This window comes from Pleurodeles waltl, chromosome 3_1 (genome assembly GCF_031143425.1).
Source record: "Pleurodeles waltl isolate 20211129_DDA chromosome 3_1, aPleWal1.hap1.20221129, whole genome shotgun sequence".
In the NCBI taxonomy this organism is placed as follows: Eukaryota; Metazoa; Chordata; class Amphibia; order Caudata; family Salamandridae; genus Pleurodeles; species Pleurodeles waltl.
In genome coordinates, this window is record NC_090440.1 from 1,214,083,603 (window position 1) to 1,214,155,691 (window position 72,089).

A 72,089-nucleotide genomic window follows, 5' to 3' on the forward strand; every position below is an offset into this window, starting at 1 on the left:
AGCCCTGGGTTTCCAAAGCTGGCTGTCAATCAGCAAGGCTGTGTAGCACTGCAGCCCTTCGTCACATGGGGGGTGGGAACAAGCCTCCATGGCCCCACCTCATTCTGGGAGTAGCTGGGAAAGGATTTCAGTGTACACAAGGCTGGCTGACCACGATGTGATCTGCATGCAGTGGCCACGGGAAAAGGTAAGTATTTGACTTTAAAAAAAATGTTATTCCCCCCCATCCCCTGCCTCGCTCCATCCCCCATAACCCCTCCGTCCCTCCCTTTGAGATTTGCGGTCAGGTCACAACTTCTATGCTCAGAGCAGGCCTGGAGGCAAAGTCAGTACGAATGTTCTGTATGTGAAGATAGGTGTGCGGCGTGCGCCCACACTTCTTTAAGCATTTAAAAACAACTTTTATAAAAGCCAAAAGCATTCATTTTGGATAATTCAAACTTTGGTCCACAGATACTACAACGGTCAGTTCACACAAGTGCTGGCTCGTCCGATCTCATTCACTCACTACTAAGAGATGATTATGCTCTGAGATTTTCTTTTCCATAACAAGAACAATAAAAGGAACGCCTGCGCAGCAACCACAAGTGCTTTTCAAATTGGAAATACTATTCTTATTTCACACATTAACGTGCAGGAATTTAGAAGTCACTGGCACCAAATAAGCAATGTTGTTTTCCACTTCGTTTGCGGGAGGGGATAACTGGGAGGGGAGTGTGGGCTAAGAGTAGAGGGGGGATGGAAGCCATGGCGAACATCAACAGATGTTTCCAAGACAGATGGCACGCACCTTGTAAAAAGAAAAGTCAGGAAAACCTAAATGAAAAGTTACTGAAAGGCTATGAAGAAAATGCATCTGAAAAGGATAACGTAACTGGTGTAACAAGAATGAATATAAATAAAAATCACTACACAAACAGTTGTTGATCACTAAGATCACAGTGCTGAGAGCTGTGCATTGTATATTTAAGAAAGGAAGCAGAGTTTTTTGCACTGAACCAGGATTGGTGGAGGGTGGACAGAGAAGCCAAGGAGACTGCTACGAGCCACAGTTACTAGTAAAGTCAAGTTTTTTCTATTAATGTTTTCCCTTTAAACGGCATCAGGCCTCTTCCTATGTAATCCGGCTTTTAATTACACTGGCCAGCACAGGATTTGTTTAGCTTTGCATTCGCTGCATGTAATGATTGTACTGCACAGACTTTCAGATATTCTGCTTTCTGAGCAGGACGATAAATTATCCGGGCATCTTGCAAGATTCCCCGTTTTTTGGTGGCCAAACTGCAATCCATTTTTAGGACTTAATTTGCCTTTCCTTTCTCGCGCTTGTGTGCTCTACTACTCTCCTTCGCTTCCTTCTTGGTCCAGCCCACGGCCATATTGAGAGGCTCGGAATCCTGTAATCTCCCTGTGCCTAAAAAGAAAATGACTGGAAAGTGTCCTTATGTGGTGTAATCTGGCGTTCATGTGAAGCGCTCTAATGCCGTCAGTCCTATCTCACGCGGCGCTATATAACACTGCAAAAATGTCATTCGAAAATTGCAAAATGGGGCATGTAAGATAATGTTTCAGGAACAATCTGGCAAATAAAAAGAAAGGTCTGTGAGGTAGGAATAGGGAGATGTATGCATGTCAAAATAAGCTAACATGAAGATTTGTCTGGCTATTATTAGTATGTTAAGTTGAGGAAAGAAATCATACCTTATGAATCAAAAGTACCTGTCAGTGTCACTGGGTTAAAATTAGCAGAATTTGCAGAAACTACATCTTAGAAAGTTTGGGTGCCAGTGGCGGTTTCTTCATTAGGGCGGCAGGGCTCCGCCCCAGCTTCAATTTCTGCATCAATCATAACAGTGTGACCCCTGCTCTGCGCGAGGGTTAGGCAAAACTACAGGCACTTTTGTAAGACAAATGTGCTGCAGCGCATGTGCTGGCAGTCGCAGGATTTATAGGGCTTACCTGATCTCAGCCCTGGCCTCCGGCAGCCCACAACACTGTAAGGTACTGCCTCTTATGACGCACTGAAGCCTCGGTCAAAGAAAACAGCCTGGGCGCTTTAGAATAAGCCCTGGGTTTCCAAAGCTGGCTGTCAATCAGCAAGGCTGTGTAGCACTGCAGCCCTTCGTCACATGGGGGGTGGGAACAAGCCTCCATGGCCCCACCTCATTCTGGGAGTAGCTGGGAAAGGATTTCAGTGTACACAAGGCTGGCTGACCACGATGTGATCTGCATGCAGTGGCCACGGGAAAAGGTAAGTATTTGACTTTAAAAAAAATGTTATTCCCCCCCATCCCCTGCCTCGCTCCATCCCCCATAACCCCTCCGTCCCTCCCTTTGAGATTTGCGGTCAGGTCACAACTTCTATGCTCAGAGCAGGCCTGGAGGCAAAGTCAGTACGAATGTTCTGTATGTGAAGATAGGTGTGCGGCGTGCGCCCACACTTCTTTAAGCATTTAAAAACAACTTTTATAAAAGCCAAAAGCATTCATTTTGGATAATTCAAACTTTGGTCCACAGATACTACAACGGTCAGTTCACACAAGTGCTGGCTCGTCCGATCTCATTCACTCACTACTAAGAGATGATTATGCTCTGAGATTTTCTTTTCCATAACAAGAACAATAAAAGGAACGCCTGCGCAGCAACCACAAGTGCTTTTCAAATTGGAAATACTATTCTTATTTCACACATTAACGTGCAGGAATTTAGAAGTCACTGGCACCAAATAAGCAATGTTGTTTTCCACTTCGTTTGCGGGAGGGGATAACTGGGAGGGGAGTGTGGGCTAAGAGTAGAGGGGGGATGGAAGCCATGGCGAACATCAACAGATGTTTCCAAGACAGATGGCACGCACCTTGTAAAAAGAAAAGTCAGGAAAACCTAAATGAAAAGTTACTGAAAGGCTATGAAGAAAATGCATCTGAAAAGGATAACGTAACTGGTGTAACAAGAATGAATATAAATAAAAATCACTACACAAACAGTTGTTGATCACTAAGATCACAGTGCTGAGAGCTGTGCATTGTATATTTAAGAAAGGAAGCAGAGTTTTTTGCACTGAACCAGGATTGGTGGAGGGTGGACAGAGAAGCCAAGGAGACTGCTACGAGCCACAGTTACTAGTAAAGTCAAGTTTTTTCTATTAATGTTTTCCCTTTAAACGGCATCAGGCCTCTTCCTATGTAATCCGGCTTTTAATTACACTGGCCAGCACAGGATTTGTTTAGCTTTGCATTCGCTGCATGTAATGATTGTACTGCACAGACTTTCAGATATTCTGCTTTCTGAGCAGGACGATAAATTATCCGGGCATCTTGCAAGATTCCCCGTTTTTTGGTGGCCAAACTGCAATCCATTTTTAGGACTTAATTTGCCTTTCCTTTCTCGCGCTTGTGTGCTCTACTACTCTCCTTCGCTTCCTTCTTGGTCCAGCCCACGGCCATATTGAGAGGCTCGGAATCCTGTAATCTCCCTGTGCCTAAAAAGAAAATGACTGGAAAGTGTCCTTATGTGGTGTAATCTGGCGTTCATGTGAAGCGCTCTAATGCCGTCAGTCCTATCTCACGCGGCTATATAACACTGCAAAAATGTCATTCGAAAATTGCAAAATGGGGCATGTAAGATAATGTTTCAGGAACAATCTGGCAAATAAAAAGAAAGGTCTGTGAGGTAGGAATAGGGAGATGTATGCATGTCAAAATAAGCTAACATGAAGATTTGTCTGGCTATTATTAGTATGTTAAGTTGAGGAAAGAAATCATACCTTATGAATCAAAAGTACCTGTCAGTGTCACTGGGTTAAAATTAGCAGAATTTGCAGAAACTACATCTTAGAAAGTTTGGAGTTCCAATCCAAGGAGTTAGCTGAGGGAGTTTTCTGGGTGAGCGAGGTAGAAGAGATTTGTAAAGTATGTGCTTGTGTGTGTATGTTTGTGTGTGTGTGTTTGGTAATCTAGGCCTAACTGACTCACAGACTTAGTAATAGGCCTCGAGATGTTGCAGGTCCATTGTTTCGACCTCTATAGGATGTGTACCCAGGGTTTTTACAAGCCCTTTTAGGGGTGCCCCCAAAGGTTTAGCCTGATCGCAACCTTCATTTTCTTTATGGGAAAACAACTGTATTATTTTCCTCTGGGTAAATGTTTTCAGTGACTGAGGCCTAATTCCCTGGGGGATTAGAGGTGCCTCGAATGGTTGTTCATAAAATTAAAAGTTAGTGATCAGATGTAGGAGGCTGGCCTGGCTTGTAGTGGGTACCAAAGGTGCTTAGACCTTGTGCCAGGTCCAGTTATCCCTTATTAGTAGAGAAGAGGTGATTCTAGCAGCTAAGGCTGATAGAAGGTAGCTATGGTAAAGCAGTTTAGGCTGAACTAGGAGACATGCAAAGCTCCTACTATACCACTTATATCATATGCACAATAGCATAAGAAAACACAATACACAGAGTTACTAAAAATAAAGACACTTTATTTTTATGACAATATGCCAAAAGTATCTCAGTGAGTACCCTCAGTAAGAAGGTAAGTAATATACATAAGTTATATGTACAGAAACCAAAATTAGGTAAGTAAGAGCAAGAAAAGTAATGCAAACAGTGTAGAATTACAATAGGTTGCAATAGGCAAGCATAGGTATAGGGGCAACACAAACCACATACTCCAAAAGTGGAATGCAAATTACGATTGGACCCCAGACCTATGTGAGCTTGTAGAGGGTCACAGGGACTGTAAGAAAACAGTGAGGATTACCAAAATACCCCACCCCAAGACCCTGAAAAGTAGGAGTAAAGCGCACCTACTACCCCCAGAGAGCACAATAGTTGTGATAGGGGGATTCTGCAGGAAGAACAAACACCAGCAGTGCACTGACAACGGATTTCCAGACCTGAGGACTTGCAAGGCAAGGGGACCAAGTCCAATAGTCGCCACAGTGTCCAGGGGGGGGCAGGAGCCAAGGAAACCCCCGGATGAAGGTGCAAGGAAGCTGCCTCCGGATGGAAGAAGCTTGGAGTTCTGCAAGAAAGAAGAGGACTAGGAACTTCTCCTTTGGAAGACAGATGTCCCACGTCGCGATGAAGCTTGCAGAGGTGTTCCCACGCAGAAATACAGCAAACCAGCCTAGCTAGCTGCAAGGGTCGTGGTAGAGGTTTTTGGGTGCTGCTGAGGACCAGAAAGGACCAGGATGCCGCCTTTTGAAGGAGGAGACAGGGGGGCCCTAAGCAACTCAAAGAGCCCTCACAGAAGCAGGCAGCACCCGCGGAAGTACCCCAACAGGCACTTAGAAGAATAGCGAACCGGAGTCCATGCGAAGTTACAAAAGAGGGTCCCACGATGTCGGAGGCCAACTCAGAGGGTTGTGCACTGCAGGACGGAGTGCTGGGGACCCAGGCTAGGCTGTGCATGAAGGAAATCCTGGAAGAGTGCACAGGAGCCGGAGCAGCTGCAAATCACGCAATACACAGCTTTGTAGTCTAGCGTGGGGAGGCAAGTACTTACCTCCACCAAACTTGGACTGAAGAGTCACTGGACTGTGGGAGTCACTTGGACAGAGTTGCTGTGTTCCAGGGACCACACTCATCAGGATGAGAGGGGACCCAGAGGACCAGTGATGCAGTTGTTTGGTGCCTGTATTAGCAGGGGGAAGATTCCGTCGACCCACGGAAGATTTCTTCAGAGCTTCTGGTGCAGGGTGAAGGCAGGCCACCCCCAGAGCATGCACCACCAGGAAACAGTTGAGAAAGCCGTCAGGATTAGGCGCTACAATGTTGCTGGTAGTCGTCTTGCTACTTTGTTGCTGTTTTGCAGGCGTCCTGGAGCAGTCAGCGGTCGATCCTTGGTAGAAGGTGAAGAGGGAGATGCAGAGGAACTCTGGTGAGCTCTTGCATTCGTTATCTGAAGAATTCCCCAAAGCAGAGACCCTAAATAGCCAGAAAATGAGGTTTGGCTACCAAGGAAGGAGGATTGGCTACCAAGACAGGTAAGAGCCTATCAGAAGGAGCCTCTGACGTCACCTGCCCGCACTGGCCACTCAGAGCAGTCCAGTGTGCCCCCAACACCTCTTTTTCCAAGATGGCAGAGGTCTGGGACACACCGGAGGAGCTCTGGGCACCTCCCCTGGGAGGTACTGGTCAGGGGAGTGGTCACTCCCCTTTCCTTTGTCCAGTTTCACCCCAGAGCAGGGCTGGGGGATCCCTGAACCGGTGTAGACTGGCTTATGCAGAGATGGGCACCATCTGTGCTCTTCAAAGCATTTCCAGAGGCTGGGGGAGGATACTCCTCCCTATCCCTTCACACCTATTTCCAAAGGGAGAGGGTGTAACACCCTCTCTCAGAGGAAATCCTTTGTTCTGCCTTCCTGGGCCAGGGCTGCCTGGACCATAGGAGGGCAGAAACCTGTCTGAGGGGTTGGCAGCAGCAGCAGCTGCAGTGGAAACCCCAGGAAAGGCAGTTTGACAGTACCCGGGTTCTGTGCTAGAGACCCTGGGGATCATGGAATTGTCCATGATCTTAGACATGTTAGATGGCCATGTTCGGAGTTACCATTGTCACGCTATACATAGGTAGTGACCTAAGTATAGTGCATGCGTATAATGAACGATGTGGGGGCACCTTGGCTAGTGCCAGGGTGCCCACACACTAAGTAACTTGGCAAGTGAAGGTTAGACATATAGGTGACTTATAAGTTACTTATGTGCAGTGGTAAATGGCTGTGAAATAATGTGGACGTTATTTCACGCAGGCTGCAGTGGCAGGCCTGTGTAAGAATTGTCAGAGCTCCCTATGGGTGGCAAAAGAAATGCTGTAGCCCATAGGCATCTCCTGGAACCCCAATACCCTGGGTTCCCTAAGTACTATATACAAGGGAATTATATGGGTGTACCAATATGCCAATGAGAATTGGTAAATATAGTCACTAGCCTGTTAGTGACAAATTTGGAAAGCAGAGAGAGCATAACCACTGAGGTTCTGGTTAGCAGAGCCTCAGTGAGACAGTTAGGCATCACACAGGGAACACATACAGGGCACATACTATGAGCACTGGGGCCCTGCCTGGCAGGGTCCCAGTGACACAAGGACTAAAACAACATACATACAGTGAAATATGGTGGTAGCTTGCCAGGCAAGATGGTACTTTCCTACATCGGAGGAGCTGGGAGAGAGGACAAGGGGAAACAAAGTTAAAGGTGAGGGGTATGAACTAAAAATCTGAAAAGCAAGGAATCTTGAAAAAATGCCACTCTCCATGCAGCATCCCTTCCCAGTATCTGGAAGGAGACAATGGTCTGCTTGTTAGGGAAGCCTTGTTTAATACTCCTTTGCATTGACTTTAAACTATCACAAAATAAACAAAGATCAATGTGGTGGTCTAGTGGCTGACTTGTCGACTTTTGAGTCAGAAGAATCGCACTTCTAAAGGTATATTAATAAATAAAGAAACCCGTGAGGCACTAGAATTGTTATCTCATACTCTGTTATGAAGTTCTATGGTTAAATTAAGTAAGCAGCTACCTATGTTGTTATCATAAGAAATCTATTTTGTGATGTTTATAACTACACTTTCACAATTGCTTTATTAACCTCCTTGCTTTCTCAGATTTGCTTTAAAATGCACCATTTGCCCACTCTTTTTTCAAACTTTTCTCAGGGGAGAACATTCACGAAACCCTCTTATGTTAGGCTGGCTCGCTACGCTCACTTCTCACAGTGCACTCACCAGCAACTTTTACGCCCCACTGCTTTCAAATGCTACCAGCCGCCACTGATGGGTGCAAGCACCCATTTTTACTACAGGTTACTACACCAGGTCACTATAAGTCACCCCTATGGTAGGCCCTCTCTGCCCAAAAGGCAGGGTTAGTACCTGTGTGTGAGGGCACTCCTGCGCTAGCAGAGGTGCCCCGCAAATTCAAGATCCATTTTCCTGGACGTTGTGAGTGTGGGGACGCCATTTTATATGTGTACTGGACATAGGTCACTACCTATGTCCAGCTACATAATGGTAACTCAGAACCTGGGCATGTTTGGTATCAGACATGTCGGAATCATACCCCCGTACAGTTGCAAATATTGGAAGTATGGTTCCATGCACTCTGGGGGCTCCTTAGAGGACCTCAGCATTGCTACCGCCATTCTTACAGGGTTTTCCAAGCAGCCCAGCTGCTGTCACCCCTCAGACAGGTTTCTGCCCTCCTGCTGTTTGATCTGATCTGATCAAGGCCAGGAAAGCAGAACAAAGATTTTGCTTTGAGAGAGAAAGGTAACATCCTCTCCCTTTGGAAATAGGTGTGACTGGCTTGGGAGGGGTAGCCTCCCAAAGCCACTGGTTTGCTTTGAAGGGCACATTTGGTGCCCTCCATGCATAAACCAGTACACACAGGTTCAGGGACCCCTAGACTGTGCTCTGTCACGAAGCTGGACAATGGAATGGGGAGTGACCACTCCCTTGTCCCTCATCACCCTAGGGGTGGTGCCCAGAGCTCCTCCAGAGGGTCCCTGGGTTCTGTCATCTTGTTTCCAAGGTTGCCAGGGAACTCTGGGGGCATCTGAGTGGCAGGCCACGCAGGTGATATCAGAGCCCCCTCCTTATTGATGCTTACCTGGTTAGGTGACCAATCCCCTTTCAGGGCTATATAGGGTCTCTCACTTGGGTGGGTCCTCAGATTCGGCTTGCAAGATTCCAGCAGGACTCCTCTGCAACCACTGCTTTGACTCCTGGCCACTGGAATTGCGTCTGGACCCTCCAGGAACTGACAAATGCTGCTACAGCGAAGAAAACTCTTCTGCAACTATGTTTCCATGTCTCTTGTCAGCTTTGCAACATTTCCCTGGCCGTCCATCCTCAGAAGACTGCAACTCTTCAGCCTGCACAAGAAGAAGAAGGAATCTCTCTTGGAGTGAAGAAGTCACTTCCCTGCAACACCAGGCACCTACACCAAATGACCGGCTGTGTGTATTTCCTCTCATCTTGAGCTGCGTGGATCCTGCATCAAAGGTGGTGGTCCAGAGTAGTCCTCTTGGTCCTCTCTGCCAGCGGTGGTCCAACTTTGGTGGAGGTAAGCCTTTGCCTTCCCACGAAGGACAGTACCCCCATGCACTGTGTCTCTTGCAGCTTCCAATGCTTGTTTGCATCTCCTCCAAAGGATCTTCAGGCGACATGTGGCTCCAGCCCCTGACACTCCATCCTGCAAAGCACAGCCTCCTGCGTGGTTCTCCTGCGGAGTGGGATCCTCTTTTGTAGTGCTGTATGGGCTTCTTCCACGACTCCTGTAGGTGCTACCTCTGCTCCTGTGGACTCTCTGCGACGCTGAGGGTCTCCAGTGACTCCTCCACCTGGGTTTAGTCCTCCTGGGCGTTTCTGGTCCCAGGAAGAACCTCTTTTCTACTAACTGCCAGTTTGCCTTCGCCAAGGCTGGTTGGTGGAATTCCTGCACCGACACCCGTTTGCAATCTTCCTTCCAGCGTGGGGCTTTATCTGCATCCATCAGGAATTCTTCTACAGCTCCAGCGCTGCAGTGCTGACCTTTTTCTTCATTACCATCTGCCATCTCCTGCATCCACAGCTTGGTGGGTAGTAGACTCTAATCCTCCTAGACTCCACTGTGAGTCTTGTACTTGGTCCACTCTCTCCACAGGTCTTCTTTCTTCAAGAATCCACTGCTGGTTTTCTTGCAGTTTTGTCTGGGTGTCTTCTTTTTCTTATTTTCCTCCTTTTGGGTGGTTGGGAGAAAATCCAGAGTTTTACTCATGCATTCCTGGTTGCCGAGAGGTATTGTGTTACTTGTCTCTGTGGTTTTCTAGTACTCCCACCTCCCCTCTACACATTTTACTTACCTAGGAAAGGGGTATTTGGTTCGCATTCCATTTTTTTAGTGTATGGTTTGTGTTCCCCTAGCGTCACTATTGGTTATTGCTATTTGCACTGTTTTCCAACCTTTTCTATGCTTGTTTCTGATTCCTAGTGTATATATTTAGTGTATCACTTATGCCCTAAGGGTGGATTACCTGTCTAGTATTTTGTGGTAATTTGTTCAAAAAATAAAGTTCCTTTATTTGTGTACAACTGAGTGTTTTCTTTCATGTGTGTAAGTGGTGTGTGACTACAGTGGTATTGAATGAGCTTTGCACGTCTCCTAGATAAGTCTTGGCTGCTCATCCACAGCCACTTCTAGAGACCCTGGCTTCCAGACACCATCTACACTTCACTAAGAGGGGATACCTGGACCTAGTATGAGGTGTAAGTACTTTGGGTACCCACCACACTCAAAGCAATCTTCCTACTTTGGTGGCATTGGTGGGATAAGCACTTGCAATTGCATTACCACTCTGTCACTTGGTACTTTCCACAGAAAGACCACTTACTAGCTAGGAATATACACATACACCTAGTTTAAGGACATAGGGCCTGATTACAACTTTGGCAGAGGGGGTTAATCCGTCCCAAATGTGACAGATGTTACGCCCACCATATTACGAGTTCAATAGGATATAATGGACTCGTAATACGGCGGACGGGATATCCGTCACATTTGGGATGGATTAACCCCCTCCACCAAAGTTGTAATCAGGCCCATAGTCTCTAGGGTTTGGGTAAGAGAGTGGTCTAGAAATACCTCTTGCTCAAAACTTCTGTAAGAGAGACTAGAAGTTAGGGAGTTTAGACACATCCTACACCACTCTAACGTGTCTTTAGTACCTAGCACATCTCAGAACATGGGTCCTCACTATGAGGACCTCACCTTTCAGGACCTGAGGGAAGTGTGTAAGAGTAGGAAACTGTAAACAGAGAGAAACCCTAATAAGAGTCTCCTCCTAGGACTTCTCCTCCAGGGTGACCAGGATCAAGCTGGTAGCTAGGAGGAGGGGGAGGAGGACGGAAACATTAACCCCCACTTTTAGAAAGAGAGGATCTAGATGCTGAGCAGTGTCAAGAGGGTCCCTCAGGATCACAGGGTCTCTAGTAAGCCCCCAAGTGTAGCTGGGAGCACTACAGATTGTGCCAAAGGTGTCCATGTTAATAGGCCTCCCTTTGTGCCCAGAGGACTAGTTCAGAGGGTTAGTAAGCCTAGGGACAGATCCTTATCCTGACACTCTCATGTCTCCTTAGTGTCTGAGGGGACAAACTGCTCCACTCCAGAAGATGAATCCTTAGACAGGGAACTCAGGAAACTGAGGCTGGAGGAGGCCAGGCTAAGGCTGCAGCAGCAACAGCTAGCTCTAGACAGAGAGGCCATGGCATTAAAGAGAGAGAGGCAGGGATTAGGGTTAGCACCCAATGGTGGCAGCAGCTTTGGATTCTGGGAACCTAGGGTCAGGGAGGAGTCTTTTGATTCTAGAAACGTAGCAAGGTTTTTCCCACATACAGGGTGGGGGATGACATCCTGAAGTGGTTCTCTGCTCTGAAGAGGGCCTGTAAAGTTCAGAAGGTTCCACACAGACAGCGAGCTGCTATTCTTTGGCTCTCCTTCTCTGACGAGGGGAGAGATAGACTCTTTACCATTAGAGAGGAAGATGCTGATAACTACACAGTTTGGAAATCTGCTCTGCTAGAAGTATTTTGTATCACTACTGAATAGTATAGGATCAAGTTCATAGAGACCAAGAAAGAGTCCTCCCAAAATTGGATTGATTTTATGGACTGCGCTGTAAAAGTTTTGAAGGGCTGGTTACATGGTAGCAAAGTCAGTGACTTTGAGGGCTTGTATGATCTAATTTTGAGAGAACATATTCTCAATAATTGTGTGTCTGATTTGTTGCCCCAGTACTTGGTAGACTCAGATCTGACATCTCCCCAAGGATTGGGAAAGAGGGCAGGCAAATGGGTCAGAACAAGGGTGAGCAGAAAAGCTCACACAGGGGATGACAAAGACAAGAAAAAGGAAGCAGGTACGTCTCAGGACAAGGGTGGGGTCAAAACTAAACCAAAAGAGGCTTCATCAGGCCCACAAAATTCCTCTGGGGTGGGTCCAAATCCTTTTCCTGTTCCTCTTCCCATAACAAAAACCCTTGGTACTATGTTTGTAGGAACAAGGGAGGCAGCTCCTGCCCTAAGAAAAGCACCAAACCATCCACCACCACAACCCCCACCTCTACTACTAGTGTCCCTAGTAACAACAGTAGTGGTGGGTCAGGCTGTAAAAGCCATTCCACTGGTGTAGCTGGACTCACGGTAGGAAGTGTGGTGGGGGCTGGATTAGTTAGGGAAACTACTGAGGCTGTATTAGTCTCAAATAGGGGCATTGGTTTTGCCACACTTGCTGCCTGTCGCCTTAACATGGGTAAGTACAGGCCGCTGCCCTTGATAAATTGTGTTCAGGCAAAGGCCTACAGGGACACAGGTACAGTGTCACTATGGTGACTAAAAAACTGATGCCCCTGAGCAACACCTACTTGGTCATCAGTACCTAGTGACTGACGCCCACAACAACACTGTATTCCACCCCATGGCACATATTGATTTCAGCTGGGGGGGTTACTGGCCCAAAGAAGGTGGTAGTGTCCACAGACTTACCTGCAGAGTATCTCTTGGGGAATGACTTGGAGAATTTAGTTTGGGCTGAAGTTTAATTGGAGGCCCACGCAGCAATGCTGGGCATCCCAGGGCATATGTTTGCTTTGACCAAGGCTCAGGAAAAGAAGCAAAAAGAAAAAGGAATCTTGGAGCCTGGTTCAATGGCCCAAGAGGCTCCAATGCCAAGGGTAGAAAGGGCAAAAAGTTGCCCCCTAACCCATCCTCCAGTGAGGATTCCCCCTTTGAGGAAGAACAATCCACTCCCTTGGTGGAACCTACACCTGAAAGTTGAAAACTGACACAGCTGAAATTGAAGGTGCAGGGGGGCCTGCCAGGGAGGAGTTCCGTAGGGCACAGAAAACCTGTCCCACACTGGAAGGGTTAAGACAGCAAGCTGTCCTTCAGGAAGCAGGGGATGTCAATGGCACCCACAAGGTGTATTGGGTAGACAACCTCTGTACTCAGAAGCAAGGGAACCCAAAACTGCTGCCACCTGGAGGTTGGTAGTACCTCTGCAGTATAGAGAATTTTTGTTGACCCTTGCACATGACATATCCCTGGCAGGTCACCTGGGGCAAAGCAAGACTTGGGACAGACTTGTCCCACACTTTCACTGGCCCCCATATGTCTGAAGGTACAAAGGAGTTTTGTCACTCTTGTGTTACCTGTCAAGCCAGTGGCAAGACAGGCGGCACCCCAAAGGCCCACCTAATTCCACTACCAGTGGTTGGGGTTCCCTTTGAGAGGGTTGGGATGGATATTGTTGGCCCCCTAGACCCGCCTACTGCCTCTGTGTAGGAAAGTACCATCTTTCTTTGCATGTTACCCCCAATTTCTGCCTGTTTGTCAGTGTGTTTTGCCTGTCTCACTGGGATCCTGCTAGCCAGGACCCCAGTGCTCATAGTTTGTGGCCTATGTGTGTTGTCAGTATGCTTAACTGTGTCACTGAAGTTCTGCTAACGAGAACTCCAGTGCTTATGCTCTCTATACTTACCAAATTTGTCACTACACTTTAGTGACTCCAGATTCCAATTCTGATTGGCACACTGGGCCCCCTTTATAAGTCCCTAGTACATGGTACCTAGGTACATAGGGCATTGGGGTTCCAGCAGATCCTTATGGGCTGCAGCATTTCTTTTGCCACCCATAACAAGCTCATACAAACCTTTCTTCAGGACTGCCACTGCAGCCAGCCTGAGTGAAATAGTGCATACACTACTTCACATCCATTTTCACTGCACCTAAGTAACTTATTAGTCACCTATATGTCTAACCTTCATTTACGGAAGGTTACTGGGTGTGAGGGTGCCCTTGCACTAGCAAAGATGCCCCCACGTTGTCCAGGGCCATTCCCCAGACTTTTGAGTGCAGGGACACCATTATAAGCGTGCACTACATATATGTCAATACATATATGTAGCTTCACAATAGTAACTCCGAATATGGTCATGTGAGGTCTCTAAAATCGTGGAATTGCCCCCCCAATCCAAATCTGGTATTGAGGGGCCAATCCCAAGCACCATTGGGGCTCCACCAAGGACCCCTGTTATAAATGGGGTCTTTGGTTGGCAGTCAGGTTACCCCCTCTGCCCAAGCAAGGACCCTCACTCTAGTCAGGGTAAAGGAGAATCACCCTCAGCTAACCCCGGCTCACCCCCTTGGTAGCTTGGCACGAGCTGGCAGGCTTAACTTCAGAGTGCTAGGTGTAAAGCATTTGAACCAACACACACAGGAACTTAATGAAAACAATACAAAATGACACAACACAGGTTTAGAAAAATAGAAAATATTTATCTAAACAAAACAAGACCAAATCGACAAAAATCCAACACACACAAGTCAAGATAATAATTAAAAAGCAAAACAAGTCTTAAATCCTTGAGAAAACAGGAAAAACACTGTTAGAGTTGAAAAGTACCTGGGTAGCATCAAAATAACACACATGGGCTAGTGTGTGTCAAAAAAGGTAAGCGGTGTGTCAGTTTCTCACTCACAAGCGAGACTGTGCGTCGTTTCTCCTTCTCCTGTCTAGTCGGCGTGTGTTGTTACTTCCCCACAGGGGAGTGATGCGTCGATCTGGGCAGGACTCGGGTCCGGGCAGGCGTTGCATCGTTTTTCTGCAGCCAGCAAGGTTTGCGTCGAAAATCCTTCCACACGGTATCAGCAAAACAGTGCAATGTGGGTTGCGACATTAACAGCCTCTGTCAGCAAGTGTTGCGTGTTGTTCTTCCAGCTCTGTGGGTCGATTTTCCAGCCGCGATGCCGGTGGAGCGTTGATTTCTGCCGCAAAGCCGGCTGCGCGTCAGTTTTCAGCCACGTCTCGGAAGGTGCTTCTAATATTTCCCCACACAGCGGTCTGTGCGTGGATTTTTAGTCTTGGGCTGCTATCTTCACCTTCCAAGGTCCCAGGAACTGAATAGGGCACCACTCGGCAGGGCAGGAGTCTCAGCAGAGAGTCCAGGTGCTGGCAGGAGAAGTCTTTGTTGGCCCTGAGACTTCAACAACAGGAGGCAAGCTCAGGACAAGCCTTGGAGATTTCTTCACAAGCAGGAAGGCACACAAAGTCCAGTCTTTGTCCTCTTGCACAAGCAGAAGCAGCAACTGCAGGATAGCTCCACAAAGCACAGTCACAGGCAGGGCAGCACTTCTCATCAACTGTTCAGCTCTTCTCTAGGCAGAGGTTCCTCTTGATTTCCAGAAGTGATCTGAAGTCTGTGGTTTTGGGTGCCCTTCTTATACCCATTTCGGTCTTTGAAGTAGGCTTACATCAAAGGAAAGTCTCTCTTGTTTGTGAAATTCTGCCTTGCCCAGGCCAGGCCCCAGAAGTAGGCTTACGTCAAAGGAAAGTCTCTCTTGTTTGTGAAATTCTGCCTTGCCCAGGCCAGGCCCCAGACACACATCAGGGGGTTGGAGACTGCATTGTGTGAGGTCAGGCACAGCCCTTTCAAGTGTAAGTGACCACTCCTCCCCTCCCTCCTAGCACAGATGACTCATCAGGATATGCAGGATACACCCCAGCTCCCTTTGTGTCACTGTCTAGAGAAAGATGCAAACAGCCCAAGTGTCAAACCGACCTAGACAGGGAATCCACAAACAGGCAGAGTCACAGAATGGTTTAAGCAAGAAAATGCCCACTTTCAAAAAGTGGCATTTTCAAACATAACAATCTTAAATCCACCTAACTAAAAGGTGTATTTTAAAATTGTGAGCTCAGAGGCCCCAAACTCCACATGTCTATTTGCTCCCAAAGGGAATCTACGCTTTAATCATTTTTAAAGCCACCCCCATGTTAACCTATGAGAGAGAGACAGGCCTTGCAACAGTGAAAAACACATTTGGCAGTATTTCACTGTCAGGACATAAAAAACACGTTAGTGTATGTCCTACCTTAAACATACACTGCACCCTGCCCATGGGGCTACCTAGGGCCTACCTTAGGTGTTTCGTTCATGTAAAGAAAGGGAAGGTTTAGGCCTGGCAAGTGGGTACACTCGCCAAGTCGAATTGGCAGTTAAAACTGCACACACAGACACTGCAGTGGCAAGTCTGAGCCATGTTTACACAGCTACTATTGTGGGTGGCACAACCAGTGCTGCAGGCCCACTTGTAGCATTTGATTTACAGGCCCTGGGTACCTCTAGTGCACTGTACTAGGGACTTACCAGTAAATCAAATATTCCAATCATGGAAAGCCAATTACATACACATTTTATACAGGAGCACTTGCACTTAGGCACTGGGTGGCAGTGGTAAAGTGCCCAGAGTAACAACAACATCAAAAAGAGAGTCCAGCACACATCTACAACCTGGGAAACAGCGGTAAAAGGTTAGGGGAGACCACACAAAGGATGGAAAGTCTAACAGCCCCTAGTACTGCCAAACCAGCTGTCTGAGGTTTTCACTGCAGCCCCAGCTGCTGCCACCTCACAGACAGGTTTCTGCCCTCCTGGGGACCGAGCATCTCAATCTCAGGAAGGCAGAACAATGCATTTCTTTTGGGAGGAGAGTGTTACACCCTCTCTCTTTGGAACTAGATGTTGCAGTCTTGGGAGGGGTAGCCCCCCAGAGCCTCTGGAAATGCTTTGAAGGGCACAAACTGTGCCCTCCTTGCATAATCCATTCTACACCGGTTCATGGATCCCCATTCCGTGCTCTGGCATGCAACTGGACAAAGGAAAGGGGAGTGACCATTCCCCTTTCCATCACCACCCCAGGGGCGGTGCCCAGAGCTCCTCCAGAGTGTTCCTGTCATTAGCCATCTTGGATTCCAAGGTGTGGGGACCCTCTGGAGACCTCTGAGTGGCCAGTGTCAGCAGGTGACATCAGAGACCCCTCCTGATAGGTGCATACCTGGGTAGGTAGCCAATCCCCCTCTCAGGGCTACTTAGGGTCTCTATTCTGGTTGTTTCCTCAGATTCGGTTTGCAAGACTCCTCCAGGACTCCTACGCATCCTCTGCTTCAGCTTCTGACCATCGGATCAACCGCAGACTGCTCCAGGAACCGCTGTAACTGCAACAAAGTATCCAGGAAGCCTACTGTGAACTGCAACTTCAGCTCCAGCCAGCATTTGCAACTGTTTCCAAGGTGTGCACGCTCTGGGGACTGCCTGGCTTCATCCTGCACCAGAAGAACCAAAGAAATCTCCTGTGGAGTAACGGAGTCACTTCCCTGCTTCAGCAGGCACCCTTCTGCGACCGACAACTGGTACTCTGGGACTCCTCTTCTGGTGACGAGCGTGATCCCTGGAACACAGGTGGTGGACTGAAGTGACCCAGACTGTCCAAAGGTCCAGCTGTCCAAATTTGGCAGAGGCATGAGCTTGCCTCCCCGTGCTGCAGCAGTACTCCTGTGCACTGTGTCTTCTGCAGCTCCTTGGGCTTCTGTGCACTTTTTCCAAGACTCCTTTGTGCACAGTGTAGCCCAGGTCCCCAGCACCCTATTCTGCGATGCTCAACTCCCTGAGTTGTTTTCCAGTGGCATGGGACCTTCCAGTGTAGTGCTGCAACAACCACATTATGCATCTTCTTTGTCCCTTTGTCCTGGGACTCCCGTGGGTGCTGCCTGGTCGTCTGCGGACTCTCTGAAGTGATGAGAGCCCCCTCTGTCTCCCCAGTCTGAGTTGAGACCTCCAGGTCCCTCCGGGGCCCGGCTAGCGCCATTTTGACTCAAACTGCAAACTTGCTTCAACCACGGCTTGTTGGAGGAATCCAGCGCTGAAAACTGCCTGCATCCAACGTCTCGACGTGGACCTTCTATTGCATCATGCAGGAACCCACAGCTATCTTCTTTGGTGGAATTCTGTACTTTTCTTCCAACCAAAGGATCCACTTTTGCACCTTCTTCCAGGTTGGCAGGGGCTCCTGTTCTTACTGGGCTCCTCTTCGACTTCTGGACCTGGTCTCCTCTCTTCACAGGTCTTCAGGTCCAGGAATCCACTCTCTTCATAGGTCTTCAGGTCCAGGAATCCATTGTTGGTTTCTTGCAGTCTTGGTTGGTACTTGCAGGATCCTTTATCACGACTTCTAATGTGTCCTGAGGAAACTTTCTATATTTTTCTCCCGTTTTCTTGTGCTCTGGGGCAGGGTATTTTACTTACCTTTGGTGTTTTCTTACACTCCCAGCACCCCTCTTTCCTAGGGGGGAATTTGTTATTCGCATTCCACTATTTTAGTATATGGTTTGTGTTGCCACTAGGCCTATTGCAATCTATTGTGTTTTTCACTGTTTGCACTATTTTCTGACTGTGTACTTACCTGATTTTCGTTACTAGTATATATATTGTGTATAATACTTACCTCCAGAAGGAGTTTTGCCTGTAAGATATTTTTGGCCTTGTGTCACTAAAATAAAGTACCTTTATTTTTGGTAACTCTGAGTATTGTCTTTTATTGTGCATAAATACTGTGTAACTATAGTGGTACTGCAGGAGCTTTGCATGTCTCCTAGTTCAGAGTAAGCTGCTCGCTACAGCTACCTCTAGATAGCCTAAGCTGCTAGAACACTGCCTACATTTCACTAATAAGGGATAACTGTATCTGGCATAAGGTTTAAGTACCTTAGGTACCCACTACAAACCAGGCCAGCCTCCTCTGGAAACAGATTCGTACTGGTGGTGGTGGACCATGCCACCAAGTATCTAGAGGCTATACCTCTAAGGACCACTACAACTCCTGCAGTGGCAAAGGCCCTCCTCGGAATCTTCTCCAGGGTGGGCTTTTCAAAAGAGGTGGTATCAGACAGATGTACAAAATTCATGTCTGCATACCTTAGGGCCATGTGGAAGAAATGTGGTGTAGCCTACATGTTCACCACCCCTTTGGGTGAGATGTTCAATAAGACTTTCAAAGGCATGATTATGGAACACTCTGGAAAAACTCAGGAGGAGATGGGATGTCCTATTGGCATGCCTCCTGTTTGCCTACAGGGAGGTTCCTCAGAAGGGAGTGGGCTGCAACCCCTTTGAACTTCTGTTTAGATGCCCTGTTAGGGGTCCACTTGCACTTGTAAGGGAAGGGTGGGAGCAACCGCTCAAGCCCACTAAACAAGACATTGTGGATTATGCACTTGGCCTCAGATCCAGGATGGCTGAGTACATGAAAAAGGCCACTAAAAATCTTCCACCTCTGGAATGTTTTGGAGGCCCTGCGAAAAGCAGGCCTAAATACCAAGGTCTCTAAGTGCCAGATAGGGCAGGGCAAGGTTGTATATCTGGGCTACCTGATAGGTGGAGGCCAGATTCAACAATTCCAGGGGAACATCCAGACTCTTTTAGAGTGGATTCCCCCTAACACTCAGACCAAGGTGAGAGCCTATGCCTCACTGGGTACTACAGGAGGTTAATCGAGAATTATGGCTCCAATGTAGCTCCTCTTAATGACCTCACATCTAAAAAGATTCCAATAAAACTTTATGGACAGCTAACTGTCAAATAGTTTTTGAAGACCTTAAACAGGCCATGTGCTCTGCACCAGTGTTAAAAGATCTGACTACTCCAAGGTATTTATTGTCCAAACTGATGCTTCAGAGGTAGGGGTGAGGGCAGTTCTTTCTCAGCTCAACACTGAGGGCCAGGATCAACCAGTTCCTTTTATCAGCAGACAGTTGACCCATAGAGAGAAGGGTTGGTCAGTTATGGAATGGGAGCCCTTTGCTGTGGTCTGGGCGTTGAAGAAGTTGAGGCCATACCTATTTGGTACTCTTTTCATTGTTCAAACAGACCACAAGCTCCTTCTATGGCTCAAATAGATGAAGGGAGAAAACCCCAAATTGTAGAGGAAATGGACTATACAGTGGAACATAGACCTGGGAGTAACCACTTCAATGCAGATGGACTCTCCAGATATTTCCACAAAGATAATGAAGACTTATCTGGTCAAGGGTAGCCTTTTTGTCCTTTGTTTGGGGGGCTGTGTAGGAAAGTACCCTCTTTCTTGGCATGGTTACCCCCGTTTTCTGCCTGTTGTCAGTATGTTTGACTGTGTCTATCGGTTTCCTGCTAACCAGGACCCCAGTAGTCTTGCTCTCTCCTCTAACTTGTACCTTTTTTCTTCCCACAATTGGCATACTGGTTCCCCCATGTAAGTCCCTCATATCTGGTTCCTAGGCACCCAGGGCATTGTGGTTCCAGGGGATCCCTATGGGCTGCAGCAGTTATTCTGCCACCCATAGGGAGCCCATGCAAAGGGTTTTGCAGGCCTGCCATTGCAGCCTGCATTAAATGGGTGCATGCACCCGTTTTCACTACAGGTCACTACACTAGGTCACTATAAGTCACCCCTATGGTAAGCCCTCTCAGCCCAGAGGGCAGGGTGTAGGTACCTGTGTGTGACGGTACCCCTGCACTAGCAGAGGTGCCCCCACAAACTCCAGATTCATTTTCATGGACTTTGTGAGTACGGGGACGCCATTTTACGTGTGTATTGAACATAGGTCACTACCTATGTCCAGCTACATAATGGAAACTCCGAACCTGGGCATGTTTGGTATCAGACAAGTTTAAATCATACCCCAATACTGTCACAAGTATTTGAAGTATGATTCCATGCACTCTGGGGGCTCCTTAGAGGGCCCCCAGTATTGCTTCCACCAGCCTTACAATGTTTTCTGGGAAGCCAAGCTACTGCCACCCCTCAGAGAGATTTCTGCCCTCCTGCTGCTTGATCTGATCTAGCTCAGGAAGGCAGAACAAAGGGTTTTGCTTTGGGAGAGGGAGGTAACAAAGTCTCCCTTTGGAAATAGGTGTGACTGGCTTGGGGGTATAGCCTGCCCAAGCTACTGGTTTGCTTTGAAGGGCACATTTGCTACCCTCCATGCATAAACCAGTCCACACTAGTTCAGGGACCCCCAGTCCCTGCTCAGGTACGAAACTGGACAATGGAATGGGGAGTGACCACTCCCCTGTCCATCACCACCCCAGGAGTGATGCCAAGAGCTCCTCCAGAGGGTTCCTGGGTTCTGTCATCTTGTTTCCATGGCTGGCAGGGAACTCTGGGAGCATCTGTGTGGCCAGGCCAGGCAGGTGACGTCAGAGCCCCCTCCTGATAGGTACTCATCTGGTTAGGTGACTAATCCCCCTTTCAGGGCTATTTAGGGTCTCTCTCTTGAGTGGGCCTCAGATTTGGCTTTCAAGATTCCCAGCTGGACTCCTCTGCAACCTCTGCTTCGACTTCTGGCCACTGGAACCACAACTGGACCCTCCAGGAACCGAGGAGAAATGTTGCTAAAGTGAAGAAGACTCTTCTGCCACATTGTTTTCATGTCTCCCACCAGCTTTGAAACATTTCCCCGTCTGTGCATCCTGAGAAGACTGCAACTTTTCAGCTTGCACAAGAAGAAGAAGGAATCTTGCTTGGAGTGAAGGAGTCACTTCTCTGCAACCGCAGGCACATACAACAGCTGACGACTGGCTGCGTGGATCTCCTCTAATCTTGAGCGGTGTGGATCCTGCATTACAGATGGTGGTCCAGAGTAGTCCACTTGGTTCTCTCTCCCAGCTATCCAACTTTGGTGGAGGTAAGCCTTTGCCTTCCCACGCAGGACAGTACCCCCATGCACGTGTCTCTTGCAGGTGCCAAGGCTTGTTTGCATCTCCTCCAAGGGATCTTCAGGTGACGTGTAGCTCCACTACCCAGCACTCCATCATGCAAAGCACAGCCTGCTTCGTGGGATCCTCTTTTGTAGTGCTGCATGTTCTTCTTCTGCAACTCCTGTGTCCCGGTCTTTGGGACTCCTGTAGGTGCTATCTCCCCTCCTTTGAACTCTCTGCAATGCTGAGGGTCTCTGGTGACTCCCCTTCCTGGGGTGAGTCCTCCTGGGCCTTGTTGTTCCCCGGCAGCACCTCTTTTCCACTGACTGTAAGTTTGCCTTTACAAAGGCTTGTTGGTGGAATTCCTTCACTGACACCTGTCTGAAATCTTCCTTCCAGCGTGGGGCTTGATCTGCAACCATCAGGAACTCTTCTCCTGCTCCAGGGCTGCAGTGCTGACCTGTTCTTCATCATCATCAACCAATTGCTGCATCCATAGCTGGGTGGGTAGTAGCCTCTACTCCTCCTGGACTCCACTGTGACTCTTGGACTTGGTCCCCTCTCTCCACAGGTCTTCTTTATTCAGGAATGAACTGCTGGTTTTCTTGCAGTCTTGTCTGGGTATCTTCTTTTTCTTCTTTTTCTTCTTTACCTCCTTTTGGGTGGTTGGGGGAAAATCCTGCATTTTACTCTTGCATTCCTGATTGCTAGGGGGTACTGTGTTACTTACCTCTGTGGTTTTCTAGTACTCCCAGCTCCCCTCTATACATTTTACTTACCAAGGTGGGGGTACCTTGTTTGCATTCCATTTTTTTATTTTATGGTTTGTGCTCCCCCTAGGGTCACTATTGGTTATTGCTATTTGCACTATTTTCTAATATTTTCTATGCCTGTTTCTGATTGCTAGTGTATATATTTAGTGTATACTTACCTCATAAGGGTGGGTTACCTGTCTAGTATTTTGTGGTGATTTGTTCCAAAAATAAAGTACCTTTATTTTTGTGCAACTGAGTGTTTGCTTTCATGTGTGTAAGTGGTGTGTGACTACAGTGGTATTGCATGACCTTTGCATGTCTCCTAGAAAAGCCTTGACTGGTCATCAACAGCTCCTTTTAGAGAGCCTGGCTTCTAGACACTGCCTAGCCTTCGCTAAGCGGGGATACCTGGACCTGGTATAAGGTGTAAGTAACCTTGGGTACCCACCACACACCAGGCCAGCTTCCTACACACTTTTTAAGGGCTGAAAAACTGGGGGCAGGGTGTCTCTCAAGGGGGCGTGGCCTGTATAATTAAGGGTGTGGTTTGAAACATGTAAGCCAAAAGTCTGTGCTTAGCATACTGAGCCGTCCAACTGATGTTTTGTAGGCCTGGGTGCAAAACTCCGCTCCGTTGTTGGAGCTTTTGGAATTTGGGCACAGTAGTGTGGAGTTCCTGAATTCTGCCATCCAGGCGCAGTGCAGAGTTTTTTTTTTTCATCATGTGTAAAGGAAAATTGTTGCGCAGCTCCACACTTTTTCTACATGTTTGTGACATTTGCAATATTATTTTACTATGTGGCCTAGATTTCCAAAAGGCCATCTAGCCTGTAAGCCCATGTTAGAAATTGGGTTTCTACCTGGCAGTTGGTTTGCACCCTGTCCAAGTAGGGCCTCTCACTCCAGTCAGCATAAGGGAGATACCCAGCTCAGATAACGCCTGCTCATCCCCTTGGCAGCTAGGCATGAGCAGTCAAGCTTATCTCAGAAGCACTGTGTACATTATTTGCAAATAACACACAATAATACAGTGAAAGCACTCCAAAAGGACACCACACTAGTTTTAAAAAAAATAACCAATATTTATCTGTGTAAAACAGGACCAAATATGATAAAAACCCAATATACAGTAATAAATATATGAATTCTGCAAAAGTTACTTAAAAAGACTGTTCCTTAAAGTCGATAGCTCCATCTGGGGCTATCACGGTGCCATGGTTAACAAAACGAATAGTTCAGGCCGGACGCGGTGTCGCAGGACAGCTACGGTTTTGGGAAGACCCACAAACAATACTTTGGAAATGCAGAGTCATGATCCTCGCGATGAGATTCGTAGTGCGGCATTGCTGATGTCGCAGGCGTTGGTTCCAGTGCGGGTGTCGTTGGGCCCTTCAAGTAACAAACACCCTTTGGAGATCGAGCTCCGGGCTGATGAAGTCAGGACCGCTGGCGTTGATGGCATCGGGGCTGCTGTGCGAAGTGGGACGATGGGATGTGCGGTGCCCACAGGTCACAGTGCAGGCAGTGGCTCAGTGACGGCATCCAGTGGTGTCTGTGAGACCAGGGTTGCAGTGTGAAGCAGGGCGGTGTGACATGCGGTGTGACCAGGTCATAGTGCAGGCAGCGACATCATCTTTGCTGACCGATGTCATCGGTTGGCCCAAGTCGACGGTGTGGCACAGGACGGGCTCTGTGCGGTGTCCACGGATCACGGTGCAGAGAGGGACATCTGTTGATGCCACTGGTTTCAATGTTGCTTGCTTCGGTGGGCTGGGACTTCCGTGCGGGACAGGACGGTGCTTTATGTACCTCACAAGCAGTGTCCACAGGCCACGGTGCATGCAGCGGTGCCGATGTCAGCAGGAGCGGCGTAGTCGGGGATGCCCTTGTGAGCAACGCTATGCCGGAGTTTGGGGCCCACAGGTCACGGTGCAAGCAGCGGCTCGCTGGCAGCGTCAGATGGCGGCGTCGGTGAGACCAAGGTTGCGGTGCGAATCGAGACAGTGCGACTCCCTGCTGCGTCGGTGTGGTCACGGTGCAGCCCAGCAGCATTGTGGTAGTGTCGCAGTGGTTTTTCTTCTTGAATAGCACAAAACACACAGTTCCCAGCACTGTAGGCAGATGAAACTTAAGTCTTTGATATCTGAGACTTTCAGCAGGAGGCAAGCTCTACACCAAGCCCTTGGAGAACTTTCTCAAGCATGATACACAGCAAAGTTCACACTTTGCTGTCTTTTAATGCAGAAGCAGCAACTGCAGGCCAACCCAGCAAATCAACACAGCAAAGGGGCAGTGCTCCTCCTCCAGCTCTTCAGCTCTTCTCCTTGGCGGAGGTTCCTCTTGATCCGGAAAGATTCTATAAGTCCGGAGGTTTGGGTCCAATACTTATACCTCTTTCTGCCTTTGACGTTGGCAAACTTCAAAGGAAAGTCTCAGTTGTTTGCAAGATCCTTCCTTGTCCAGGCCAGGGCCCAGACACACACCAGAGGGGTGGAGACTGCATTGTGTGAGGGCAGGCACAGCCCTTTCAGGTGTGAGTAACCACTCCTCCCTCTATTCTAGCTCAAATGGCTCATCAGGATATGCAGGCTACACCCCCGCTCTCTTTGTATCATTGTCTAGAAGTAATTCACAACAGCCCAACTGTCAAACTGATCCATATGGGGAATCCACAAACAAGCAGAGTCGCAGAATGGTTTAAAGAAGAAAATGGCTACTTTCTAAAAGTGTCAATTTCAAACTAACAATCTAAAAACAAAATGCCCTACCAGATTGTATTTTAATTGTGAGTTCAGAGGCCCCAAACTCCTTTTCTATCTGCTCTCAAAGGGAATCTGCACTTTAATAATACTTAAAGGCATCCCCCATGATAACGTATGAATAAGATAGGCCTTGCACAGTGAAAACTGAATTTGGCTGTATTTCACTGTTAAGACATGTAAAACACATCAGTAGCTGTCCCACCTTTAACATACATTGCACCCTGCCCATGGGGTTACCTAGGGCCTACCTTAGCGGTGCCTTACATGTAGTAAAAAGGAAGGTTTGGGCCTAGCAAGTGCGTACACTTGCTAGGTTGAATTGGCAGTTTAAAACTGCACACCCAGATACTGCAGTGGCAGGTCTGAGACATGTTCTCAAGGCTACTCATGTGGGTGTCACAACCAGTGCTGGAGGCCCACTAGTAGCATTTGATTTACAGGCTCTAGGCCTCTAGTGCACTTTAAAAGGGACTTACCAGTAAATCAGATATACCAACCATAGATAAACCAATCAACAGTACAATTCACATAGGGAACACTTGCAGTTTAGCACTGATCAGCAGTAGTAAAGGAACAGAGACAATAAAGCAGCTAAAACAGAGTCCAGCATACCACGAAAACAGGAGGTCAGAAGGCAAAAAGGCAGGGGAGACAAGCCAAAAAACTGCCTGGTCTAACAGATGTCCCTTCCAGCTGAGAGTAGGGGGAAGTACCCAAACCCTGGTGAGTTCTCTTCACTAAGGCAGACGAACCTGGACAGAACATCAGGGTTGGCGTGTTCTGTGGCAGGACGGTCTCCACTGTAAAGTCCATTCCCTGTAGGGAAATAGACCATCTCAACAGTGTTGGGTTCTCACCCCCCATCTGCATTAACCATCTGAGGGGCCTGTGGTCCGTCTGTACCCGGAAGTAAGACCAAAACAAGTAGAGTCTTAGCTTCTTCATCACCCAGACCACAGCAAAAGCTTCCCTTTCAATTGCACTCCACCTCTGTTCCTTGAGGAGTAGTCTCCTGCTAAGGAAGACTACAGGCTGGTCTAGGCCCTCTTTCTTCAGCTGTGAAAGTACTGTCCCACACCATGCTCTGAAGCATCTGTCTGTACCACAAACTCCTTGGAGAAGTCAGGGGCCAGCAGCATGGGTGCCGTGTTTATGGCCTCCTTCCGGGTGTCAAACGCAATTTGGCATGCCTCAGTTCAGATCACCTGTCTAGGCTGCTTCTTAGAAGTCAGTTATGTCAAGAGGGCAACAATGGTTCCATAACTCTTGACAAATCTCCTGTAGTACCCGGTGAGGCCTAAGAAGGCTCTTACCTCTGTCTGGGTCTTGGGGGGTACCCAAGCCAGAATGGCATCAATTGTGAGTTATAGGGGCGCCTCCCAGCTGCTCCCAACCTGGTGTCCCAAGAACACCACTGACCCCTGCCCTATCTGGTACATACTGGCCTTGATATTGAGGCCTGCGGCATGCAGCACCTTCAACACTTCCAAGAGGTGGTGCAACTGGTCCTAACAATTAGTGCTGAAAACAGCAATGTCGTCAAGGTAGGCGGCACTGAAGCTTTCAAGCCCAGCCAGGACCCGATTGACCAACCTCTGGAAGGTGGCAGGACTGTTCTTTAACCCAAAGGGCATGTCCCATAACTGGAAATGCCCCTCTTGCATTGAGAAAATGACCTCTCCTTGATCCCCTCAGTTACGGCAATCTGCCAGTATCCAGACTTTAAATCAAATGTTCTTAGAAACTTGCCAGCCCCCAACCGATCAATGAGCTCATCCGCTATGGGGATGGGGTGGGCATCTGTCTTGGTGACGGCATTGAGTCCCCGGTAGTCCACACAGAATCTGAGTTCTGGTGTGGCACCAGGTCCAGCAGCCTTGGGTACCAAAACCACTGGGCTGGACCAAGGGCTGCTGGAGCGCTCAATCACTGCTAAAGACAACATCTTGGACACCTCGTCCTTGATGCTGGCCTTCAATCTGTCAGCTAACCTGTAAATTTTGTGTTTCACAGGCAGGCTGTCCTCAGTGTCCACATCATGCTTGCATAGATGGGTGACACCTGGAGTGAGTGAGAACAGAGTTGAAAAATGTCCCAGTAACTGGTGACAGTCACTCTGCTGCTCTAGAGTCAGAGAAAGGGAGAGGACCACACCTTCTACTGACCGATCCTGCTCCCTGGAAGACAGGAGGTCAGGTAGAGGTTCACTTTCCTCTTCTGCGTCATCATCTGTAGACAGAAGCATTGTTAACTCGGACCTCTCTTAGTGGGGCTTGAGGCTGTTCACATGCAGGACCCTCAAGGTGTTCCTTGGAGTCTGCAAGTCCACTAAGTAAGTGGTGTCACCCTTGCACCCCCTCACCTCAAATGGCCCTTTCCATTTGTCCTGTAGCGCACACAGCTCTACTGGGGCCATGACCAACATTTTCTGGCCAGGCTAAAAACTCAAACAGAGTGGTATTCTGGTCGTACCAGCTTTTCATGTACTCCTTGCTTGCCTCTAGGTTCTTTTGTGTGAGCTTCCTGAAGTGGGCGGTCTGGTTTCTGAAGGCCAGCATGTAGCTAAATACATCCTGGGGTGGCTTCCTAGGAGCTTGCTATTAGCCCTCTTTCACCAGACTCGGAGGTCCTCTGACAGGGTGCCTATACAACAGCTCAAAGGGGCTAAAGCCAACCCCGTTCTGTGGTACTTCCCGGTAGGCAAACTGAAGGCATGGTAAGAGGACGTCCCACTTACGCCTCATGGAGTCCGACAGTCCCCCAATCATGCCTTTCAGGGTTCGGTTGAACCTCTCAACCAACCCGTTACTTTGGGGGTGGTAAGGGGTATTGAACTTGTAGTTGACACCACACCCCTTCCACATGGCCTTTTTGTACACGGACATAACATCGGTACCCCGGTCAGATACCACCTTCTTGGGGAAACCCACTCAGGTAAAGATCCCCATCAGTGCTCGGGCCACAACGGGCACCGTCACAGTCCTCAGAGGGATAGCTTCCAGGTACCGGGTGGCATGGTCCACCAAGACCAGGATGAACCTGTTGCCCGGGGCTGTCATTGGGGCCAGAGACCCTATTATATCAATGTCCACCCACTCAAAGGGGTGCTCACAACAGGAAAGGGCTGGAGGGGGGCTTTACATTTACCTCCCACTTTTGCCACTTGCTTGCCAAGTCTGACAGGTTCTACAGAATGCATCTGAATTTGTTCTTGTTTGGGGTCCATAGGACTGGGTAGCAAGCCTGGCAAAGGTCTTGCCCTGCCCCAAATGTCCTGCCAGAGGCATATCATGAGCCAAACCCAGGAGGAAGGCTCTGAAGCACTGTGGTACCACCAGCACACAGGCTGCCCCAGGCTCAGCATCATTAGGCTTACCATACAGGAGTCCATTCTCCGTGTAGATCAGGTGATCCTTGGCTCAGTGCCAGCTGCCTGGTCCCTGGCCTGCTGCCTAAGACCGACAAGAGTAGGGCACACCTTCTGCTCTGTGCAGAACTCCTCCCTGGTGGGACCCCCTTCTTGCTGTCAATGGGTCAGCTCAGGTAGGTTGCCCAGTTGGGCTACTTGTTTCCCTGTAGGTGCTGGGGTGTCCCTCTTGAGGTCCGCCTCCTCCCGGACCGTGTGGACATCTGGGGCGGTTTCCTGTACCCCTTGCCCTTTCTCTTGGCAGTCACCTGGACCACTGTTTCAGGCTCCAGGTCTGTCTGATCACCCTGATTGGCTGCCATGGACTAAGTGGCTACACACGCCCACTCTGGCAACCCCAGCATCCCCAAGTGTGACCTGAGCTCCACCTCCTTCCAAGTGGAAGAGTCCAGGTCGTTGGCCAGCAGACAGGGAACATGCATGGCGGTACTCACAGCTACCCTCAGGGAACCTGAGACCCCCCCACTCAAAGGGAACCTGCACCACCCAACACCAGCACTCCGAGTTGTCCACTGCAACTACTTTGTGGAATGCACTGGGTGCTGTCTGCTCTTCAGACACCAGGTGACACTGAACCGTGATAACACTGGCTCCAGTATCTCTGAGAGCCTCTACCCTCTGCCCATTGATGGTCACTCCCTGCCTGCATTTCTTAGCGTTGTCAAGCATTAGGTTTCGCTGGACCATCTCACCATCCCCTATTGAGACAAGGGTCATCTCGGTGGGTTCCCCCACCCACCTGGGACCAACTCCTCCCCAAGTGCTACACTTGCCAACCCCTTGGTCTGCCCATCAGTGGGTGGCTGTGTCCAATTGGAACACTTGGGATCCCCCTTCATGTGACCCACCTGGTCACAAGCAAAGCGCTTCCAGGGTCCCACCTCTACAGGCTTTTATGAAGAGGCCCATGGTTTCTTATCTCCTGAGGGGTGGAAATTGTTACCCGGGTTACTAGATTGGGGTCCTTTGGAGGACTCTTTTTGTTTACCCTTGTCTCTCCCCACTCTGCTGCTGGAAACCCTGCCCACCTTCAGCTGAGTTCCCGCATAAGCCTTCTTGTGGACCCTGGTACTCACCCAGCGGTCTGCCTCCATAGCAAGCTTCCTGGGTCCAGTCAGCTTACTATCAGTCAAGTGCTGGCACAGCTCTGCAAAACACAGACTAGACAAGTGCTCCCACACAATCAAGTTGTACACCCACTGAAAATCTGTTACATTACTGCCCTTCACCCAACCACCCAGTGCTCTGTGAAACTAATCTACACATTCCAACTAGGTCTGGGACTCAGTTTTCTTACTGGAGTGATGCCATACCTGGTGAGAAGGGCTTCCTTCATGTCAGTGTAGGTGAGGTTATACCCCTTACCCAAAGCTAGCAAAGTGCCCTTCCCTCCTCTGTGAAGTGGCTCCACAATCCTGCTCCGCAATTCTTCTCAGGGACTGCATTCATATTGATGGATGCCTCATATCCCTGAAACCACCTCTGGATGTCGTCTCCTTTCATGTACTCTAGCCCTACATTCTTAGGGATGTGCACTATTCTCTCTGACTGCACGAAGATATAGCTGCCACCATCATTGCTGGGTCTGGTCCTCTAATCCAGCTCCTTTACTCTAAGCTCATGATCCAAGAGCATTTTCTTCTCCATCTTTAACCTCTCCAACTCAATCTGGTGCCTCCTGGCTTCTCTCCTGTCCTCTAGCTCCTCTGGAGTCAGACCCTTAGAACCACCACTGCTGCCTGACCTGGGGGATACCTCCCCCCTTAGCAGTTCCTGCACCCTCAGCACATCTTCCCTAGGATTTGGCTCCACGGACTCCCCAATTGGCTTCTCAGAGTGCCCACTGGCAGATCTGGCTGCTACCGAGGCCCTCAATGCCTTTTGTAGCTCCTCCTCCTTGGTGAGGCCTCTGAACTGGACTTGAGATTTTTGCAAACTGCCTTCAGTTCCTTCACAGTGTAGGTTTCCAACCTATCCTCAAAAAACAAATCCCGGGATGCAACTGATGATGCTCCTGACTGAGACATGATGTTGTTGGAAGTTCGACTTGAATATGAGATCAAAAATAGGTCAATGAGAAAAAAAAAATCTGTATGTGGCACATAGTGATCTGCTATATTGTAGTAGTGTGCACCAATCACTGCGGGTCAAGTACAAATGCATGTCCTATCATCACCGCCGACAACTAATGTTAAAAATTGGGTCTTTAGTTGGCAGTTGGTTTGTACCCTGTCCAAGTTAAGACTCTCACTCTAGTCAGGATAAGGGAGATACCCAGCTCATATAGCCCCTGCTCACCCCTTGGTAGCTTGACATGAGCAGTCAGGCTTATCTCAGAAGCAATGTGTGAACCATTTGCACATAACACACAATAATACAGTGAAAACACTCCAAAAGGACACCACACCAGTTTTAGAAAAATAGCCAATATTTATCTATGTAAAACAAGACCCAATACAATAAAAACCGGATATATACAGTAATAAATATATGAATTCTGCAAAAGTTACTTAGAAAGACAGTTCAGTCCGGCCACAGCATTGCAGACCAGCTACGGTGTAGGGAAGACCTGCAAACAGTACCTTGGAAATGAAGGGCGTAGTGATCCTCGCGATGAGATCCAGAGTGTGGTGCCTCTGGCGTCGCAGGTGTTGGTTCCAGAGTTCAGTGTGGGAGTTGTCGGGCCCTTGAAGTCACACACGTTGCAGATCAAGCTCTAGGCTGATGAAGTCAGGAGCACTGGTGTGGATGGCGTCAGGGCTGTTGTGTGAAGTGGGACGATGTGACGTGCGGTGCCCTTAGGTCACGGTGCAGTCAGAGGCTCGGTGACGGCATCCAGTGGCATCGTTGAGACCCGGGCTGCGGTGTGAAGTGGGGCGGTGCGGTGTCACCAGGTCACAGTGCAGGCAGCGGCATCATCGTAGCTGAAGCACTGTCATCGGTAGCCCCAAGTCAGCGGTGTGGCGTGGGCCAGGCTCTGTGCGACATCTACGGGTCGAGTTGCAGACAGGGATGTCTGTTGACAACACTGGAGTCGATGGTGCTGGCATCGGAGAGCTGGGGGTACGGTGCAGGACAGGACAGTGCTTCATGTACCTCATGAGTGGTGTCCACAGGGCACGGTGCAGGCAGTGGTGCTGGTGTCAGCAGGAGGGGTGTCATCAGGGATGCCCAGACTGCGGTGTGAGCAAGGGGATGTCAGAGTTTGGTTTTGGCATGTCACTTTGCAGGACAGTGGGATGTTGGCGGCATTGCGGACATTTTTCTTCTTGAATAGCACAAAACACACAGTTCCCAGTGCTGTAGGCAGATGAAACTGAAGTCTTTGATATCGCTGAGACTTTCAATAGGAGGCAAGCTCTACTCCAAGCCCTTGGAGAACGTTCTCAAGCAGGATTCACAGCAAAGTTCACCCTTTGCTCTCTCTTAAGGCAGAAGCAGCAACTACAGGCTAACCCATCAAAGCAACATAGCAAAGGGGCAGTACTCCTCCTCCAGCTCTTCAGCTCTTCTCCTTGGCAGAGCTTCCTCTTGATCCATAAAGATTCTAAAAGTCTGGGGTTTTGTGTCCAATACTGTTAGAAATGGGGTCTTCGGCTGACAGTCAGGTTACCCCCTGTTCAAGCAAGGACCCCTTGGTAGCTTTGCAGAGTAGTAGGCTTAACTTCAGAGTGCTAGGTGTAAAGTATTTGTACCAACACACACAGTAACTTAATGAAAACACTCCACAATGACACAACACAGGTTTAGAAAAATAGGAAATATTTATCTAAACAAAACAAGACCAAAATGACACCAATCCGACATACACAAGTCAAGTTCTGATTTTTTTTAAAATTAAACTAAAAAATAGCGCTTAGAAACACAAAGGGGCATATTTATACTCCGTTTGCGCCGAATGTGCGTAAAAAATGTTGACGCACATTCAGCGCAAACGTTGCCCCATATTTAAACCCTGGCGCCCGAGCCGGTGCAAAAGGAAAATGGCGCTATGTGCGTCAGTTTCTGGAAGCGGCACCCCGCCCTGCGTTAATGACATGCAGGGTAGGCGTTCCCGTCCAAAAAACGACGCACACAGCGGTGCGTCGTATTTATGCTTCCGGGCAAAAATGACTCCCGGGCGGTGGGCGGCACAAAAAAATGACGCAAAGCACGAATAGCGTGAAATTTTAACGCCTGGGTCAGGGCAGGCGTTAAAATGGGGCAAACACACCTGTACTTAATCAGAACACACAGAACAAACAACAGAGCAGCAGAGCAGCAGAGCAGCAACAGGGAGACATGGAGGTGCTTTTTCTTCAGCGTGCACGTAGACGCAGAGCCCTGCAGCAACAACAGCAGCTACAACAACAACAGCAGGGACCCCAAAGACAGCGCAGAAGGCAGGAGAGGATATTCCGCCCAAGAACAACCCTGCATGGCCTCAGGGAACGGGACATCATCCGGAGGTACCGGTTGAACTGGCAGGCCATTCAGCAGCTGCTGAGAAATATTGAACAGCAGTTGGCCCCCACTTTAGTGACTCCCCGCACTATCCCAACAGAAACAAAGCTGCTTGCCGTACTTCACCTGCTGGCAAGTGGCTCGTTTCAGACAACTGGTGCCCTGGTTGGTGGAATATCACAACCATCATTCTCCGCATTCCTGCCTAAAGTACTGGATGCCAACATTCGCCTGACACCCCACCACATCTGCTTCCCTAACACAGTGCAGAAGCAGCAGGAAACTAAACAGGGGTTCTACGCCATCAGTGGCTTCCCGCACGTCCTTGGTGCAATCGACTGCACACACGTATGCCTTGTGCCACCTGCTGCAACAGAACACCTCTACCGCAACAGGAAGCACACACATTCAATCAACGTGCAGGCCATAGTCGATCACCAAGGACTGATCACCAACATTGTGGCTAAATATCCTGGGAGTGTACATGACGCATTCATCTTCCGTCACTGCACCATCAACCAACACTTCCAGGATTGACGGTATGGCAATGGACTACTTGTTGGTAAGGACAAAAACCAAACTGATATACACACTGCACAGAAACCCTCTAGGACAAACAACACATACACCACAATAGCAACACCTAGCCAGGAACACACTGAGGTACTCACATCACTAGCCATGTTTCAGAAGTCACCATTGAACCTGTCACACATTGGAATTTACTCTACAGCTTAATGTGAAGACATTAATGACTGTGGTTGCCTAAATGTCACCTTGCAAATTGGAAGTCTCACAATAACCTGTACACTAATACAATGCATAAGTTTAAAGGTATGGGATGGCCTGGGTATTTTCATATGAACGTTTCAACTACACTTTCATGTTTCAACTCTGCATGGAACTGTCATCTCACCCCCAGTGAGGACACACGGACACCTGTATCACAAGTCACAATGCTAGGGAGGGCACACTGTACTGGAAAAACTAATACATCCTGCTGACAAACAGTTAGCCAACAAACACTTGCTTAGCCAAGGAAAAAAACTCAATGCTAAAGTTTTCACCAACAACCATAGGTTGTCACATTAGTACACAAAAGAGTCACAGACAACACAAGACAACTACTGCCATCAAAGATCCGTACAACAGTGCCTCCTACATCTAATTGATCCCATTCTGTGTTTCTCTTTCAGCTGATCAGGGGTATGGCATCCAGCCTTGGATAATGACACCATTTGGGAACCCAAATACTGCTGCAGAGCGGGCATAAAATGACGCCCACAAGAGGACACGCAGCATTGTGGAGCGGACCTTTGGGATCCTAAAGTCAAGGTTCCGCTGCCTTGACATCACTGGCGGTAGCCTACTCTATTCCCCAGAGATGGTCTGTAAGATCATACTCACTTGTGCCATATTGCACAATATTTGTGTAAAAAGGAACATTCCCCTCCTTGAACCGGCCCCAGACATGCCTGAGGATGACGAAGAGGAGGATGCTGGCCTGCAACAGGAGGGGGAACAACCTAACACGGCAGCAGGAGTGCGTAGGCGCCAACAGCTTGTCAACAATTTTTTTTCTTAATGTATCTTAATAACTTGTATAGCACAATTGTAAATAAACACAGATAACAAACACCACATCATGCTTTGGCCTATGCATTTCTGACCACCTTTAGTTTGAAATCGCTGAAGAAGAATGTCGTCTCATTGAGCAAGAATGCTATAACAATCCTCACACCAAACATTAACATCACAAATGTATGCACAGAGGGTAGGATGTGACATGATACATTACCATACACAGAGGCCAACAGGAGTACAAATGCGGCAATTACACATGCCTGATCCAGACACCTGAGACAGTCTCTCACCCAGCCCTAAAATGTAGATCATTTGAAAGTCTCATCACACGTGTTCAGAGACAGGGTGGGACCATCCATGTGTATGTGACCATGTCATTAATGGCTTCTCTCAAGTGTGTGATATGAGCAATACCCAATTGGAACAACATTAGCTGCCACTAACTCAGGAGGAGACCTTGAAGTTACAGTGACAACATACACCCAGACAGGTGATAGTGGATCCACATTCCCACACACATGTACACATATGTCATACAATCAACCTAATATTTGAAAGCAGACCATCACAGTTGTGTTCTAACCTAGCAGGAAGAATGTAACATGCCACTAAACCAGGTAATGCAGAAAGGGACACAGACAACAACTAATTAATTTTCATCAGCACATGAGGAACGCTGAGAGTTTGGCAAACATAGTCATTGGAAAATGGAATGCAAGATTGCTCCAAATCATCAATACTGCAAACGTCAAATGGGCTAATGAGATTAATGAATGGTTAACAGTCATTCATACCATATGGCCTTACATTAGCCTGCTGCTGCAGGTTTGCCATAATATAATGAATAAAAGCCATTGATACAGTAGCTAATCTGGAAGGGCAAATCCTAGGGTGCTGGGGGCCTACGTCCACCTCTACTGCCCCCCAAATCTAAAAGGATCTTGTAATTGTGAACTAAACACATGCATAAGGCACATGTGTGGGCTACATGTCAAAAGTCAAACACAAATCAGGAACACAAATTCATAATGGGACATGGTTAGCCCCATACAAAATGTAAGTGACTATTGCACTCCCTGTTCGGACTATAGATAAAAGCATCACCATCATAATTGTGGACACATTTTGGAGAAGGAATACATCATGGTATCCCATCCATCATTTCAAAATAGCCATCAGCAATTACCCAAAATCTGTGGTCAAATATGGTTAATACATTATTTTACGTATCCTAAATATTACAGTGTGAATGCCTTCTATACATACAACAACGGACATGTGTCATAGCTAACCCCAAATGTGTATCACATAGCACCGTTTGGCCATGACAAATCACCTTCCCCAAGTGTAAAACATGAAGACATAAAAAAAAAAATTACTCCAAATTCTACGCATACAGGATGGGCGTCATAATTCGTTCACGTACATGAGTGCACAGAATGCAGAGTCAAATATAAATTTATCCAAAAGTTTCTCATATTTAGCCATCAAATTATAATTTACATCATATATATTTTTGACTCAGCATCATGTGCACTCCTGTACGTGGAAAAAATATGACGCCCATGATGTATGCGTGGTAAATTTGACGCAACATGTACAATATGTTGGACATCTCATGTACATTAATAAATTATTAATATTCATATCCTATTTTTGGACTCTGCATCATTTGCACACCTGTACGTGGAAAAAATATGACGCCCATGATGTAAGCGTGGTAAATTTGACGCAACATGTACAATATGTTGGACATCTCATGTACATTAATAAATTATTAATATTCATATTCTATTTTTTGACTCAGCATCATGTGCACACCTGTACGTGGAAAAAATATGACGCCCATGATGTAAGCGTGGTAAATTTGACGCAACATGTACAATATGTTGGACATCTCATGTACATTAATACATTATTAATATTCATATCATATTTTTGGACTGTACATCATGTGCAATGTTATGCGTAAAAAAAAATGACGCACAATTGTGTATGCGTGAAAATATGACGCATAACGGGAAAATAAAAACGGCGGCCATTTTCTGCAGGAAGTGATGTAATAGGATATCCTGTTTACAAAATCTGTACTGGGAGTTAACTTTCACTTTCACTTTGCAGTCTCAGATTTATCTAGACTGTGTGGTTGTGTGAAAGGTGTTGTCCTGTGTTTAACTGCTTTTGTGTCCTGTGTACCTTGTATTTTGTCTTTTTGTGATTATATTCTTGTTGCATTACATTGTCTCAGTCTGTTTAGTCTAGTTTTGTCTATTCCTGTTATTGTTTGTATTGTCTGTGGGAGTCTGTTGTGGGTAGCATAGTTTTGGGGGTTAGTTGGGCTATTTTTCTCCTTGTTCTTTTTCCTTCACACCTCTACCTTTACCCATTTCCCACTTTTACTTTCTTATTTCATTTGTCTATTTTTCTTGCAGTCAATATGTCAGGTAGGCCTCGCCTGTCCAGGATGGGTGAGGATGAATTGGGGGGATTCATATGGCTAGTTTGCCATTTCCTCCCACTGATGCTGGAGGCTGGGGGCCGTGTGATACAGGGGTATCACACGGAGGCAAGGAAAATCAGGTGGGGGAAGGTGCGCCATCACCTGGTCCGGGTCTACGGGAGCATGCGCAATGTCCATCAATTGAAGCACCGCTGGGCAGATCTGATAACCAGGGAACAGGACCTGCTGGACCACCTGGGAATCAGGATTGGTGGCCATGTTGGTAAGTACAAATCAATTACATGGGAATAATAGAAATCTGTGTAGGGACATGTGATGATTGTTACCCAATCTGCTAGATAAGTAGCTGACTGTGTGTAATGCTAGGGAAACCTAGGCCCATGTTTATACATTGATATCCCCATTTTAGCACCACATTTTCACACAAAAACAGCAGCAACTTACAAAATATATCTGTCTTTTGCTAGTTTGCCCCGTCTCTGCGTGACAAAATGATGCAAATGCTGCGCTACAAAGGTATACATATGTGCCCGAATGTGTATTTGTTGCACATTGTGTATGAAGACCAATGCTAGCAGTCAGATGGCTCATTTTTTCAACACATACCAGATGCCTGTAGCTGTATGTAATGTAGTGTTGCATTTGTGTCAGACAAGCAACACGTTAACGGCTCTATTTGTACGCCACAGGTCATATTGGCCAGTGAGTAAGTCATGTAGAAACAACATACCTACATATGTAGACGCCATAGCTAGACAGAAAATTAGAAACCCATGATGATGCTATACATGTGTATTGCCTTCACGTCACATGAAGTTAGATATGTTGTCCACACATATGTCACATGTGTGTGTGGTTGCTGTGTGTTGAACCTGTCCACCTAGCCTGTTTGATTGTGAGTGGTCATGCAGTCCTCATGGAACCAGTTTTTGGATGTCTCTCTGGGATGCACATGCTGAGATGTATGGATAACCTTGTTGTTGGGGCATACTAATGGAGGGGTAACTTGGACAACACCTGACTGTCCTGGCCACTGCATGTGTGTAGTAGGGTGTGTAACTGTAGCAGGAGACTCATCCAATGTTAATGTTGGATACAAAGTCATCCATGCAGTATGAGCATGTGGGAAACTGTATCATTACCATGTCATATTCACACAGTGTCATTCTAACTGAAATTATTTGTCAGTTCACCCAGTCTGAGTATATTCTTCCTTTCATGCTTTACAGGTGGACCAGCCCCGTACACCGTGGGAGAGGTGGCACATTTTGAGGACCCCGATACCTACAGTGAGTGTGGCCTGAGTGCTATTTTCATTGTTTGTTAATGATGCATGATGGACTACTGTGTGTTCAATATAATTCATGATTTGATGCGCTGCCCGTTCATTGGCATTGTTGCTATAGTGTGATATCAAATAGGACTTATGTTTCTGGAAAGCAATACCTAGCCATCTCTCAGATTTAGGGGCTGTAGGTCATTCCAGTTGGGCCGCAATGGGGAATGGGATGACTCATTTGGAATACACTGGTCAATGTAAGACTTGGTCGGGGACTTGCCATGAACTGAGTCTGCATATCAGACTGACATTCTCCCATATAGCTTAGGCAAATGGCTTTGATGACAAGTGCTTCTTCCTAGTTGAGGATGGACTGTGTACACTGTAGGTTGGATCTTCCGGGGGCATGTACTTCCACAAGGTGAACTAGAAGTGTGTGTGACTTGAGTGCAATGGCCTAGGTGTTCTGTCGACTCATGATGATGGGTGTTCTAGCTCCTCTGTGTCTGTTGTAAAACATGCCTCACTGATAGTATGTCATGTTGGCCTAAGTCATATCATTTTGACATGTGTGGACCTTGGATGTGACAATGTTTGGCTGACTCCAACGTGTTGCTAGCCATTCATAGGTGTTGTGTGTGAAGGCACATACTTGTTGAACTTCTAGACACTCCTGGGTGTGCATTGAACATGGGATTGTTGGTTGTTCTTCCCACACCACCCTCAAAGACTGGCATGTTAATGTGAAACAGGGTACCTAGGACTGTAGCAACCAGTATGTTACACGTACTTGCCACCTTTTGTGACATGAGTTAGAACCTAGGGCCAGATGTAGCAAACTGTTTACATGTTGCAAATGGCATATATTTCTGTTTGTGAGTTGCAAACGTCTGTTTCCTATTCCGAAATGTATTTAGTGATTATGAACATATTTGCAAAATACTTTTCCAAATCCCAAATAGGAAGGGGTTTTCACATCCTATTTGCAACTCACAGTGGTATGCAATTCCATTTGCAACCGAGTACGTGGTTGCAAAGTGAGTCGCAGTTATCATCTACTTGAAGTGGATGGTAACCCACTTGCTAACTGGAAGGGGTCCCCATAGGAACCCTTCACCTTTGTGAGTGGACCTAATTAATCCTGTACAAAACAGCCAGTGGTCCAAGGGACCACTAACTGCCCTGAAATGATCCAAGATTTAAGTTGTTGTAATTTTTTTCTAAGTGCAGCTCATTTTCCTTTCAGGTAAACGGCCTACACTTGGGGAAAAATAACCTCCTTTATTTAATAGCAGTCACGGCCATGGAGGTCTGCTGTTCCCAGCAAGCCTCCATCCCCGTGAGTGCACATAGTCACTAAGGTGGCGCAACTTGGAACCCACCTCATTGAGGTTAATGGGGTGGGTCTTAGCGACCCCATAGCGACTCGCAGAAGGTGTCAGGGACAACGTTCTGCATTGCAAATTGCTAGTGGCAATTTTCCATCTTCCTACATCTGGCCCCTAGTGTAGACATTTGGTTATGGCCCATGGGTTCAATTGTAGCACACAACTAATTACAAATGGCATTGAGTGAGGAGTGTGATTGTTATCACATAGAGTGACATATGTAGTGAAGTCAGTATGCGGAAGAGGTGCAGCCATTATGTCAGATGCCTTAGGTATGATTTGGAATAGTAGTTTAGGGTGATGTCATCCATCATGTAGAGACATGGATATGCTAGGTGTGATATGCCCTAATGTATGCATGCTTCACATGTACTTCCTCTGAGCCTTTCCGTGACCGATGTTGTGAGAATTGCTGCAACCAATACATTTCTAGTAATGTACAAATAACCCATTGTGCTATTCCACCCAATGCAATTCCAAAGGTAAATATTTGCCTTGTCTCTTCACAGCTGCAAACATGAGTGCCGCAGATCGCCACGATTTTGAGCGCCGTGCGATGAGATACAGGCACATCCTGCAGGTGCAGTGTGGGTACCGGAGGATGGCCCGCAAGTACCATTCGGATCGGGCCTCCGGGGCGTGGTGGGCCACACCACAGGCTCCCCCTACATTGCCACCAACAACCACCAACACCACATCCACCAGGTCTGCCCAAGTGGCCCCAGCAACATCTGCAACAATGGACACTGCATCTTCCTCCAGACCTGGACCCAGCCGTGTTGTGGGAGCAGGACTGTCCTGTGGCCAACCAACTCCTGCCACAATGTCAACCTCCGCCGGCACACAGACCAGCTCTGACCCTCCTGTGGACCCAGCTGCCTTCCTGGCATTGACCAGAAAAATGGACAAGTTGGTTAAGAAGGTAGACAACATGAGGCAGGACATGAGCTACATTAAAAAGAGGGTGCGCTCCATCAGACGCACACTACGGAGGGCAAACCTGTAGCACTTTTGTCCTCTAGAACTTTTACCCCTCCCCTCTCACCTCTTTCCTATTTTCTACTGTTAGTTGGGTTTTGGGGATTAGTATTAGGATAAGTATAGGTAATTAGCTTAGTTAGTGTTAGGTAAGAGGGTGGGGGGTCCTTATTCTTTCTATCTTCTTTTTTTGTGTGGGTGGGTAGGGTGGGGGGCAATGTTGGGATTCCTGTATTAAAAAAAAAAAAAATTACAAAAATCAAAAAATTCCCAAAAAATATATGTTTGTTTAAGATAGTATAGTATGTGTGTAGGTTATTAAGTGTTGTCCTGCATGTGTCCTGTCTCATAATGGTGGGTGGGGGGTTGATGTTTAGATCGTTTCGTTACATGTGTAGAGTAAGTTTAGCTTAGGTTAGTTAGGGACAGTTGTGGGTTAGTAGTAGTCAGGTTAGATTAGTGTAGGTTTACCTTTCCCTTAGTTGCCTCTTGTATTACTCGATTGAAATAAATATTTAGTTAACCCTTTACATGATGCGTTAGGTGCTACATTATCATGGCCTTGACATCAGTGTGGCAGAATGTTTTAGTATGACATTTGTGTCCTATGCTCGCCATCCCCAGGAAATTGAGGTTTCACATGCCAGCTACCCGTGTGCTAACTTGGTAAGTATCCACCATTTGGGAGACCCACCATTGGTAGTGTGCATTGATCACCAAGGTTTTGTTTCGGTATGTATCCTACTTCACAAAGAGTGCTTCCAGACTTGGTATTGTGGGTACATTGATAGGTCGGACAGCAGTGTGAAGTTCAGGGAGATCTTTGTAGATGAGGAGTTGTTCACACTCTTGTCTTGTTGCTTTCATTGCTGACCTACATCATGTGTGTACTGATTCAGCATGACTTCCCTTCATGGCAGTATACTCCGTAAGGGTGATTGATGCAGTGTAATTTGTTCATGATTCCTTACATTATGCGGCATTCATTCTTATTTAAGTATTGCATGGTGCCTACATTTCTCAGCCACCATTTGTTCTCTGGAATAGTGATAGATGGTGCATCATTCTGTCCAACACAGCATGATTGTGTGTGCTTACTTCCTTCATCAGTTATTTTCCTCAGTATGGTAAGGCTATGATGCAATCCTGGCCACTGCACAGATGTTTCAGTATACATGAAATCAGGACAGTAGTATAGAGAATCTACATGGTTGCCACACAGCCACTTTGGAGTTAGGTACTGCACAGTTGAAGTGTGAAATAACACAGAGACACAATAGGTGTGCAAGTGCTATTTATTTATAGGTGGTGTAGTGCAAATTGTCCATTCACCATATTTGCTGAGTCCGTTCTGGTGCATTCTTACATGGTGATCCTACAGAAGGGGTGGGGATGATGCTCCTGACATGCTGGGGTGATGTTACAGACAGTGCAGAGGGACAGGAATTGGCAAATAGTAGGAGAGAGACATTCACTGGCAATGGGGACAAGTCATACAGTGGATTGCCGAACAGTCATTGAGTGTAGTTGTAGTGAGACTGGCCTTTGACAAAACGTAGGACCTTGGTCAAAGTAGGCCATGGTGCAGGGACTAGGGCTTCCGGGTACTCTTCCGTGTGAATGTTATCTGTTCCATGTCTTCTTCTTCTGATGTGTGTGTTGCCTGGTGTGTCCTTGTTGTTGTTGGTTGTGAAGGGGCAACACACACCTCAGTGTTAGAAGACATGGAGGCAGACATCCCGGGGGCTGCTCCCTGTGGAGTTATGAAGGGCAGTACTGCAGCAAGGAGGGCCTGCTGGTTTTTGAGAATGGCAGCCACATCACGATGGTAGGCAGCCAGGTCGGCCCTGAGGGGTTCTATGTTGCATTCATGCACACGTTGACTGGATTGCAGTTGTAGTTGTTGTGTCAACTGGATGACAGCTGTGCAGATTTCCTTCTGTGTTTTTAAAAGTTCCTGCAAGAGCGATGTTCGGGCTTGCATAGCAGCTGCCTGATCAGCAGTAGACATCATGCACGAACGCACCCCCTCAAGGCTGGCTGCCATAGTTTACATCCCCACCCGCACCTCCTTGGCCAGCTCCCGCTGTACCCCAACGACGGTTCTTTCGAAGCTGGTGCCAGTGTCGTCAGAGTCCTCAGCTGCGTTGGAGCTGGCAGGTCTTACAATTGGGGTGGCGGGTGGTTCTCCTGTGGTGTCTGCTTCTTCTGTGCTCCTCCTTGTGACTGAAGGTGGGGTTTGGAGGCTTTCAAGGACCATTTAAATGGTCTCCTGTGGGATGTTTATGGGCTCGTCATCCATGTCATCAGGGAACTCAGGGACAGGCATATCGGCAGGAGATCCATGTTCCTCTGCAATGAAACAGGGTACAATTAGTGTGTCTGTGTTGTGACAATTTTGCACTAAGATACAAGCCTTTGGATGCCTTAACTTTGTGCTCTATGTTTGTCTTGGTATCTGCTGTCCGTCATAGGGCATTGTTGTAGGCCTATGGCCCACCTGTGTGTCACATGTATGATATGGAGCTATCAGACATGTCTGCCTGATCGCCTCTAGGTGTTGCTTTGTAATTATTTAGGAATAGACATGTTTTTGTCCTACTCCTCCCTCGGTGTTTAACCATTGTTATGGAGGGACATTTTGTTGGGTGGGCTCTCATTATCCTACATGAGATTACTGGCTTTCTAGGCAGAAGGATAGCTAATGGTGTGGGGGACTAAGTCTGACCCACTTGTAAATAACTCTGTCACCCTGATATTTATTTTTGCTCTGACTAACTAGCAGTGCCTCTGGTCTCCCACAGCAAAGGAATGTTTAGACATCCGAGCGCATGACATCTTTGGAACTTCTCAGGGAAGTCGTGGTCACTCAGATTCTACACAATTCTCTCTTTTCCGGTATGTTCCCATACACAAATGACAAAGACAGTATTTGTTTAATATGAGGTTTCATTGTACAACTGACTTGTTGATATTTTGGTGTGAGCCACAATAACCCAAACAATACACACTGTTAGAATTGAAATAGTCCGCAGGACAGTAATACATTAGTACATAGCTATCATGGTGCCTAACAGTTTCTACTCTCCCTCTGCTTGTTCTATTTATAGCACAGCATGTTAAGTTTGGAGCTTGCCTGTCGGAATCACTGGGGAGACATCATCCCTCATATCAGAGGAATGACCTGTGATCTGGTTGTGCATCAGCAGCAAGGCAGGCAGCATCTAGTTGTGTTTCTCTGTTTGGAAACTCCCTCTTGCGTGTCTTGGGACAAGGAAGTGTTATTATAAGTCATATGTCATCGTGATGACAAAGTTTCCCTACGCAGGAATGCCAAATCTTAACCCCTACCACATCTATCAGCAAAGTCCCAGACTGTATCCTTGACTGGGGCACAGAGTGAATATGTTCTGGCAAACTCCAGTGCAGAAGTAGGCAAAACAGTGTGATTTGACTAATTAACAACACCCGAGGACTGGCTATTTGCTATATTAACTGATAGGAAGGCCAATAAGAAGCATTTAGTGCAAAGTGCTCTGAGGCTCTTAGATGTGAGCAAATGAGTAAAAGTACATTCAGGGTAAGGTGCACAAAGGCCTACAGCCTGAGGCTAATGCGCAAAGTTTACGTTACACTTGCCACAATACACTTTGACTGACTGTGGGTGTTGTGAATGCCCTGCCAGCACACTTGCCTCTCAGGACCTGCCCCATACACTTTTTATTCACATTGCATGAACTGTACATGTTACGTGGCATTACCTATGCATGTTAATGTTAGGATGTGGTATGGATGTAAACATTGTTGATGTTTGAAGATGATGTTGGGTCATGTGTGTTTAATTGAATTGGCCTGTTTATCGTATGGAGGTCCTATTTGGTTGTGAGACTTTGCAGGTGTGTTTCAGTGACCAGTTGCATGTGTCCCCTCCTCAGGTGTTGTCTGAGCAGTATGACATTAGTGATGTAGCCTTGTTAGCCAGGCACGTGAGGGACCCTGACGTATGCAGCATGTGTGTGTCGTTAGTGCTGTGTGGCTCCTATTGCTGTTTACTTTGGCTTATGTATGTGTCAGGTATGGACATTCGGCATTTGAGTGTACTGGTGCCTTTGTCTTATTTCTAAGAATTGTTGCGGATGTCATCCTCACACCCTAATTTGGGTATGTATATTCGATGGGGAGGTTCCTGCCATTTGGTACTGTAGCTGCACAGAGATGAGAGGTGTTATTGTAAGCTGTTGTGGCAGTTACATTGCAGTTGTTGTTTTGGCTACTGGATTACTGATAGGGACCTAGTTGATGTAGGATAGATTTTACAAAACAAGTGCCTGGATGTGAGTTTGAGGTAGTGGCCTTCCCACCTGTCGCTGCTTTCCCTTGGCTCTATTGTTGTACTTACAGGATGTCCCCATGGGACTGTTGTTGTTGCTGTATTTTGTCGTGCCCCAGCTTGAGTCTGTGCTAGCCATGCCCCCCTGCCGTGCCCCTTTACCCATGCCAGTTCATATATGTGCAGACTTACATGCATTGTGTAGTAGGTATTTCCCCCCCTGTTACAGTCAACATTATTGCAATTTAATTCCCCATGCGACTTACCCTGCATGTGCGTTGTGTCGTGATAGTCTGCGCTGTCCTGTCCTTGAATCCCTGTGACGATCTCCTCCGGGATGACGGCTGCGACCATCTCCTCCATGTGGTCCAGGGCCTCCTGTTGTGCTGGACTCCCCCCTCCAGTCTGCATTGCTGCCTTCCTGTTCCTGGCCATTTTCTCTTTTGTCCTACGTTTGCAGTCATGCCAGCGTTTCTTACACTCAGTGACTGTACGGCGTTCTTCAGCCACACTGTTGATCTTGTCCACTATTTGTTTCCATATGGCCTCTCTCCTACTGAGTGGCAATTTAGACGAGATGAAAAGTTGTTGCTGGTGTTCCGTCACCTCTTTCACCAGGATTTCCTGCTCCTCTTCACTGAAGTGACACTTTCTTTTTTTTCTAAACATGTCCTGGTTCCTGTATGGATCCTCCTGGCTGGTTCCTGGTCTGCTGTCATCCTCCTGGGGTCTGTAGTGGCATCTGGGATCCATTTTGGCTCTCCTCTGCTGAAAGGGCAGTTTTCGCGCAAAAATTTGACGCAATAGCGTGAAAAAAAACAGCGCTTTCCGGATTGCGCTGTCGTAAATCGACCCACAGTGATGTGCGTCGCCTTAACGTTGGTTTCCTTTACGACGGAACGCAGCTGTGTGCGTCACGAAATAATGACTCCCACCTGTTGTTTGCGCCGCCGTATGTCAAAGTATAAATTTGACGTCTGCACGGCGCTTCAAAATGGCGTTAGACGGCGCTAATTTTTTTGACGCAAAACTGCGTTAGCGCAGTTTTGCGTCAAAAAGTATAAATATGGCCCAAAATGCTTTGATGAGGTGTTAACCCGGCATCGTGACGGAGTCGTTCCCAACAAGCCGACACCAGCGGCGCCGGACACGGAGTCGGGTAGACCCCCAAGTACAGTACCTTTGGTGAAGAGTGAAAACAAGTCGATGCACGAAGTCGGGGATCGTGGCATCTGTGCGAAACATTGAATCTGCGCACTTCGAGCGGCGTCGGTCATGACGTGGTGTGGCGACTTCCACAGAGTCGCGGACTTCAGCGGGGCTGCAGCGGTGTCGGGCCTGCGAAGGTCGTCGCGTTCCAGCGAAGATCACGGAGTCGGTTGCAGGTGGTGTCACCGGATTCAGCGTCGTTCCGAAGTCGTCCGAAGTCAGTTTCCTTGGATTTCCACCAGCTTTCCTTTCAAGGGCCCAGGGACTGGATACGGCACCACTTGTCAGAGCAGGAGTCTCTCCAGAGACTCCAGGTGCTGGCAGAGAGAAGTCTTTGCTGACCCTGAGACTTCAAACAACAGGAGGCAAGCTCTAAATCAAGCCCTTGGAGATTTCTTCACAAGACGGAAGGCACACGAAGTCCAGTCTTTGCCCTCCTTCTCTGGCAGAAGCAGCAACTGCAGGGTAGCTCCACAAAGCACATCACAGGCAGGGCAGCACTTCTCCTCAGCTCTTCAGCTCTTTTCCAGGCAGAGGTTCCTCTTGTTTCCAGAAGTGTTCTAAAGTCTGTGGTTTTGGGTGCCCTTCTTATACCCAATTTCTCCTTTGAAGTAGGCCTACTTCAAAGTAAAGTCTCTTTTGAATGTGAAATCCTTCCTTGCCCAGGCCAGGCCCCAGACACTCACCATGGGGTCGGAGGTGGCATTGTGTGAGGACAGGCACAGACCTTTCAGGTGTAAGTGACCACTCCTCCCCTCCCTCCTAGCACAGATGGCTCATCAGGAAATGCAGACTACACCCCAGCTCCCTTTGTATCACTGTCTAGTGTGAGGTGCAACCAGCCCAACTGTCAAACTGACCCAGAAAGGGAATCCAGAAACAGGCAGAGTCACAGAAATGGTATAAGCAAGAAAATGCTCACTTTCTAAAAGTGGCATTTTCAAACGCACAGTCGTAAAATCAACTTTACTAAAAGATGTATTTTTAAATTGTGAGCTCAAAGACCCCAAACTCCACATGTCCATCCGCTCCCAAAGGAAATCTACACTTTAATCAGATTTAAAGGTAGCCCCCATGTTAACCTAAGAGAGGGACAGGTCTTGCAACAGTGAAAAACGAATTTAGCAATATTTCATTGCCAGGACATTTAAAACTCATTACTATATGTCCTACCTTAACCATGCACTGCACCCTGCCCTTGGGGCTACCTAGGGCCTATCTTAGGGTGCCTTACATGTAAGAAAAGGGAAGGTTTAGGCCTGGCAACTGGGTACACTTGCCAAGTCGAATTTACAGTTAAAACTGCACACACAGACACTGCAGTGGCAGGTCTGAGACATGATTACAGAGCTCTTTATGTGGGTGGCACAACCAGTGCTGCAGGCCCACTAGTAGCATTTGATTTACAGGCCCTGGCGCCTCTAGTGCACTTTACTAGTAAATCAAATATGCCAATCATGGATAAACCAATCACATACAATTTACACAGAGAGCATATGCACTTTAGCATTGGTTAGCAGTGGTAAAGTGCTCAGAGTTCAAAAGCCAACAGCAGCAGGTCAGACAAAATTAGGAGGCAGGAGGCAAAAAAGATTGGGGATGACCCTGCATAAGCAAAAAAGTCCAACACAACCCCCTACCAGCCTAAAGCCAGGGGAGAACAGTCAATACCTTGATGTACTTTCCAGATTGTGGCGATAGAACAAGGACCCAGGCCCACAACAGCAGGGGCATGTTCCGGTTCTACGCCTTCCTGACTCCAGTTAGATCCCTCTGTCCATACTCCCAGGGCCCACTAAGCTAACCCATGGAGAACTCTTCTCCACATCTGCAGATACCATCTGTGCAGCAGCTAACTTTACTTTGCTCATAGATGTATCCCAATGGGCATATAGCACCACCAGGGCCAACACAGTGGTGTTGCCCCCTCCACCCCTGGGGCGTGACTCTCGTTCTCCCCCCCAGGGGTAACTCTGTCCACCAGGACAGCAAGCCACAGTGACCCCTGACAACTGTCAGGGATGAGAGCCTGACCTCAGGCCTCTCCAACCACTGTGACTGTGGAGAGTGGGGGGCGGTAGCCCCAGGTGCCTGACACCCTTTGACCACTCTCCCTTCCACCAGGTCAGGGATGACAACCTGACCCTGGTCCTCCCCTCTGGGGCTCTGTACCCTCCCTGCAGGAGCGGCACCCCCAGAGTCCAAAATTGTCGGGGTGCTTGTAGAAGCAGTCCTGCACAATTCTCCCACCAGGACAGGGATGTAAACCTGCAACTGGTCCTCCAACCTGGGGTCTGTACCTTCAGGTTGGACCAGGGACAGGGGTGAGGCTTCCCTCCCTCCGCCCTGCCCTCACTTCTGGGGCCCTGCACCCCCCAACTAGGAGTGGTCCCCCGGAAGACAACATGGTAGGGGTACTGTTAGCAGTAGCCCCTTCCTCCAGGTCAGGGGGGACACCCTGAACCTGTCCTTCCAATCCAGGGTCTGTACCCTTAGATTGCACTAAGGTCAGGGGTGAGTCTCTCTCTCCCCTGCCCCTACTCTCAGGGTTCTGCACCCCCCACTCAGGGAGAGTACCCCTTGAAATCACACCGGGGGGGTGATTGGGCAAACCGCCCATCCCTTCGGTCAGGGTTTACCCCCTGCACCTGATCCTACAGTCCAGGGTCTGTACCCACAGACTGGACCATTGCCTAACAACCCAGGACTTCCTGGAGGGCATACCTACCCCCCACCAGGTCAGAGTTTACCCTCTGAACTTGGTCACCCAACCTAGAGTCACCACCCTGCGGGTGAACCACTGCCTGGCGCTCCAGGACTTCCTTCACACTTACCCCCTATCAGGTCAGAGTTTACCCCCTGAACCGGATCATTCAACCCCGAGTCACCATCCTGCGGTTGAACCATTACCTGGCATACCAGGACTTCCAGGGGGGAACACTTACCCCCCCAAGGGACACACCGTCCCCAAGGGCCACACAAGAGTCTGGCTGGTGCAGATCTCCTGACCTCTGCCCATCTGACACAGTCTGGATTCCCCCAACCCAGAAATGGTATCACCAAGGTCATTCCTGGGGGGCTCTGCTCTCAGAGTTGACCCCTGACCCTCCAGGTTCTCCACTGGGGTCCGCAACCCCCTCTCAACCCTCTGTCTGGACTTCTGCACCCCCTCACTAGGAGTGGTACTGCCAAACACCAGAACTGGTGAGACACTGGCTACAGCCGCCCCCCCAAAGTTCTCCTGACACTGTGGGATCTCCCTCTACAGATGGCCCTGTGGTACAGGCTAGGCTCCCCTCCTGGTGTTCCCTCATGGAACCCTCCAGGACCTTGGACCGGATCTCGGGCACCTTCGGCCTCAGCCCATCCCCATTCCCTCTCCTCAGAGACTGGACATGGGGTCCCAACAAGCCGACACCAGCGGTGCCCAAACCACCCCTGGGGTGTGACTCTCGTTCACCCCCCGGGGGCAACTCTGTCCACCAGAACAGCAAGCCACAGTGACCCCTGACAACTGTCAGGGATGAGCGCCTGACCTCAGGCCTCTCCAACCACTGTGACTGTGGAGAGTGGGGGGTGATAGCCCCAGGTGCCTGACACCCTTTGACCACTCTCCCTTCCACCAGGTCAGGGATGACAACCTGACCCTGGTCCTCCCCTCTGGGGCTCTGTACCCTCCCTGCAGGAGCGGCACCACAGAGTCCAAAATTGTCAGGGTGCTTGTAGAAGCAGTCCTACACAATTCTCCCACCAGGACAGGTATGTAAACCTGCAACTGGTCCTCCAACCGAGGGTCTTTACCTTCAGGTTGGGCCAGGGGTGAGGCTTCCCTCCGCCTGCCCTCCCTTCTGGGGCGCTGCACCCACCAACTAGGAGTGCCCCCCCGAAGACAACATGGTAGGAACATTGTTAGCAGTAGCCCCTTCCTCCAGGCCAGGGGAGACACCCTGAACCTGGCCTTCCAATCCAGGGTCTGTACCCTTAGATTACATTGGGGTCAAGGGTGAGTCTCTCTCTCCCCTGCCCCTACTCTCAGGGTTCTGCACCCCCACTCAGGGAGAGTACCCCTTGAAATCACTGCACACACAGACACTGCAGTGGCAGGTCTGAGACATGATTATAGAGCTGCTTATGTGGGTGACACAACCAGTGCTGCAAGCCTACTAGTAGCATTTGATTTACAGGCCCTGGCACCTCTAGTGCACTTTACTAGGGACTTACTAGTAAATCAAATATGCCAATCATGGATAAACCAATCACATACAATTTACACAGAGAGCATATGCACTTCAGCACTGGTTAGCAGTGGTAAAGTGCTCAGAGTTCAAAAGCCAACAGCAACAGGTCAGAAAAAATTAGGAGGCAGGAGGCAAAAAGATTGGGGATGACCCTGCATAAGCAAAAAATTCCAACAAATACTTACACCCCTTTCTGCCTTTGATGTTGGCAAACTTCAAAGGAAAGTCTCAGTTGTTTGCAAGATCCTTCCTTGTCCAGACCAGGCCCCAGATACACACTAGGGGTTTGGAGAGTACATTATGTGAGGGCAGGCACAGCCCTTTCAGGTGTGAGTGACCACTCCTCCCTCCACTCTAGCTCAGATGGCTCATCAGGATATGCAGGCTACACCCCAGCTCCCTTTGTGTCACTGTCTCGAAGGAATTCACAACAGCCTAACTGTCAAACTAACCCAGACGGTGAATCCACAAATGGTCAGAGTCACAGGATGGTTTAAGCAAGAAAATGCCTACCTTCTAAAAACCAAATGCACTAACAGATGTATTTTTAAATTGTGAGATCAGAGACCCCAAACTCCAGATTTCTATCTGCTCTCAAAGGGAATCTGCACTTTTATAATATTTAAAGGCAGCCCCCATGTTAACCTATGAGAGAGATAGGCCTTGCACAGTGAAAAACGAATTTGGCAGTGTTTCACTGTTAGGACATGTAAAACATATCAGTAGATGTTCCACCTTCAACATACGCTGCACCCTGCTCATGGGGCTACCAAGGGCCTACCTTAGGGGTGCCTTACATGTAGTAAAAGGGAAGGTTTGGGCCTGGCAAGTGCGTACACTTGCCAGGTCGAATTGGCAGCTTAAAACTGTACACCCAGACGTTGCAGTGGAAGGTCTGAGACATTTACACAGGGCTTCTGATGTTGGTGGCACAACCAATGCTGCAGGCCCACTAATAACATTTGATTTACAGGCCCGGACACCTCTAGTGCACTTTACTAGGGACTTACCAGTAAATCAAATAAACCAGTCATGGATAAACCAATCAACAGTACAATTTACATAGGGTGCACTTGCACTTTAGCACTGATCAGCAGTGGTAAAGGAACAGAGAGAATAAAGCAGCTAAAACGGAGTCCAGCATACCACGAAAACAGGAGGTCAGAAGGCAAAAAGATAGGGGAGACACGCCAAAAAGCTGTCAGGTCTAACAGCCCAGTATAGTAATTATCAATCCATGAAATAACTGTTTCTGTGTTATATGTTTTTAAAATTTCTTTTAGGGCAGGGTTGGCATTGGATTAAATTAAAAATGTTGCCTATTGTTTGCATTTAATTTTTTTTGCAAAAAGTGTTTATGTTGTCGGGTAATATTTGATGGCATAGGAGGATGTGTGTTGTTTTGAATTTTTTATAGCTCAGTTAATTTTTGTGTTTTGCATTGCTGAATTAATGTTAGTGTTTCTTCAATGTTACCACCATGCCTCCTTACGACCAGTGTGTGTATGTGTTTTGCCATTGTCCACCATTTGCCTTTGTTCTCCATGCTGTATGGCCAGGGGCCATTTTGTGTAATCTATGTCCATAGGCTTCCATGTGTTCTTTGTTCTCCATGCCTCCTTGTTCACAGTTCATGTTGGCGGCCATTTTGTGCATCCAGCCAGTGTGTCTTTGCCATAGGCTTGCATGTGTTCTTTGTTCTCTTTGCTCCTTGTTGTTATTTGACCATGTGGCTGGCAGCCATTTTGTGCATCCAGCCAGTGTTTCTTTGCCGTAGGCTTGCATATTTTCTTGGTTCTGCATGCCTCCTTGCTCCTTGTTGTTGTTTTTTGACCATGTGACTGGCGGCTATTTTGTGCATCCAGCCAGTGTACCTTTGCCATCAGCTTGCATGTGTTCTTTATTCCCAATTCCTACTTGCTCCTTGTTGTTATTGTTTGACCATGTGGCTGGAGGTCATTGCATGCATCCAGCCAGCGTGTTCTTGCCACAAGCCTGCATGTGTTCTTTGTTCCCCATGCATCTTTACTTCTTGTTGTTTGACATTGTTTATGGCAGCCATTTTGTGCGTCTAGTCGGTGTGCCTTTGCCATAGACTTGCATGCGTTCTTTGTTTGCCATGCCTCCCTGCTCCATGTTGTTGTTTGACCATGTGGCTGACAACCATTTTGTGCATTCAGCCAGTGTAACTTTGCTGTATGCTTGCTTGTGCTCTTTGTTCCCCAGGCCTACTTTTTCATTGTTGTTTGACCATGTGGCTGGTGGCCATTTTGTACAACAGGCCACTGTGTCTTTCCTATAGGCTTGCATGTGTTCTTTGTCCTCCTTACTCCTTGTTGTTGTTTGACCATGTGGCTGGCATCCACTTTCTGCATACAGCCAGTGGGCCTTTGCTAGATTCTTTCATGTGTTCTCTATTCCCCATGCCTCCTTGCTCCTTGTTGTTGTTTGGCCATGTGGCTTGTAGCCATTTTTTACATCAGTCCAGTGTGCCTTTGCCTTAGGCTTGCTTGTGTTCTTTGTTACTGATACCTCCTTGCTCTTTGTTGTTGCTTGACCACGTGGCTGGCAGCCATTCTGTGCATCCAGCCAGTGTGCCTTTGCCATAGACTTCATGGGTTGATGTGATACAAGTTTAATATTGATATGCTTGGGGATCATTGTAGTATATGTATACTAAAAGAATATGATTCTGATGAAAATTGCTTATATTATTTCCTTCTTTTTTTGCATTTTTTTAATTTTGCACCTCCTTTGTCCTTTCCTCACAAAAGGTTTCTTTCTTTTTGTCCTCCCATAAAAACATCAGCTATTATTCACCATTTGTTTAATTAAAGTTTATATTTCAGGTTTTTGTATTAATTTTTAATTTAAATGTTATTTTTTATTTTTTAAGTTTTTATTTTAAGTTGTGTTTTTATTTAATTTTTTAACCTTTTCACTGCGGGCGTCGGCCACTGGCCGACGCCCACACTCCCTCCCTGGTGCGGGTCACGACAAGTGGCCGACACCAGGAGGGGGTTAAAAATCCTCCATTGCACCGGAGGATTATTATTATTTTTTTTACCCCCATCTCCATCCTGCCCCCCTCCCGCCCCCTTGTGATGGCGCGCTGACGTCACAGTTTTTCCCCACCGGAGAAGAAGAGAAATAGGTAAGCGTTCTCTTTTTCTCCTGTGGGGAAAAAAAGGCCAAAATGGCCTCCCCAGATGCCAGGGAGGCATCGATGGAAAGGAGAGGCTCTCCCCTTTCCATCGATGCCTCCCTGGCACCGTTTCCTGGCCATGGATTGCAGCTCGGCGGCGATCCATGGCCAGGAAACGCCCCTAGGCACCAGGGATCTTCTTTGGGGGGGTCGGCCCCTTTGTAAAAGGGCCGCCCCCCCCCCAGGGCATTATTTGTTTATTCCCACTGTTTTGGGGGGCGATCGCGCCCCCCACAATTTAAAAAAAGTTTTTAAAAAAATGAAAAAAAAGAAGAAGAAAATGGAGGGGTCGGCCCTTAGAACAGGGGCCGACCCCAGGGGCAAAAAATAACGTGTAGTTTTGCCTGGGGGGGCGATCGCCCCCCCCAGGGTAAAAACAGGAAAAAAAAAACAAATTGTTGGTGGTCAGCCCTTAGGGTGACCATCAATGGGGCCATTTTTTTTTTATCAATCAATCACTGCATTTGTAAAGCGCGCTACATACCCGCAAGGGTCTCAAGGCGCTGGGGGGGGGGTGCTACTGGTCGAAGAGCCAGGTCTTGAGGAGTCTTCTGAAGGCCGGCAGGTCCTGGGTCTGTCGTAGGATGGTGGGGAGAGTGTTCCAGGTCTTGGCGGCGAGGTAGGAGAAGGATCTGCCGCCGGCGGTGGTTTTTCGGATGCGGGGGACTGTGGCGAGGGCGGGGTTGGCTGAGCGGAGGCTTCGGGTGGGGGTGTGGAAGCTGAGTCGGTTGTTGAGGTAGGTGGGTCCGGTGTTGTGCAGTGCTTTGTGTGCATGGATCAGGAGCTTGAAGGTGATCCTTTTGTTGACATTTTATACATGTGTGCTTTGCCAAGGGCAAGCACACATGTATGAAAAAAAAAGGTTTGTGACATGAGTGTCTTGTTTTCTCTCTCTCTCTCATATATATGTGTATATATGTATATTTATATATAGATATATATATTTCTTTTTTTTTTTTTTTCAGGTCAAGCATTGCAGCGCCCACCCCCATGCTCTGCTTTTCTGACTTGTTGGTGTGTATCTGGGCTTCTAACAACACCCACCTCACGCCCATCACTACCACTCGTTCGTGGGCTTGCCCTTCAAAAATCCTTTGATTACTTTGGAAAATGGTTTACCTTTGTTCCTCCTTGGGGAGGTTTTGTTACCGCCTTGGCCATCGCCCCTGGTACATGGCTAATTGCACTTTTGCTGTTACGTTTAACTGCGAGCGATCTTCTTTTCCTTTTGTGTATCTCTTCACCTGATGCTCATGGTGGCCGTGGCGCTGTGAATCGGCTCTCTTATGTGAAAGAGTTTAACTTTCAATTATCAATTTATGTGGCAAGAAAAGTTGGGTTAGGAGTTTATAACGCTAATAGCTCTAACTCAAGCAGATGCGAGACCCATTGAATTGTAAATGCTTGTTTTTCTTTTGTGTGTTGTTTTCTAATGGTGAACAATTTTACCACACTCCACGAGGACCGTGATCAAGACTCCTTGGTGAGTTGAAACACGTTGGTGGTTATTGACTGCAATAAAATACACGTTTATTTGTACCTCGTGGTACGGCATTACATAATTTCTAGATTGGTCTTCTCTGTCACTGGGCACCGGCAGTGGAGTGTGCCGCCCAGCAACCCTTCAACCACTTTGTTTCTAAATATATATATATATATATATATATATATATATATATATTATTATTATTATATATATATATATATGCAACACAAATTGGTTAAAAAATTGTTGCGCAGTGCACTCCACTGCCGGTGCTCAGTAATGGAGGAGAGCAACCTCGAAAATATTTTGTGAACAAGAATCTCACCGCACTCCACGAGCTTCAAATTGACATGTTTTATTGCAAGTATAAACAATGAAAGAACAGAGGGACTCATTTACTGTGATCAAGACTCCTTGAGAGTCGAAACGCGTACGTGGCTGTTGCTTGCAATAAAAGATGCCAATTTGAACCTCGTGGAGTGCGGTGAGATTCTTGTTCACTCAATATATATATATATATATGCATGCATGCATGTCTTTTCTGTAGTGGCAGTTGCCATAAAGTAGCGCAGATGGTTTATTGTCCTGCTGCAAAGGAGATACATTTATATGTATTTAGCTGAGTGGATTAGTAAAGGCAAGCGTTACCTGCGCTTTAAAACAAATGTAATGCCAGGGGGACTATGGAGATATGAGTGGCACTTTTGCTGGGTAGTACTGAGGGAATTAGAAGAGGAGGTAATGGGAGTGAGAGAACCAAAAATTACTGTTGCACAGGGTGTGTGGTAAGGTGAAGTAATACATAATTTTTTTGTTTTTTTCAGTGTTTTCAGAGAATCTGCAGAATTGGAGAAGAAGCGAAGGTAAGGTGACGACATTTCCTATTGTACACAACAAACATACCCACAAGCAATTTTGTGACTATCTGCCTTCTACGTAGGCTAGTAATTTAGAGGGACAGTTTAGCCAGTTGCAGAGATGGCGTCTCGTTGGATGACTGCTGATCAAGCCCTAACTCGGGTTCTGGAGGACAGTTCTGATGTAGGCTCAGAGACTGAGACAGCAGACACTGAGACAGCATCTGAGGGAGAGGACAATGGGGCAGATTCTGGGAGTGATTTTTCAGTCGGCGGAGTCCCATCCGACGACACCTCTTCCAGTGAGTCTGAAGGAGACAATGATGACATCCGTGCTGTTCCTTCGCAAGCACATTCTGGGCAGCGGGACCACATTGGGTTAGCCGAACCCAGAGAGCACGTGCTTGCTGCCGCAAGCACAGAGAGAGTGCTCTCTTGGCAGCCCCCCTGTTTGGTTCAGCCCCAAATTCCACCTTTTACTGGTGACGCTGGATGTAAAGTCAATACAGCTAACTTTTTGCCAGTCGACTACATCTATCTATTTTTGGATGTTGACTTCCTTCAGAAAGTTGTGCAGCAAACAAATTTGCGTGTAGACCAATTTCTGAGGGAGCACGGAGGCACTCTAGGGCCCCGTTCTAGGGCACACCAGTGGACTCCCACTTCGCTGGCGGAGTTGAAGATATTTTTGGGCCTTACGCTCAAAATGGGGTTAGTGCAGAAACCCACCTTGCAGTCCTACTGGACGACTCGCACGGTTTGGGTAACTCCCATCTTCGCACCATACATGAGCAGAGATCGTTTTTTGCTACTGCAGCGCATGCTGCATTTCAATGACAATTCTGCTGCATTGCCCCGGGACCATCCAGATCATGACAGGTTGTTCAAAATTCGGCCTATCGCGGAACATTTCTCTGTCAGGTTTCCAGAGATCTATACTCCTGGAAAGAATATAGCAGTCGATGAGTCCTTGATCCTGTACAAAGGACGGCTGCTTTTCAGACAGTACATTGCGAGTAAAAGAGCTCGCTATGGCATAAAGCTGTACATGCTGTGTGAGAGCTCTACTGGCTATGTGTACAGCTTGAGAGTGTATACAGGGAAGGATTCTACCCTAAACCCTGTAGGTTGCCCTCCCGCGTTAGGGGTCACAGGTAAGATTGTATGGGAACTTGTCCAGCCACTTCTTCACAAAGGTGGACACCTTTATGTGGACAATTTCTATACAAGAGTAGAGCTGTTCAGTGAGCTCTACAAAGCTGGCACTGTGGCCTGCGGTACAGTTCGTTGTAACCGCAAAGGATTCCCGCAGGAGCTTGTTTGCAAGAAGCTCCAGAAATCCCAGAGTACTGCATTGCGTTCTAACAAACTGCTCGCAGTCAAGTTCCTAGATAGGCGTGATGTATACGTGCTCACTACAATTCATGATAAGAGCACTTCTCCCATCACAGTTTGGGGTCAGATGGCCGAAGTCCACAAGCCCATCTGTATACTTGATTACAATAAGTACATGGGCGGAGTGGACAAGAACGACCAGGTTCTTCAACCATACAATGTGTGTCGTAAAACTCGCACTTGGTACAAGAAACTGTTTACCCACCTGATTCAGATGGCAACATATAATGCGTATGTTGTTTACCGTCAGACAACCACAGGAAGACTCATGACTTTCCTTGACTTCCAGTTGTCTGTAATAGAAAGCCTCACTGCTGTTACAGAAGAAGAAGCAACCACCACCTCATATGTTCTGGAGGATGTGGCAAGGCTGCAGGAGCGACACTTTGCTGATCGCATTCCTAAAACGCCCAAAAAGGATCGTCCATGTCGTCGCTGTAAAGTGTGCTCGAAGCATGGAAAGAGGCAGGAGAGTCGGTATTACTGTCCCCAGTGTCCATCACAACCAGGCCTCTGTATCCCTACTTGCTTTACGTTGTATCATACTAAAGCAAAGTTCTGGGAAATCGACTGAGGTTGAGCTACCGTTGGGTAATCCTTTCAGTGGCAGTGCATGGATACCGAACGTCCATGGGCCACTGCTTCGTTAGGCAAGGAGCCACAGAATTTTACTTCATCATGGACTTCCTTTTGGCGTGGTTGGTGTTCTGTTCAATTAACATGCATTATATTCCCCCTACTGCATATACTAGTGGACAGAACATATGCCACATTGCCACGGAGTACCCTTTCTTCGCCTGCATGTCTACCTTACTTTCAACTGTAGATATGCTCTCTCAGTTCGAGGAATCACTTTGTAGGGCATACTTGGAAACTCCCAACTTGCTTCCACAAACTAGTATAGGTTCACTTGGCTATTATACAGGATTAGCCAGGACTCTGATGAGAACAGAGACATGGATGGGTAAGGAAAGCTTATGGTAGGAGTACCTTCACAGGGTTATTGCACAGGTAGAAGGCAGATAGTAAAGGTAGTACAGATGTACATCATCTACACCTATGGATTCAAACCCCTTGGTGCCATCCCAGCACTGAAGGAGAATGACTTGTATAGGTCAGTGTTTGACTTGCTTTTCATGTTCATCCTCCATCAGAACTTAGTAGATGTTCAGTTTGCTGTATAAGTGCATTATAGTCACATCACTGCACATAATGTTGGCTGGGACATATGCTACGTTCTCATGGACTCCCCTATGTACTAAACACTACCCTTTTTCATAGCCTATGACCTTCTCTTTAGGGAACATCATGAGAAATCTCCAGCATGTCTCCCTTAGTTTCAAAGGTAGATATGCTCACTCAGTTCGAGGAATCGCTTTGTACGGCATACTCGGACACCCCCAACTTGCATCCACAAACTGGAAGGAGTTGGCTTTAGCACAGAGAGTGCGTTAAAGGCGCATGAAAAACATGCCTTCCTGAGCCTCAGGTGGCTGTCACAGGAGTCATTAGTAAAGGTTTGTTACGCATGCATTTGGTAATGTTAAGGAAGAAGGAGGCAGTTACTTGATAGGTGGTAAAATGTAGTCAAACTTATTCCGTTCTGTGGCGTGTGAATGTGATGGGCCCTTGTCTAGCAGCGGTACGTTAATGTGAGTGCAGTGATTGGTTGGATTGGGCCCGTGGCTGGCGATATGAAAGGGTTGTTTGTTGTGCTTGAATGGCGTGTGAATGGACCATAAAGAGGTTGGTGCCTGGACGCGGCTTTATGGCCCACCTTCAGAAGGCTTGGTTTCAATATTCAGATACTTTGATAAATAATCATGCTTTGAAACCATAATTTCTGGAGGTGCTAAAACCAACCAGTGTGAGTGGTGGGTTAATTTTAACAAACTAGTACCAGGGGAGTCCAAGGGTGCAGGACTTGCGTGGCTCTCACCAGTTTTCCTTGACCCAGAATCCCCTTGAAATCACAAAATGTGCTTAAAAAATACATTTTCTTTGCATTCCAATGAGCAGAAGTCCAGGGATCTGCAGGGATCCTAAAAATTCCTACCACCCAGTGTTTCCCCACTTGTCCTGATAAAAACACAACCCCACTTGTGTGCCTGCGCCTAGTGCCTGCTTCAGGAATGAATCACTCCAAGGTTAACAGTAGACCTCAAGCAAGGACTACCATTGACCCTTGTGTGATCCATTCCTGTCGCGGGCGCTAGGCCTACCCACACAAGTGAGGTATCATTTTTATCAGGAGACTTGGGGGAACGCTGGTTGGAAGGAAATTTGTGGCTCATCTCAGATTCCAGAACTTTCTGTCACCGAAATGTGAGGAAAACGTATTTTTTTAGCCACTTTTTGAGGTTTGCAAAGGATTCTGGGTAACAGAACCTGGTCAGAGCCCCACAGTCACCCCATCTTGGATTCCCCTAGGTCTCTAGTTTTCCAAAATGCACAGGTTTGGTAGGTTTCCCTAGGTGCCGGCTGAGCTAGAGCCCAAAATGTACAGGCAGGCACTTTGGAAAAAACAGCTGTGTTTTCTGTCAAAAAATGGGATGTGTCCACGTTGTGTTTTGGGGCATTTCCTGTAGTGGGCGCTAGGCCTACCCACACAAGTGAGGTATCATTTTTATCTGGAGACTTGGGGGAACGCTGGGTGGAAGGAAATTTGTGGCTCCTCTCAGATTCCAGAACTTTCTGTCACCGAAATGTGAGGAAAACTTGTTTTTTTAGCCACTTTTTGAGGTTTGCAAAGGATTCTGGGTAACAGAACCTGGTCAGAGCCCCACAAGTCACCCCATCTTGGATTCCCCTAGGTCTCTAGTTTTCCAAAATGCACAGGTTTGGTAGGTTTCCCTAAGTGCCGGCTGAGCTAGAGGCCAAAATGTACAGGCAGGCACTTTGGAAAAAACAGCTGTGTTTTCTGTCAAAAAATGGGATGTGTCCACGTTGTGTTTTGGGGCATTTCCTGCCGCGGGCGCTAGGCCTACCCACACAAGTGAGGTATCAGTTTTATCAGGAGACTTAGGGGAACGCTGGGTGGAAGGAAATTTGTGGCTCCTCTCAGATTCCAGAACTTTCTGTCACTGAAATGTGAGGAAAACTTTTTTTTTTTGCCACTTTTTGAGGTTTGCAAAGGATTCTGGGTAACAGAACCTGGTCAGAGCCCCACAAGTCACCTCATCTCGAATTCCCCTAGGTCTCTAGTTTTTGAAAATGCACAGGTTTGGTAGGTTTACCTAGGTGCCGGCTGAGCTAGAGGCCAAAATGTACAGGCAGGCACTTTGGAAAAAACAGCTGTGTTTTCTGTCAAAAAATGGGATGTGTCCACGTTGTGTTTTGGGGCATTTCCTGTCGCGGGCGCTAGGCCTACCCACACAAGTGAGGTATCATTTTTATCGGGAGATTTGGGGGAACGCTGAGTGGAAGGAAATTTGTGGCTCCTCTCAGATTCCAGAACTTTCTGTCACCGAAATGTGAGGAAAACTTGTTTTTTTAGCCACTTTTTGAGGTTTGCAAAGGATTCTGGGTAACAGAACCTGGTCAGAGCCCCACAAGTCACCCCATCTAGGATTCCCCTAGGTCTCTAGTTTTCGACAATGCACAGGTTTGGTAGGTTTCCCTAGGAACCGGCTGAGCTAGAGGCCAAAATGTACAGGCAGGCACTTTGGAAAAAACAGCTGTGTTTTCTGTCAAAAAATGGGAAGTGTCCACGTTGTGTTTTGGGGCATTTCCTGTCGTGGGCCCTAGGCCTACCCACACAAGTGAGGTATCATTTTTATCAGGAGACTTAGGGGAACGCTGGGTGGAAGGAAATTTGTGGCTCCTCTCAGATTCCAGAACTTTCTGTCACTGAAATGTGAGGAAAACTTTTTTTTTTTGCCACTTTTTGAGGTTTGCAAAGGATTCTGGGTAACAGAACCTGGTCAGAGCCCCACAAGTCACCTCATCTCGAATTCCCCTAGGTCTCTAGTTTTTGAAAATGCACAGGTTTGGTAGGTTTACCTAGGTGCCGGCTGAGCTAGAGGCCAAAATGTACAGGCAGGCACTTTGGAAAAAACAGCTGTGTTTTCTGTAAAAAAATGGGATGTGTCCACGTTGTGTTTTGGGGCATTTCCTGTCGCGGGCGCTAGGCCTACCCACACAAGTGAGGTATCATTTTTATCGGGAGATTTGGGGGAACGCTGAGTGGAAGGAAATTTGTGGCTCCTCTCAGATTCCAGAACTTTCTGTCACCGAAATGTGAGGAAAACTTGTTTTTTTAGCCACTTTTTGAGGTTTGCAAAGGATTCTGGGTAACAGAACCTGGTCAGAGCCCCACAAGTCACCCCATCTAGGATTCCCGTAGGTCTCTAGTTTTCGACAATGCACAGGTTTGGTAGGTTTCCCTAGGAACCGGCTGAGCTAGAGGCCAAAATGTACAGGCAGGCACTTTGGAAAAAACAGCTGTGTTTTCTGTCAAAAAATGGGAAGTGTCCACGTTGTGTTTTGGGGCATTTCCTGTCGTGGGCCCTAGGCCTACCCACACAAGTGAGGTATCATTTTTATCAGGAGACTTAGGGGAACGCTGGGTGGAAGGAAATTTGTGGCTCCTCTCAGATTCCAGAACTTTCTGTCACTGAAATGTGAGGAAAACTTTTTTTTTTTGCCACTTTTTGAGGTTTGCAAAGGATTCTGGGTAATAGAACCTGGTCAGAGCCCCACAAGTCACCTCATCTCGGATTCCCCTAGGTCTCTAGTTTTTGAAAATGCACAGGTTTGGTAGGTTTACCTAGGTGCCGGCTGAGCTAGAGGCCAAAATGTACAGGCAGGCACTTTGGAAAAAACAGCTGTGTTTTCTGTCAAAAAATGGGATGTGTCCACGTTGTGTTTTGGGGCATTTCCTGTCGCAGGCGCTAGGCCTACCCACACAAGTGAGGTATCATTTTTATCGGGAGACTTGGGGGAACGCTGGGTGGAAGGACATTTGTGGCTCCTCTCAGATTCCAGAACTTTCTGTCACCGAAATGTGAGGAAAACTTGTTTTTTTAGCCACTTTTTGAGGTTTGCAAAGGATTCTGGGTAACAGAACCTGGTCAGAGCCCCACAAGTCACCCCATCTCGGATTCCCCTAGGTCTCTAGTTTTCGACAATGCACAGGTTTGGTAGGTTTCCCTAGGTACCGGCTGAGCTAGAGGCCAAAATGTACAGGCAGGCACTTTGGAAAAAACAGCTGTGTTTTTTGCCAAAAAATGGGAAGTGTCCACGTTGTGTTTTGGGGCATTTCCTGTCGTGGGCGCTAGGCCTACCCACACAAGTGAGGTATCATTTTTATCGGGAGACTTGGAGGAACATAGAATAGCAAAACAATTGTTATTGCCCCTTATGTTTCTCTGCATTTTTTCCTTCCAAATATAAAAGAGTGTGTAAAAAAAAAGGTCTATTTGAGAAATGCCCTGCAATTCACATGCTAGTATGGGCACTCCGGAATTCAGAGATGTGCAAAAAACCACTGCTCCTCAAAACCTTATCTTGAGCCCATTTTGGAAATGCAAAGGTTTTCTTGATACCTATTTTTCACTCTTCATATTTCACCAAATGAATTGCTGTATACCCAGTATAGAATGAAAACCAACTGCAGGGTGCAGCTCATTTATTGGCTCTGGGTACCTAGGGTTCTTGATGAACCTACAAGCCCTTAATATCCCCGCAACCAGAAGAGTCCAGCAGACATAACGGTATATTGCTTTCAAAAATCTGACATCGCAGGGCAAAATTACAGAGTAACACATAAAGAAAAATCGCTGTTGTTTTTTAGCTCAATTTCAATATTTCTTTATTTCAGCTGTTATTTTCTGTAAGAAAACCTTGTAGGATCTACACAAATGACCCCTTGCTGAATTCAGATTTTTGTCTAGTTTTCAGAAATGTTTAGCTTTCCGGGATCCAGCATTGGTTTCACACCCATTCCTGTCACTAGCTGGAAGGAGGCTGAAATCACCAAAAATAGTAAAAATGGGGTATGTCCCAGTAAAATGACAAATTTGTGTTGAAAAATGTTGTTTTCTGATTCAAGTCTGCCCGTTCCTGAAAGGTGGGAAGATGGTGATTTCAGCACTTGAAACCCTTTGTTGATGGCATTTTCAGGGAAAAAAACACAAGCCTTCTTCGGAAGCCCTTTCTTCCCATTTTTTTGGGAAAAAACAAACTTTTCACTGTATTTTAGCTAATTTCTTGGTCTCCTTCAGGGGAAACCACAAACTCTGGGTACCATTAGAATCCCTAGGATGTTGGAAAAAAAGGACGCAAATTTGGCGTGGATAGCTTATGTGCACAAAAAGTTATGAAGGCCTAAGCGCAAACTATTCCAAATAGCCAAAAAAGGGCTCAGCGCGGGGGGGAGGGGGTTGGAACGGCCCATCAGCTAAGGGGTTAATTTAATTTCTTGTTTTTATTTTAATTGTAATTTAAAAAAAAAATGTTTTTAATTTTTTTGTTTTTAATTTTTTTATTCCTTCAATGTATTTAATTCTGCATTTTATCTTGATCCATCCATCCATTCATCCACCATAGGTGCACAGCCATTCTACAGCATTCAGTTTCTTAAGGTGTATAATAATTCCATTTCCCCCTGGACATCCTGACTGTGGTCCACTTCAGACACACCAACAGCATAATTCTTTTTTAAAATGATTATTCCATTTCCCCTGGACCACCTTGCTGCCAGAGGTTATTTAAGGATTATTCCATTTACCCATGTACCTTTCTCTGACTACCACAGGTGTCTCGTTTAAAACAGATGGAGATAAAGCAAGGATCTATATCTGCATGTTGTGTTGTCTGAACTGAAATGAAATTTCATGGTGTGGTTTGACTTTACAGTGTTTGATTAAGTTTGTATTTATTTCATAAGTAACCAACCACAGTAATATTGCATGTGTCTGTACTATTTTTACCTGCAACAATGCCATGTTTCACTCACTGCATGTTTTTCTTGCTTGGCTGCTTTTAGGTGCACAAGAGAAGAGCCATCACATCACCTGCACTACTGCCAAAGAGAATGTCTATTTGGTTATTTCCGTCCTCCAGTCTCTTTTGCTTGTGCAGCTTAGTGCCACTATCAACTGAGAGCTTTAAGATGGCACCAAAGAAAGTTGCTTTCAAAAAAACTGTGAGAGGAAGCAGCTTTCCACCAGATGTTCTCCTTCCACACCGGCCTTTCGGGAGAAACTTGTGAGCAGCACCCCTGCATCAACAGCAAAACCTCAACTCAACCCCAAGACTATGTCTGTCAGTGAGGCAGCCACTGCAATCATGGCGACCCCGGTACCAGTAACATTGAATTGGATTTGTCCCGTTTGCAAAGTAGTACCCAGTCGTTTCAGGAAACAGAGCAAAGTGGACAGCAGCCATAGCCAGCAATAGTAGATCCTCCCAAAATTGGAGCAGAACAGGAGGTCAACCTTCCTGCCGAGCAAGAACCTCCTCTTTTAGAATTAATGGCTCCCAGATCTCTAGCAAAAAAAGGAAGGGTACCACTCCACCACCTTCTCCTAGCACCCCTTCTGATGACAATGAGAGGGATATGTAGTGTACCCTGACAGAGTCCGGGAGACACCAGGAGAGACAAGGGAAAAAAAGAATTCCTGAAAGCCTTAGAAACATGGAAGGGGATGATGAGGACAATGACAACAATGAGCTAGACATGGTTGTAGTGGTGAAAGTGAGGAGAGCTATGAAACATCAGCCAACTGTGGTCTAATCACAGTGGGATGCGAGGAAGAAGAGGGTGACATCCTTACACAAAGCAGCCCTTTCCCCTGCAGTGTGCCAGAATCACTTGCCTCAGCGACCTCGCAGTGGCACAGGAAGATTCAGAGTCAGATGGAGATACCACAGCATACAGTAACTGCCCCACAACGCACATTGAGTCTACCACTACCTATTTGTCGAAAGTCACCTGCATCAGTGTCACCAGAAAAGGAGAAAATCAAGGCTAGTATTACGGGCATGTATAAGCAGGAGGGGCCCTACAACCACAACCACTCAATGGCACGTTTGTACAATGGGAAGCTGGCAAAAATGTTAGCAGTGGGCCTCCTCCCTTTTTCTTTTGTGGAAGGAGTGGGGTTCTTAGATTTTGTGGCAGCCATCTGCTTGAAATGGAAGGTACCAAGTCGGCCCTATTTTGCCAGTGTTGCTGTTCCAGCGATGCAACATGATGTGCTGCAATTGGTTGATCAAGTTTTGTAGCAAAGTGTTGTCCACACTATCGACCTGACAACAGACTTGTGGACCAGTTTTGAGGCGACTAATTACATGTGCATCACTGCTCACTGGATGTCTTTTGCTGGGGTGAAACAAAACCTATCTACAGGTCATAGCCCTGAAGAAATTTTAAAGAGCATTCAGCGGCGAGCAACAGTAGCCTTGTTCACCATGGAGAAATCACAAAGAGCTGCAAACATCTTGAACTAATTTGATAGCAAGGTGTCTGAATGGCTGTGACCCAGAGGTCTTCAAATTGTATTTGTTTTCACGGACAATAGCAGTAACATATTCATGGCCATGTCAGATGGTGGCTATTTCAGGGCCCTGTGTTTGGTCACCTGCTTCCACCTGGTTGTTCAAGAGGTTCTCAAGAAAGAAGACTAAGGGCCTAATTTAGAGTTTGGCTGAGGGGGTTACTCCATCACAAATGTGAAAATATCCGTCTGGCATATTATGATCCCATTACATCCTATGGTGATCATAATACGGCAGACGGGATATCTGTCACATTTGTCATGGAGTAACCCATCTGCCAAACTCTAAATCAGGCAAATTGGGAAAGCTATGACCATGGATGCGGACAAATGGGTCCTAGTCAAATGCCTGACACAGATGCTGCTCCATTTTGAGGTTTTCACACTGGAAGTTAGCAAGGAGGACAGTACAATGGGCCAAGCTATCCCGTTGTTGCCTCTGCTAATGGACCAGCTAAAGAAGGTGTCTGATAGCTTTGCACTCAGTGGTGGGAATGAAACCCCGAAGCTCATGCCTTGGTTAAGAGCCTAAGCTATCACTTGACTTTTAATGCAAGGCTACAAAATGTTGTTATCTCATCTAAAGAGTACATCTGTGACACCTTACTTGATCCACGCTACAAAAAAATTCTTCCCACTTTCAATCCTTTTTCTGAATGGGATGTTTCAAAATGAAAGAGTTGGATTATTGAGCAAGCCAGAGAACTGGAAGAAGAATGGCTGGAATGTAGAGTTCTGCTCCTCAGTTCTGGTGTGCAGCCTTCAACTTCCAGTGAGGGCAGTCTTGTATCACAGCAGTCAACAACAGCAACAGAAGAATAAGACCCAGCCCCTACATTGGCTTGGTTTCAAATGGCAGGTCTTAAGTCCAGTGCAGAAGCGAAGGTTAAAGAGGTCGAGCAAGGGGCAGCACCAATGACCACTCAGAGGATGTTCCATGAGCATCTAGATGACCCAAAAGAGGTGTATGTGGATCAAAACCCATTGGTATATTGGTATGGGAAGATGCTCCAATGGACAGAGCTCAATAAGTTGACAATAAAGTATCTGGCTTCTCCTGTAGCCAGCATATCTGCTGAACATGCAACTGGTGCATTTGTTACAGTGAGAAGGACCAATCTCTCACCTCAAAATTTGGAGATTAACCATGATCAAAATGAACCAACATTTTACACCACCTGATTAAACAATTCCCGAAACACCATAAGAGGAACGTCAGAATCAAGTGTGTTAGCTGACCAACTTCTGGGTGAATCACCTGAGTTTGAGTATGCCAGTGTCACCATAGAACTTGTTAATTATTTCTCACTGGACTTCTTTCTTTCTTTGCAACTAAAAGCTAGTGGAAGATTATGTTTGTGTCGGATTATGCTGCCCCAAAATTTTAAGTCACATATATGGCTGGATTGGAGATGGAACCGTATGCAGTGAAGAAGCCCCAACATTCCCTTGAGGACATTTGAGACAATGTCTGCCTCCCTCACATGCCATTGCCTATCCTTTTTTACATCACCTAGCATGGCTGCCCAAGTAGATCATTGATTAAAAGACTGCCAGTGCCAATGCCAAATTCTAATGTGTTGCCACCATCAAAGAAGTGTGGTACTGAAAATTCTGGACCTGTGTTATAAACATCGTCGTATCACAACAATTTTGGTATCAGCAGACCGAGAATGATTAGAATAGTATGCACAAGCATTGTATTCATATTCAGGTGACGAAATCACCCGAATATCAGAGTTTCCGTCCTGAAACTCTGAGGTTCCATTTAAACGACAGCCATTTTGTGATTGCCCTCACATAGGCCAACGACTAATGCCGAAAACGAGTCTGAAGGACACGTACATCTTTGCTGACTCCTCTGTGACCTGGGCAAGCTGACTCCACTGCCTGAAGCCAAACCTGTTCGGCCAGTTTCATTCCCAGTGGCCGAATGAGATTAGTATCAAGGCACAACACATCATAAAACCTTTAATCACACACAAACCATGCCTAATCTTACACACACCTGTCCCTGTTTCTTTCTTTATGACTTGCTTTACAAGGAGGAGGTGCCTGTTTATATTGGGGGTCCGTCGATACCTGATGAAAGTACTGAGCCTTGCCGGGTAATTGATTGAGGGCTGGACAAACTGAAATATGGCTTGTCATCATAACCCTGCTATTTCTTTGTAGTGAAAATATGTGAATGGTCAACTGTAAAATAAGGAATGTTTGCCTAAAGCATAATATTTTGTATAAAAGAGAAGGTTAGCTTTGCAAGGGGAGCAGTCTCCTGAGAATATACACTGTGTTGTACTTCTAGGATACCTGTTACTGGCTGCAGCCAATAAACAAGATCTTTGACTTCACCAAGAAGACTCTGTGTTTCTGTAGTCTGAAACAGGAAGGACTCGAAGTCTTAGGGTGTGTTCCCTGGCACCACTGGGTTCTGAAAAACCCAGTACTTCAGTTGGCGCCCAACGTGGGGCGATTTCAGCGGTACCGGTCCAAGCCAGAGGTTCGTGAGGAGCTTCGTGTGAAAATTCTGGAGGGAGGCCGCCACTTCATCGACCCCTGTATGTTGACGTTGTCCGAAAGTCTTTGCTGCGAGGTTCCCCGCTTTCCGACGGCTACGAAGGACTGCTGCCCTGATTATCGCCCTGTTTTGGACCCTTGATGATTTGGTAGAGCGAAACGATAAACGAGTCTTCTGGTGACGTCATCGATACCTCAGTTAAGTATAAGTGGAGCGTCTCCCAGTCCTTAGTTTGGTTCTTAGTTTGGTATCCCCTTGGGATCTTTGATTTGGAACTTGCAAATACCAAAGCCGAGGGATTCGTGTATTCACGAGACTATCGTATTCGATAATCCTTTGAAGTTTGAAGCTAGACTGGAGAGCGAAGGTGCCTGGTCTTAGCAGACATGGAAATTTGTTTTGTCTTGGTTATAATAGGGATTCCCGATTGGAGGACTCGTGTCCGGTTCCTCCGATTGGAACTCCAACCTCTGAACTATATGTGAAACATGGCATAGGCCCAATCATATACAATGAAGTATGGATCCGATACACCAGGAAAGATGGTGTTTTAAAATGGCCCCAATATGGTAGTTTTGACACAGAGATTCTGGATAATCTGGAGGTTAAACTTTTTAAGAAGAAAGCCCGGCCGGCGATGTTTGACTCTTTCCGCCTATGGCGTAAGGAAGCCAAACAGAAGGAAATTAAATTAGCAAAGAGAAATAAGAGGGAAGAGGGTATCTCGATAATGCAAGCTGCCATACAGTTTAAAGATGATGAAGAAGAACAGATAAATGAGCAGTTGCACAGGCAAAGTAAAATGGTGACCGATAAATGTTATCCAGTTTTTCCGCTTCTTCAGCAAGATGCAGCAAAAGATCTTGAGAAAGATCCTTTAATGTCACACTTGTTGAGGTCGCCACCCCCTTATGCGCAGAATGCTACAGCACCTCCGCAACCTTTAGCTGTGCAACCTCCGATTATTGTGCCTCAGGTTCTTCCACAGCCGCCAGCTCCTCTTCAGTTGGCTCCTACTACTATGGCGCAGCCCCTTCAAGGGCCGCCGACTTCGCTACCTGCTCCATCTGTACCTCCTACAACTTTATGTACTACATCGACTGCCTCTTCTGGTGTTCTTCCTGATACTGCCTCTGAGTCTGGCTCTGCGTCTGCCTTGCCTCCCTCTGTTTTTCCTCCTGTTCTTTCATCAACTTCTCCTTCTGTCCGACAGAGAATGACAGATACTGTTGCCAGCCTTATATTTCCTCTCTTTGGGTCGTCTGGTGTGACCCCAGATTCGGAGCGTAAGCAGTCGCGTAGTCAACTGCTTAATTCTGGAGAGAGAGAAATGTTTGACCGTATGGCGCGTAAATGGGTTGTTTACCCTTCAAGATACGATGAAGAGTCTGTTATGGATGTCTTCTGTCAATGGGAAGCACCGAAACAAAGATACGTTTTTGAGAAAATGTGTGCTTTCCTTTGTGAGGAATTGGAGGATAACGATTTGGAAACAAATCCGCCTGATTTGTGCCGTGTACGGTTTGAGTTTGCAAAGGGCACGATTGTGGGTTCCGATGTTGAGAAAGCAGTTGCGACGTTGTTGTCCTTTAGGAATAAGGATCCTTCTCAGTCATTGTTCGCACATGACTCCTCTGTTAAAAAAAAAGTGCGACAGTACCCAATGAGAGAAGTCCCTCCGGTATGGAAGGACGCCGTTTGAAGTACTAGAGATTTTCATTCTCAGGGTAATATAACAAAGAACTTGGCAAAGAAGCTGAAATATGAAAAGACATCTTTATTAAACTCAAATGAGTGAGACTACGTCTCCCAGAAGCTGACCTATAGCAACTGAAAGAGGCAGTCTCCAGAAATGGTCTTAGCTCACACCTTTTATATCATTTATTATGCCCTAGGCATGCAAGGGGGCTGTACCAGTCACATTCCTAAACAAATGAGAAAAGCTAGAGAGGCAACATGTGAGTAGCCTTTGGGGTTTTAACAGGATTACAGTTGACCATTCACATATTTTCACTACAAAGAAATAGCAGGTTTATGATGACAAGCCCATATTTCAGTTTGTCCAGCCCTCAATCAATTACCCGGCAAGGCTTAGTACTTTCATCAGATATCGACGGACCCCCAATAAACGGGCACCTCCTCCTTTTAAAGCAAGTCATAAAGAAAGAAACAGAGACAGGTGTGTGTAAGATTAGGCATGGTTTGTGTGTGATGAAAGGTTTATGATGTGTTGTGCCTTGATACTAATCTCATTCGGCCACTGGGAAAGAAACTGGCCGAACAGGTTTGGCTTCAGGCAGTGGAGTCAGCTTGCCCAGGTCACAGAGGAGTCAGCAAAGGTGTACGTGTCCTTCAGACTCGTTTTCAGCATTAGACATTGGCCTATGTGAGGGCAATCACATAAATGGCTATCGTTCTAAAATGGGATCAATATGCAGTATCATATACAAGGTCATTCCATTGATGGAACGCGATAAAAACACTCGTACATATCGTATTTGCCATTTGCGGCTCTCTGATACTAAAATCGGCATGATAGGGCCATGCCTCCAGTGTGGTTCCGAAATTTAAAGTACCACACGTTGCGGCTGATGTTGCTAATCAAATTGATGCTGTCCCAGCTCATTTTCAGCGTGTTTTGTGGTTCTAAAAATTCTGGACCCATGTAATTTACTTTGCCACAGCAGTACGATTTTAGTATCAAAAGACCGATAATGACTAGTACACTAAGCATGAGCATTTTCGCTCAATTCCAGCAGCGTTTTCACCTCAAAATCGCCATTTTCGTCCTGCACTCGTGGCTCCCATTTTATACACGGCAGCCATTTTAAAAGTTGCCCTCACATAGGCTTATAATACAGTCAGATTTGATTCCAAGGACACGTACACCTTGATTGACTTTTCTCTGACCTGGGCAAGCTGGAACCATTGCCTCAGGCCAAACCTGTTTGGTCAGTCCCTCTCCCAGTGGCCGAATCAGATAGCATCAAGGCACACCATGCCATAAAACCCTTATTATCGCTCACACACCCTGCCTAATCTTGCTCACACCTGCACCTGCTCTTTTCTTCTTCTTACTTTACGAGGGGGAGGTGCCCGTTTTTATTGGGGGTCCACACTTATCTGATGTAAAATACTAGGCCTTGCCGCGTAATTTATTATGGGTTGGATGACATGAAATATGAGGTTTCATCATGACACTGTTTTTTCCTTTTTAGTGAAAACATGTGAATGACCAACCAAAATGTCAAGAATGTTTGCCTGAAGCTTAAAAAACTGTATATAAGGAAACCTGACTTTGCATTGAAACACAGTCTCCTGAGAACATACAAATCGTGCTGTTGTACTTCTAGGACACTTGTCAATTGGTTGCAGCCAATAAATTCGATCTTTGACTTCACCTAGAAGACTCTGAGTTTCTGTAGTCTGAATCAGGAAAGTACCCGAAGGTCTTTGGGTGTACCCTGGCACCGCTGGGTTACCGGATCAGTACCGGTTCTGAAAAACCCAGTACCTCAGTTTGGGTACATGTTCCGTGGAAGCGAGCTGAAGTTTTAGCCCTTAAGCAGACTTTGCCTGATCCCCGTAAAAACCCTGCAGGGTATTATAAGGAATTATCACAGACTGCAGACTCATGCATTATGAATTTAGCCGACATAGACATGTTATTTGGGAATGTTGTTCCACAGCCTTTGTGGGGATTGATTCGCCATACAGATCATGCGCAAGAGTTAGGTGAC